This window comes from Drosophila nasuta, chromosome 3 (genome assembly GCF_023558535.2).
Source record: "Drosophila nasuta strain 15112-1781.00 chromosome 3, ASM2355853v1, whole genome shotgun sequence".
Classification (NCBI taxonomy): domain Eukaryota; kingdom Metazoa; phylum Arthropoda; class Insecta; order Diptera; family Drosophilidae; genus Drosophila; species Drosophila nasuta.
In genome coordinates, this window is record NC_083457.1 from 32,250,924 (window position 1) to 32,316,740 (window position 65,817).

A 65,817-nucleotide genomic window follows, 5' to 3' on the forward strand; every position below is an offset into this window, starting at 1 on the left:
CATACGACAGGAAAAACTGGAAAAACGCGCGCGGCATTGTTGCGCAGCTTTTCCTACCCTTAAGCAAACTTTCCTTCCATTTACACATGCGTGTGAGTCTGTGTATGTGTGTCAGCTGGGAATTTCCCTAAGTTTGTCTGTTTGTGTCTGTGGTGAAATGCTTTTGGGAAATTTGCAATGCTTTTTATTTGGGGTTGATTTACATATTTGAATTAAGCGCGCCAAACTTCGATTAGATGACTAACGAAATTAAGGTTATGAAAACTGGATAATACAATGGGAAACTTAAAATTAACAAAGCATATAACCATTTAAATTGAATTAATAAAACATTGTGAAATCGTTATTCACACAATCATCTTTTTCCACAAAAATCTACAATGTTTAACGCAATAAAATTCGAAAACTATTCTATATTTTGAATATAGTACTATACTAACATACCATATATAGTCCTTGGCATATTTTTAGTATTTTTCTAGCATGTTTATTTGGTCACTTTTAAGAATAATACCGAACTATTTTGCTTTCATTAAAAAATAATAGTAATTCGAGCACACTCGACTATAGCTTTCTTACTTGTTTTATTTGTTGCAATCTTAATCTTAGAATATTTCCTATAGAGAACAAAATTTTCTTTACTGACAGATTTTCTATTATTAGAAGTTACTAGCTACGTTGAAAATGTATTGACTATGAAATCTTGATTCATATTGAGAAAATATTGGCCAATTCTTTGGTGAACATGTTGGGGCCGACACTATCTAACATGATAATATGATAAAGTGAAAAAACATATTCAAAACAAAACATCAAACTGTATCGTTGAGTACCAGAAATGTAAAGAAATGAAAACTTTTTACGTTTTTGGCACTGTAAACTAGTAAAAGTTTTTCCAAATCTTCAAATATTTGTTAATCCTCCTTAATAGACATTAGATTATGAAATTAAAATCGACTTAATTACAAAATTTTTAACAAATTTTTGAAAAACATTTTTGCAAATTTTCTTTTTTTTTTCATTTTGTAAATGAATATTTTTTGAATTAACTTATATTTCTATTTTAAAATTACTTTGGCTTGTCATAATATTAAACATGTTTTCCAAATGTTCAATGGAAAAGTAGCACCGCTCCTTAACTAAGTGATGCAAAAGATCATCAAAATTTGTTCTTTCTTTGTTTACTTGTTTGCCTCTTTAGGTAAATTTGAAAATCAACCGTTTTTTTTTTTGTTTTTATATAAAATATCGATAATCTTTAAACAGTGCTGCAAAATTCAAATACTTAAAAGAAGCGAAAAAACGCGTATTCCATTTAAGTTAAGTTGTCAGCTCAAATGAATCGAACGAAACGGGTACTCGAAATGTGAAGTCAACATGACGAATCAAAACTATATATCCATTCAGTTGAAATTAGGAATCAATGATAACGACATCAGTCGCGAGCCGACCTCAAATTAATTCAAAGTTATCAAAACTCATCGCTGCCGGTAAGCAAAGAAACAGGTATTTAAAAACTATAGAAAATTTATACAAATTTTATATTAAATTTAATAGATTGAAGAATAAAAGATAAAAATTTTTGCATTTACAAATTCTATTAAAAATGTAATTCAAATATAAACATGCTGTAAAAAGAATGCAAAATAAGGTCAAAAAGAAGAGAAAGACAACTTAAAAAGTTGCCAGCACTTTGACAAATGCCTGCGTTTATACAAATTTTATATTAAATTTAATTGACAACAAATATATCAAAGAATAAAAGAAAAATATATTTTGCATTTGCGAATTACATTAGAAATGTAATTTTCATCATAAAAGTGCTATAAAAAGTATGAAAACAAAGCAAGATAAGTTCACAAAGATAATTTCTGCAAGTGAGAAAAACAGCTTAAATAGTTGACTGCATTTTGAAAGATACCTGCTTTTATACAAATTATATATTAAATTTAATTGATAACAATTATATATAAGAAAGAACGAAAAATATATTTTGCATTTGCGAATTACATTAGAAATGTAATTTTCAATATAAAAGTGCTATAAAAAGTATGAAAACAAAGCAAGATAAGTTCACAAAGATAATTTCTGCAAGTGAGAAAAACAGCTTAAATAGTTGACAACATTTTGTGAGATTTGATTTAACCCAAATTCTTAAGTCAAGTGCCGTAAATAGATCAATGAAAGCGCTAAACTAACAGAAGAAACCGCAAAAGCAAAGGCAATAAACTTGGCCAACAAAAAAAAAATAAAGCCAAGCGAATCAATTAAATTGATGGCCAGCTTCTGGTGGCCAAAACAGTTAGCCAAAAGAACAGCTGATGGCCCGTTAGAGAATTGGCCATTACACAATATTATCGCGAGGGCCATAACTGGGCCCTTTTGATCATCAGCAATTTTTTTGACGCATCATTAGCCATAATATTATTATCGGCCAAGCGGCGTCTTCTTCTCATATTTTTCATGTTTTCCGTTGGCTTAAATCATGTTAGATTTATTTGTGCTGGTTTCGGAATCAAGTGGGAAAAGGGGGAACCCAGAGGGAAGGGGAGGAGGTCGAAGAGCTTGCGCAAGCGGCCAACAGCCAACAGCCAACAGCCATCAGCAGCTAACTGGTTCTAAGCTGTAAGCCTACAATTTGGCTCAGACGCTGCTGCTGCTGCTGTGGCTGCAACGTTGTGGAAGCGCCGTTGGTTCTAACGTGAAAATGTGTGCCTCACCGTTGTAACGATCATGGCCCGATCTCCCCGCTCCCCCCTCTTCAACAACTTCTTTTTTTTTGCTGTTGTTTGTTGGCCACGTTACAGACAATTGCAGCAGCGGCAGTTGTTGGCTTAGAGACGCGATTCTAACCTGTTTCTTGGCTCAGACCAAAGACAGCGAAACATAGAGAGAGAGAAAGAGAGATAGGCAAAGTGAAAGAGAGGCAGGTCCAGGGTAAGAAAGTCCCGTAAGAAAGTCCCAGTTATTCAAGAGGAAAAACCTGTTACACGCAAAGTGGAACTGGCTCTGATTGTGGCCAAGAACAAATCAAAGAGAGGGGGGAGGGGGCAACAACAACAACAGCACGTCGTCAGGCAAAGCAAAGCTAAAAACAGCTAGCTACCACAACTGAAACACGTTAGTACCGTTGTGTCGGATTCTTTGTTGCGCAACTGTGTTGCAAGATTAGCTGACGACTGGTTTATTGCAACGTCGCGACGTCGCTGTCGATGAGGCAACTTGCTTCAAGTTTGCTGCTGGGCGCAGGCGCAACTTGTATAAAGCTGGCTTTTGTTTCGCGGCTGCTGCTGCTGCTGCGATGTTGCAACATCTGCAGCTAGAATCGGAAATGCGGCACAAGAAAAGAAAAAAACAACTTGAATAAATGGAAAACCTTGCCAAAGCAATTGCGTGCGTTGAAGCTTGACTGCGTTTTTGCATTTTTCAGTCAATTTTCCAGCGACTTTTCCACACAACTCAAATTCTAACTGCATTTGAGTTGCCCCTTTTGGTTTTTGTTTACGATCCATTAATTAATTTAATGCATTATTATTGTTTTGTTTTTTTTTTGGTGTTTGCCACCAAGGCCAAGTTAACAAAAAATATCACCAGCATTATTTTCTGTTTTTAAAGCTGCCAAATTAACTTAAAACAATTATAATTAAATGCAAATATTGCTCAACAAATAAATATTAGAATTAAGGCCTTGAAAGTGCTAGCAAAAAAATATAAATACATTTGATTTCTCTAAAGGGAATGTGTAATTGTTGTTAATTTTAAACAATTTGAAGTTGAACAAGTTTTTTTTATAGAATTTAAATATATTTGCATGGAAATTTATTGGAGTGTTAAGACTGTAATTAAATTATAAATGGTTGGATAAAAGAATATTTAATGATCTAGCTAAAATCACGTAATCTGTATTTATTTATTGAAGTAAATATAGCTCAACTGATTTAAACAATTTATTAGAATCTAAGATTTCTTTGATATAATATATATGCAAAGACAATTAAAACCCTAATAAATTTGCAGCTTTTGGTTTATTGGAACTAAAAATTTAAAGATTAAATTTTCTATCCATTTAAAGCTACAGATTCTTCTCTTCTTCTAAAACATCATTGCGATTAAAAAATAAAATTTTAAATTATAAAACTCAAAATTATATTCAATTTAAACTTAAGTTTAAATGAATTGATTAAAAATATTTTTTTTTAATTGAAATTTCGAATGTTTACATTAACATAGGATAATAAAATAGAAATGAAGTTAGAACTTAAATAAACTATTCAATTTCACAAGATGTGTAATGGAAAACTCAAATCCGAGCTTTGTAACTAAACTTTTTAATTTTAAACTGTTTATTATTGACTTAAAATAATATAATTCTAATTTATTTACAGTTCTAAACTATTTCTTTTAAAGCAAACTTTCAAAACATAATTTTCAGACATCATATAAGAACGTAAACTAATTAAAACATAGTTTATCAAAAACGAAAACATAAATTCAGTCAAAATTAACATTGCAACTAAAAAGTGATTAATTTTGAATTTCCTCCTTCGATCTCGAATTATTTAACCGCTTAACCCTAATCGCAAATATGCAAAAATCAAAAGGGACTGTGATAATTGGTAAAAGAAAAGGTGAAGGTAAACTTAAAAAAAAAAAATTAAACATTAAACTATGACGAATTGCGTTTTCATTACAAGATTTGTCATGCTATGCAACTCAAATGATTTTTGATTAAAAATCATCAACTAAAACAGATTAAGAGATTCAGCAGCATGATTAACTTAATTATGAAATTGGCCAAAGTGTTGATTATCTAATAGCAATTAGGTAATAAGGAATAACGATGATGTAAACTCACCTCTGATAGTGCTTGGCATGTTACATGCGTTCTTTGATCTCATCTAACACCGTTATTCGAGAGCTTTCTGCAAAAGCTTTTGCAATACTTTTGTAAAATGCACACAACTGAACTGCGGTGGTTCACATGTCAAAAACACACAAGTTTATCGATAGCAATATCGATAGTACACTTAATTAGTTCGAGGCGCAAAAAACGAGTATTTTGTAACAGGCGAAGTGCAAACAGTTTTCAAACGGTAAATTAGCCGAAGTGGGCTAAACGACACGAGTGCAGCCCAAGAACGAGTGCGAATCCCGCGTGATGGACGAGATCACGAAAGAGAGAGAGCGAGAGAGAGAGAGAGACAATACGAGTAAGAACAAAACGGGCAACGACAACGACAACGGCGACTTGACTGGACGTGTGGACAAACGTTTGAACACTAAACGGCAAGGCGATGAATCGGTATCCGAGTCTGAATCCGAATCCGATTCGATCCCCCGACTCTGACTCTGACTCTGACTCGGAGTCATCTGCCAGCAAGTAAAAACAACAACTACAACACAGTCAAAACCTGTGCGGAAGGTGGTAACCAAAACAAGCATCGGACGTCGCGACCAGCGGCCAATTGCATTTCGAAGAAAGGAGAAAGGAGTTTACCAAGTGCTGTAAGAGAGACGCTATCAGAAACAAATCCCGCTGCATCCCTCACCTGCCTCACACACACACTTACGCTCACACACACACAGTTGAGAGTTGCGCGCAAAAGAATTCCTGCTAATTAAATGCGTGAACATCGCTCAAAAATACACCCCGACAACACGAAAGTAACAAGAGTCATGCGCACAATTTCATCACAAGCACACAAAACTCGAGATGGTTGCGTGACACGAGTGAAAAGCTTCTGTATTTAATGATATTACGAAATGAAAAGCTCTAGAAATTACATTTTGTAAGCATGCAAGAACTATCTTAAGCAAAGTTCAAGAAACGACATTTGAATCAATATGAAATTGAACTATGAGTAAAAGTTCCTCTTAATACAATTTTAGAAACACAAATGTATAAAAGAAAATCTTTTGAAGTATATAGATATTAATTATGTATCAACTTATTGAAGTGGACTTTCTCCACTATTATAAGGAAGTTCATTAACAACACAGTTAGTAACTTAGCAAAATAAATATTTGTTTAAGTTAGCTAAGGAACAACTATTGAAAAGAAAAGGTTTTTCACTATTAAAAAGAAGAGGTTTTTCACTTCTTGGAATTAACTATTGCTTACCGAATATTTGGCATGAAAATAAATTTATGAAATTGTTGGATTGGATTGATCTAATAAGCTGAAATACATAACTTCCACCATTTCTTAAATTATTTATTATATAAACTCGAGAACCTATCTTACATAAGAATGAACGGAATTTTGTAGAAACCTAAGCTCATAATTTTACTTAATTATTTGATAAGCGTGTGTAAAATATGAAATTTACTAAAACTAAAACTTTTTAAATAAAGCTCTGCACTAGAAGACAAATTAATAGCAAAATTACCCCAAAAAACACCCTTCCTCTACATTGCTTATAATGTAAGTGTTATAGACAAAAGCTCAATTAAGTAAAAGCTCCGTTTTTTTGTGATCTGCATTTAACTAAGCTAAGCTTTTTCTTAAAACTGTGTTGCATAACGATAGATCGCTTCGTGTGCATCGCTAAACTGCAGCAGAGTCAGTTTGAAATTCAGATTCAGAGTCAAAGTCTTGGCTGGAGTCCGTGACGTTTGCTTGGGGGCCGCGTCATCGAAGCTCCAACAGGCTACAGCTACAGTTGCACTCACAAACACACACACATACGTATATATATATATATATAGAGAGAGGCACCCATACAATCACTCACAGCGCACCTTTAACTTTAATCGTTAAATAAACAGGAAGACTTCTACAGCAAACACTCACACACATACACAGACTCACATTCGTGCATGCAAGAGAAAACTTATCGCAAGTCAGCAGCGGAGGAGAAAGACAGAAAGAAAAAAAAATGAAATAAAACAGGTTGAGAAGTACCGCTAAGCGGGAAGAAGAAGCACTCGCAGCATTGGCAACAGCAGTAGCAGTAGCAGCAGCAGCAACAAGAGCCAGGCCAGCACACCACACATTCGTACAAGCCCCACAAGCAAAAAGGTCAACGAACGTTCTTAGCGAAGAAGAATGGAATCAAAACACAAAAACACGAAAAACTGAGCGAGCGAGCAAACGCAAGAGAGAGGTGAGCACACAACACACACAAAGAGAGCGTCATCGTCAGAGTGAGAGCGAGTGTGCGCATAAAGAAAGTGCGCAGAGAGAAAGCAAGGCAAAACAAAGCGATCAACACAAAGAGAGAGAGAGAGAGCGCGCAACAGATCGTTTAAAGAGCACACCCTAAGAGAAGAGTGAGCGTACTTACGCTTAAATGAAATGTCAAAATTTATGCGATATGCATTTTGTAAAGTATTTTTATGAAAATAACCTGAACGAAATGTATTTTTAGCAGGAATTTCTGTAACGCATGCCCAACACACAAAAGTGCATTTCAAAAGCTGCGGCGAAAGCAAGATGGCGATAGGATAGGAGAAAGAACGTATGAGAGAGTGGGAAAGAGAGAGCGAGCGTTATCATATTATTTGTAACTGTCTCTCGAGCAAGTCAAAAGAAACTGAAAATTCTTGTTATATTGCTCAATATTTGGTAATACGCACGCACACAATTAAAACTCAACACACACACACGCACACTCACACACACAAAGCCATTGAATTGACGAAATTTCTGAGTCGAACAACAACAAGCAAAGCAAAGCTCATTGACCTCCAGCAGCCGTCGTCGCTAGCACAGTTGTAACTGTGTAATAAGCTTTTAGATGAGTGAGAGGGGAGAAGCAAGAAGTCATCCGACGTTTTGTTTTATGCTTTTTCTTTTGCATTTGATTTCTTCCGTTCGTTCCTAAGTCGCGCTTAAAGCAATTTAAGCACAGAGTTTTATGTCTTCCTGTGCCCAAAAAACTTGCACTCCAACTACAACAACAACAACTAGCTTATGCAAGCCCAGCCCAGCCTACGCTGTGGGCTGTGTGTGTGGACTGCATGTGGACTGCGTGTGTCTTTTGCAATCTTTAAAATAGTGATAAGCCGCTGGCAAATATTGTTATTGGCCAAGTAAAAGCCGGCCAACACTTGAGTAATGCATGAGACTGCACCTAAGCACAAATTGCCTGCAACATTGATCCTGTATCACTGTGCAGCACATTGCTTCACTGCTTTACTGTGCGTGTGCTTTTCTCTCTTTCTTCAACTCTTGCTCTCCTTCGCTCTCCTTCATTCGGCTGAGCTGCGCGCTGATTGGTCGAACTCATGCGTCAGGCTTCGCTCGCCTGCCATTGGCCGAAGCATCCTGCCCACGCAGTGTCCTCTTTCATTTGCCTGTTGCACGCGCTGTTACTCTTCACAAAGAGAGAGTCGTTGGCTTATGCGAGAGCATTTGACTGTGCATTCAAATATTTATATTCTTTCTTTAAACTTCTTAAATAAATTTGAAATGTTATATATTAAAATAATACCATTTTTTTAATAAACACTTGAATAAATACTTTAAAAATAGTCATACATTTTTCATAAACTTAAATCCTATCATTCTATGGCAACAGTTTAATTTTGGTATACTTTATAATAGCAACACATTTCGTCAAAAAATTCAAATTTTATGTTCTTCAAGAAGGGGAAATGAAAATTTAAAATTTGTTGGATATAGATAAAACATACAAACGTAGATTGGATTTTAAAAAAGATTAAGTTATTCATTTATTTCTTTAAATATGATGAAGAAGAAAATCTATTTTTAAGTATGTTTTATCAATTTTGTAATAATGTAGATTTTTTGAATTATTAATAAATTCGAATGCCAGAATTCATTGTAATAAAACATTTTAAAAAAAGGTTATACAAAAGTTTTCTAAAGTTTATTACTAATTTGAATTTATTTTAATAAAACCAATATATCAAATTTTTGATCATTTAATGAAAGAGTATACAGAAGTGTACTTGCTTGTCATAAGAATTTCTATAACTGACTTCAACTTCATTCAGTGGTAGTTACCAGTGCTTTTATTCATATTATAGAGAAGGACAATTTGTTCAAGGGATTCTATGGCCAGGCTCACATAATTTTGGGTATAAATAGGGCTAATGTAAAGCGAAAGTTCCTAGTTGAACGCAGATAGCGAAACTAAAAACAAGTGCGAATAATAAACGTGTGTGTTAACTGGGTAAATTGTGAATAAAAGTGCAACATCTCTGATGCCTCTGTGCCAAGAATAGATCAATTTTTTGAGAAATATATTATTTTTGTTTGATTAACTACCTGGCAGTTAAAAATTCAAAAATATAAAAGATAATTTATATAAATATTTGTTTTTATTATTATTTTTGTTGCATTTTATGCCATAACAAGGAACATTAGTTATAGAAATTGTATTTTGCCAGGAGCTTTATGATTTATTCATATTCGTTCTTTGAGTAATTTTTATATGTCTTAAATTCTTTGCTTCTTAATTCATTTAATTACTTTCTGCGCCGCAATCATAAATCAATTAAAATGCTTGTAATAAATGTTGTAATTTGTTGCCAAGCAGAGTTCAAAGTTTAATTTATTTATACATATTTTTATTTGCGGTAATTAAATGTGAATGCATGACAAAATGCAGTTCAATCAGCTGCTCGCATTTGGGATTTGCACAGATACACGACAGTTTATATGGACATAGTACTATATGCATTGTGTTTAAAGTAAATAAATGGGAGATTGTTATGCGATTTGGCAATTTAAATTGTCAACAATATAATGGAATACCAGCATAAACAATAAAAGAGCGCTCAACATTTAAGCGGAATTTTGTTGGAAAATCTCCACACGCTGATCTTAACCATGTTCAATTGGCTCCAATTAGAATAAATATATTCGAAATATATAATATATATCATAATATTGCATGTTTGGCAGCTGCAATCGTAATCGTAATCGTAATTGACTGACAATCTGTAAACATATGATACAAATTGCGTTCATTAATTAAAAAAAATGGGGAATTAATGCATATATTAGTAGGGAGGACTAACTAAATTGGCAAATAGAACGTGCCAGGCACTCGATCCATAAACACCGCAGTGGACTATCAAAATATTTGTGCAGTCACATCATTAAACCCTTTTGCTAAACAACGACCTGTGGCTCAATAATATATTATACGGTTAATAGTACAAAAGTGCAACCCTAGAGCTCAGCAATATTTTCACAGCTGTCCACGTTTCCCAGGCGAGAGAACACACAACACAACACAACACAACGACGATTTTCATTCCATGGCTTTGCTTTTCATTTCCAATTAGTCTGAAGCCCCACAACGTCGGAAAATTCTGTCCAAGTTTTATACATTTTTAGTCAACGGTCGACGTTCCAATTTGCTACTCTATAACAAAAACGAAAAATCAAAGTTGCTTCGCTAACACCGCAAAAAAAAACTCTTCTCACAGATAATGGCGCAAATCTAAAATCAAAAGCATCCAGAGCAACAGTTATTCCAGTCGCAAAAGCCAGCCAAGGATTAAGTTCCACACTTATTGCCCCACGCTCTGAAGAAAATAATACAGTTAACACACACTCTTTTGCTGCTGACGTCATTGCCATGGACTATAAGGAGTATCGGCAACGGGGTAAGTGATAATAAAACGCACAGCAGCAGCTCCAAAGATACAGCTATAGCTACAGATACATTTGTATCTTTTGTGGGCTTAATTTGATTTGCAGTTTTGTTGCAGTCCTAAAAGGATTACGAATGTGTCCCAACACATTTGCCTAGTTCAATTCACAACTGTTTCGCATCGTATATCTTGATTTAATCCAATCCGTTGTGCCCACGCTTTATTAGTTTCTTTTCCATTTCCATTGGAAAAGTGTTGAGAAATATTGCAAACATCTAATAATGATGCAATTTATGTGCAATTCAAGTCTTTTCAATTTCATTTAATATAATCACTACTTAAAAATTCAGAATAAGAATGAGAATTAAAGACAAAAATTTTCAGACATTGCCTATTATTATTATTATTTTGTTTATTGCTCAATTTTCAGTTCGCTCATATTATTTGCATTGCTGGTTGAGCTACCATTCAACATCATTCTGAAAATAAAATTATAAAAGACATTTATAATTCTTCCAAAAAATAGTGTATTAAATTAATACTATTAATAATAATTTGAGCCATTTGTATTTGTCGAAATATTTTATATGATATTGAAGAATATGAAAAATTTGTGACAATTAAAGGGAAATACCTACTTGGAGAATTATTTAAAATATTATTTTTTTTGATATTAAGACATGTCAATATTTTCAGTATATGTTTTAAACAGAACATTCAGCTTTAGATATAGATTTAATTTGAAAAATAACACAATAATAAGTCGAATAAGTATAAAATTTTGATTACTTTTAAAATGTTAATGTGAAAGATATGCCTAAAAGAAAACTGTTTTAAATAAAAGAAGTACGATTTAGATAAGTTTTCTTCGAAAATTTTTAGGGCTTGGCTGAAATTTGCAGAAAACATTAAATTTTAGATAATAATTTATATTCGAAATTCAGTTACAGAAGAATCATTAAGAAGTTTTGAAAAATATTTTCTATTTAAATTTTCCTTAAAAACAAATCTTATGTATTGTTGCAGAGTTGTATTAAATATATTGAATAAATATTGAGTTGGAGAAAATATTTAGTTAAATTTTAACAAATATTTTACATTTTAATTCTCAATTAATGATTAATTGTGTTGCAGGCAACGAGATGGTTGAAAAGTATTTAGAAAATATGTTTTATTTAAAGTTCTACCCTAAAGTATTCTTGAATGTTAAACAGCTTGTTGTCAGAAAATGTTATACTATATAATTGCCTTATCAAAGCTTAGTCCTAATTATTTTACAGACAAGGTTAACGAAATACTTTTAAGTGTTGAACAACTTAGTGTTAGAAAATATTGAACTATTTAATTTCCCTATCGAACCTAATTCCTAATTATTTTACAGGCAAGGAGATGGTTGACTACATAGCCGACTATTTGGAGAACATACGCGAGCGTCGCGTCTTTCCGGACGTGAGTCCTGGCTACATGCGACAACTGTTGCCAGAGTCAGCGCCTGTGGAGGGCGAATCCTGGCCCAAGATCTTTGGGGATGTGGAGCGCATTGTGATGCCTGGAGTAACGCATTGGCAGTCGCCACATATGCACGGATACTTTCCGGCATTGAACTCGATGCCATCGCTGCTTGGGGATATGTTGGCGGATGCGATCAACTGCTTGGGCTTCACCTGGGCGAGTTCACCGGCGTGCACAGAGCTGGAGATTGTGGTGATGAATTGGCTGGGCAAGATGATTGGCCTGCCGGATGAGTTTCTGCATCTGAGCAACAACAGCAAGGGAGGCGGAGTGCTACAGACGACGGCGAGTGAGGCGACGCTTGTGTGTTTGCTCGCTGGCAGGACACGCGCCATTCAGCGATTCCATGAGCATAATCCTGGGTATCAGGATGCCGAGATAAATGCACGTCTTGTGGCCTATTGTTCGGATCAGGCGCATTCAAGCGTTGAGAAGGCGGCGCTCATTGGTGAGTTCGCTGCTCAACTGACGCACATCTAAGCGGCTTATGCAACCCAACACCAACACCTACACCTTCTTCTCTCCCTTCCCCTCTCTCTCTCACTCTTCCTTTGCAGGACTCGTGCGTATGCGCTATATTGAGGCAGACGAGCAGCTGGCCATGCGAGGCAAACTGTTGCGCGAGGCCATCGACGACGACATTAAGCAGGGCCTTGTTCCATTCTGGGTGAGTCTCGACTTTGCTTTCGTCTTCGCTTTCGCCTTCGCCTGGCACTTGTCAAAATTAATTGGACGCCGCCGTCGTGCAATTAGGCGCTGAGTGGATTTGTGGACAGCAGCAGCTGCTCTCACTCTAGCACTCCGCCGTGCTATTTTTGTCTCTCTCTTACTCTCTGCTTCTCTGATTCCCAGCGGAGCCAATTAATAAACGTCAGCAAGCGAGTTGCGCTCTGCTTATCGCTCTCATTTTAAGCGGCTTCTTTAGCCGATTACTTAACTCTCTCCAGAGGCTACTCTTTCGTTATCCTTTGCCTACCTTCATTCGCAAACGTTTAGCAGGCAGCTTACAAATTGCTTTTGCTCTCAGGAGAGCAATTGTCATTCAATACTTTTGTAGAAGGCTTTCTAAACCTAGAAGTAACTTAAAAACATTAAAACATAGCTTACTTTTTTCTTTTAGAAATATTACCTACTTTTTTATTCGCGTCTGATATTAATAATTTAATAAGGTTTTGCCTGAATCAAAAATATAATGTTGAATATAATAATATACAAGTTTCATTTTAGTTTTTTTCCGGTATGTTATGCTATGAATTTACATTTTCATTATTTTTAAAAAGGGATCGCATATTAGATAGGACATTAATTTGTACTATTTAAGAAGTTTATTTTAAACTTTATCGATTTATTCCCGTTAAAAATGAAAATATAATTTTCTGTGTTCGATTAAAACACATAACAGCACTTTGCTTTAAAATGTAATTGAATTCAAATATAATTTTCATTCTTCGTTCCCTTTTAAAAGTAACAAAGAAAACAAATAACAGGAATTTGCCTTCACTTTACCCAGAAGACGATACTTGTTTAATCCTTTTTTCACGTTTTTTCCGAAAGCTAAGATTATATTAGGAATTTACTTGCATTTATAAATTAGCACAGAAGTTTCAGAGCTTTAAAGTTAGAGTATTGAACTCGTGTTACAATTTAGCTCGTCAGTGTATATCTTTAAATAATAATAATGAGCAATGAATTACTAATTAAGTTTACTGTAGATTCATTTAAAAACTAGCTTCAAAAACGCAGTAATACAATAATATCATAATATTTTTCCACACTTTCCTTAAATGTTCTATAAATAGCAGTTACATTTCCGTATCCCGAACTATAATTTCTCCTTAAAATAGCTATGATATAATAAGGCTCTTCATTCGTAACAAATTTAATTCTAGTTTCAAGTGAAAATTCACACTAACAAAATATCCGTATTACATTTATTTAGTCGGGAATAACTTTAGTTACCGAAAAGTTCTTAAATTACGCTTTGCAATCTTATATTCAATCTTTAATTAAGATTTTAATCTACAAATAAAATATTTTTAATCTTAAAATGCAAATTTTGATTGAAGATTGTTGCAACCTAAAAATCTTATTTCAAGATTGTTCTTTTTTAAGATAAAAAAAATCCTTAAATCAAGATTTTTTCAATCTAGATTTTGTTTTCTCTGTGTTTAATTTGTCTTTAAAATAAAAAATAGCAAACGTAAGCAAAGTTTTCATTAACAACTCGTTCTAAAAAATCAGCTGTAAATGTCTTCGCACATTTTACTTAGTTTTAACTTTGAATATTTATTTATTTTATTTGATAAAATTATATGTAAGTCAAATTAAAACTCACACTATTACTAAAACAGTGGCTGCAACTATAAAGTAACATTTCCATATCACTTTTAAGTAGTATTTAATAATTTAATAACAATTTCTTCGCAGGTTTGCGCCACGCTTGGCAGCACAGGCAGCTGCAGCTTTGACAATCTGGATGAAGTGAGTGCACAGTACAATTATCAAACTTATTTGCATTTAAATAATAAACTGCTGTTCTAACTAATTCCATTCTCTCCTTTCAGGTGGGCGTCGTGTGTCGCGAGTACAATTTGTGGCTGCACGTGGATGCCGCGTATGCGGGCAGCGCCTTCATCTGTCCCGAGTTTCGCACCTGGCTGCGAGGCATCGAACGTGCAGATTCGATTGCCTTCAATCCGTCCAAGTGGCTGATGGTGCACTTCGATGCGACTGCGATGTGGGTGCGAGACAGCACCGCAGTGCATCGCACCTTCAACGTGGAGCCGTTGTATCTGCAGCATGAGAACTCTGGTGTGGCTGTCGATTTTATGCACTGGCAAATTCCGTTGAGTCGTCGATTTCGTTCGCTCAAAGTGTGGTTTGTGCTCCGATCCTTTGGCATCAAAGGACTGCAGCGACACATACGCGAAGGCGTTCGTTTAGCCCAGAAATTCGAAGCTCTAGTGCTCGCCGATCATCGCTTCGAGTTGCCCGCAAAGCGCCATCTAGGTCTCGTTGTATTTCGCATTCGTGGCGATAACGAGATCACCGAGCGTCTGTTGAAGCGTCTGAATTATCGCGGCAATCAACACTGTGTGCCGTCATCGCTGAAAGGACAATACGTCATTCGCTTCACGATCACCTCGACGCACACCACACTCGATGACATTGTCAAGGATTGGATGGAGATCAAGCAGGTGGCATCGATGGTGCTCGACGAGATGAACATCACCATTTCGAATCGTGTCTATCTCAAGGGTAAACACTGGGCGTTACCCAATTATAATTGATTCGCCCGCATTTCGAATTTGTTCTTTTACGTTCTTTTAGTTTAGTTGACATTTTTTTGTAATTTACATATTTTACTTATTTTACGTTTATGTTTTGTCCATTGTATAAAACACTTTGATCCACCCAAAATGCATATGACTCTCATTCTCTTTCAGTTTATAGAACACTTTATCTAGCCATAGATACATCAGTTCAATTATCTTTAATTAGAAGCATTTTGTAGCTGCTGGTTAGCAACATTAGCTGCAAGATGCAAATGGCAAAAAAGTAGTTAACAGTTGCATATTGAAGTCAAACTTCTATACAAACTATATAAATACAACTTAGCTGACTTTACTTGTTAGAACATTGGCTAGAAGGCTTTTAAGAAAATTTGAAAATATATAGAAATAATCAGGTAGGTAGATAGATAGAATCAGTTTGAAATTAGATAGAAATAGATAGAGGTATATTATTCATTTATTTATATATAATATAAGAATAGAAGACTAGAGCAAAAGGATAATTCTGTAGTAAAAAATAAACATATGTATATATATAATCTAGAATTCGTGAAAGAATTGTATTATGTATCTAGTAATCAGCAGTGTCCATAATTATTTGCATATTAAATATTATATAATATTCTAAATAAAATGAAGTACAAAAGGTAATTTAGTAAAGTATACTAGTGAATACAGTGAATGCAGTGAAATAATTATAAACTAAATAGAAATTGTAGACGATGCATTTAAACAAAGCAAGAACATTTTAGAAACACAATTACTTGTAAAAATTAAAATGCTGAGGTTAACTTCATTAACTTCTTATGTATTCTCAACATAAAAAAATTTAGTTTATTTTTATATGACATTCATTTTAAACAGAACATTTATTTGTATAGGGTATTAAATACTTAAAAATAAAGAAAACAAGCAAAGTTTGGTCAAAACAGTTTCACCTAATTCAAACGATTATTTCATATTAAAGAATTTAGATACAATACAAAGTTCTTGCTGGCTACTTTTTATATTTTTATCACAAGGGAATATATGTTTTTTGTAATTAATAGAACAAGCGAAGTTTGTTGAGATCAATTTTAACACTTCAAGCACTTATTTCATGTTAAAATCTTTATTTGACATGCCTTTAGATACTTTGCAGACTTGTGATATAATGTAGAAATGTTCCTAGTTATTTGTAGAATAAATACAATTTAATATAATTGAAAATGAAATACAGATACCAAGGAGAAAAGCGAAGCATTTGGCTCCAGTTTGCTGCTGTCGAACTCGCCGCTGTCGCCAAAGGTGGTGAACGGTTCCTTTGCGGCGATCTTCGATGCAGATGAGTTTCTGGCCAAGACCTATGCGGGCATACGCATAGCAGTAAGTGAAGAAGAAGTTAAAGTAATGAATTAAATTAATATTATTATGACTACACAGCATCAAGAGTCGCCTTCAACGCGACGTCGAGTGCGAGGAATTCTGATGTCCGGCAAACAATTCTCTCTGGACTCGCACATGGATGTGGCGGTGGTACGGACCACACTCGATGACAGTGGCAGCCATAGTCACAGCCACAGCCCTGCTGTGAATTCCTATGGCCGAACCACAGGTCGCGAGGCGGGGCAAGCGGTGGCGGTGGGTGGGGGACAGGCGAGCATCCGCGAGGATGTGGACAACGAGGAGTCCGCGGCGGAAGGTATGAAGCACAGGTAGTGTAGAGCACCCCCAATTAGTTCTATTGCTAGTTAACCTAAGCTCGGATAAAGCTTTGCAAGAATTCATTTACGATATTTGTACTTTGCGATTAATTTTGAAATTTTCCTCAGAAACTGAGCTGCTTCTGCTGCAGCTGAGTCGCAGACGTCGCAGCAGCCACAACAACTCCAGTTCCCAGTCCAGCAAACACAACTACAACTACAACAACAGCAACAGCAATAGCATCTCTAATCTGAATGCCACGCCCGCCAATCACTTTCGCCCGATTGCACTTTACACCGCACATTCGCAGTCTCAATCACTGTCCCAATCACAATCGCCTTGCAGTGCCACCGTCTCGGTGGACAGTCTGTTGACGCCAGTCACCCACTGTGATGTGTATCATGGCAAGCGATTTCTGGAGCCAGTGAGCAGCCTGATCGACAACAGCTCCTTCACCAGCAGCATTCATCACATGCCCACGCCCATTACAACGCCAACGGAGGACTTTGATTGGCCCGCACGAACCTTTAATCAATTGCTCCTCGAACGTTATGCTCAGTCCTCATCGCATTCGGTGGCCGATGGTGAATGCTCCTCATCCACGGACAGCAGCAGTCTCAGTCTGGCCAGAGTCATCACAGCCACGCCGAGCATCCTCAGTAGTCTCAATGAGTTGGCTTCGCCGCTGCTCGGTTCCTTTGCCTCTCCCTCGCAACCGCTGCAATCCGCTTTGGGTGACTCCGATTCGGATGCCACCATTTGCTCGGCGGCCTCTTCGCTGGAGTCCCTTTAACTAATCATAACCATAATATTTTACTATATGATATTCGTGTACTTAGAAATTGTAACTATCCTTCACTGCTGTGCAATCAATAATGTTATCTATCGTAGTATCAAATCGGGGTTATAACATATTATATAACATAAATACAAATTTATCTCTAACATTGAACCTTACTCTAATCCCATGTAATATATATATTTAAACCCATACTTAACTAAGTCTAACAATCAGTTCTATATACTATACTTAGCTTAATCAAACACATAAATGAATCTGCTTTGCAATTGTCCTTCTCCTCTCCCCCTTGCCCATCTACAACATGCTGTAGGACGATCCAATATAATTATAAATATTATGTAAATTCCAAGTTTTACTCCTCATTGTGATTAAAGTTTCAGCGTTAAAAGTATAAAGTCTTTTAATCGGTTTTTGTATTTTAGAAACCTTTATTGGGAAAATATGAAACGTGTTTTTATTTGTATAGAACTCAAAACAATATAACGAAATAATAGTACAGGCGAATTTAAAGAAAAACATTTGTAAACAACATAATTTGAAAATTTTTAGTGGAGCAAGTATTTAACATAATTTGGCAATATACCAAATATGACCTTTGGTGTATTTTTACTATTTTTGGGGTATACTCATTTTGTATATTTTAAAATTAATACTGCACTTAGAAATTATAACTCTCCTTCACTGCTGTGCAATCAATAATGTTATCTATCGTAGTATCAATCGGGGTTATAACATATAACACAAATACAAATTTATCTCTAACATTGAACCTTACTATAATCCCATGTAATATATATATTTAAACCCATACTTAACTAAGTCTAACAAGCAGTTCTATATACTATACTTAGCTTAATCAAACACATAAATGAATCTGCTTTCCAATCGTCCTTCTCCTCTCCCTCTTTGCCCATCTACAACTTGCTGTAGAATGATTCAATATTAATATAAATATTATGATAATTCCAAGTTTTACTTCTCATTGTAATTAAAGTTTCAAAGTTAAAATAAAAAGTCTTTTTATGGGAGTTCTTCTATTCTATTTTAGAATATCTTAAGCGTATTTTATGTAAGCATTTTACAATTAAGCAAGATATAATATTACAAAAAAAAAAAACACTACAGGCTAATTTAAAGAAATCATTGCAATAAATAAACAAAAACCTATAGTGGAGAAAGGTTTTTGTTAAAAATTACATACATAGTCTAAAAATTACATCATCTGAAAATTGTATATTGGTTCCCATTGATTTTCCAATAATCTAAACTGTAGTGAAGGCTATAATTTTTAAGAACTCTTTTTCATCTGTTTTTAAACACTTTCACTTATAAAATTTCTGATTTATTATTACTTAAATTTATTTTATTTTATTAGTCACACAAGTATTTAAGTATTTTTATTAAAATAACTTGGAGTCTATAAGATAATTGATTTTAGGCTCTAATCTTTTTTGTATAAAACTTTTGCTGTTTTCGAAGAACTTAATATTGATGATTAGGAAAAGAAATGGGGAAAGTGTTAGGATAGAATAGAATTTAAAGTCAAAGAATTAAAGATAAACGATTTTTCTTAATATGTTATTTATTTTTATTTAAAAAGGTTAGTTATAATTAAAATCAATACTAACACTATTGGTAAACCTATGGCTGAAAAGGTCTTCAGCTTTTGCAAATATACAACTTTACCCCATCATCTGCATTAAAATCAATTTATATAACATTGTTTAGGTTCTTTTTAAAAAGTGTTTGGTATTAACTTCCAAAATTAAACCTAATGCTCGATCGCAGACATTACCACAAAGTGCAGCTACCCTTCGCTTGGAGTTATTACAATTATATCTATTAAAATATTAGCTAATTAAGCTGGTAATTTTACAATATTTATCCCTACAAAGCATCTTGCGATACTAGTTACAAGTAAAAATATTGTGAATGGTTCATGGACACGGAATCATTATCAAGATAGAACCGACAAGCGAACAACTCTTGGAACATGCAACCAGCTGTATCAAATGGGAAATTCAATGCAAATAAAATAAATACAGATTATAGAAGTGTCTATTTTGGTTAAAAGGAAACCTCAGCTTCCGGTGGCATTTAAATTATTTCCGCATGTGCTTTTGCAGCCCGCGCTTCTGCAGTTGTTGTTGCGATGGTTGTTTCATCGCTGCCATCTTCAGTTGTGGTATTTCCTGGGTCCAAGGCATCCGAGGCAATCCTGTACTTGGTCTGCACATAGAAAGTTAGCAGAAAGATGATTATGAAATCATAGAAAAGTATGATCGTGGCCAGCAGATAATCATTGACTCGCATCTCCGCAAAGCGACCTCCGGTTATTGTTTGAGCGTGGTACATGACAAACTAGGGAAAGAAATGTGATCAATCTTTTTATACAAACTATTCAATCTATAACATACCGAGAGTATTATAATGCTAACAATCAGCTGATAGAGAATAAAACTATATGGCGCCAAGGTTACCACATACAACATCAGCATGAAGATGGACGTGATGAGGAACACAAAGGATATGACAAATATGATGACGACATCCAGCGTGAGATCGTGCTGAAATTTAAGAGAACAAAATAAGTAAGTATAAACTTATATTCTAAGACATATTGAAAATTGCATAGCAAAAGCCGCTATATATCATAGTATTCAATAGTATATATTATTAAAATATCGATTAATGATATACATATATATATATGTATATCAACGTCAAAGTTAAAAGAGAGTCTGTTCCATGCGCATCCCTCTAAAGATATTAAGGTTCGTGATCTGACAATGAGTGGCAACAATAAAGAAAACCTATAAAACTAAAGTTACTTAAATGGAGTAAAGTTATCTATTTCAATACCTATAGTTGATACAGTCAATAACTTGTGTTAGTAATTTATACCAACAATAAATTCATTAAACACTTCGCAATAGTCATGAAATTTTCGGGACAAGCTAATAATATTTTTATATGACGTGTGTTAAAATATTCTTGTCATATTTAGAAAGATATTTTTTAATAATAATCATAATAAATAACATACTTATTAGCATGCATGAAATGTTGGGAACAAAGCCTGTAGAATATATTAATATTGTCTGCCAAAATGTACAATAGAATTGTAAAATATATAAAGAATGTCTGCTGAAAAGCATAATAATATTTTAAGATATTTTAAATATTTATATAAGCTTAATAACTACGATGTTTATTATGAATTCGTCCTTAAATTTATAGAGCAGAGCTGATAATATCTTTTTAAGCTATTATATGCTAAATTGTCTCTAATCTTTATAAAGACTTTTTTTGTTTATTTTTATTTGATATTATTTATACCAATTTTACCAATTTACCAATTTGATACCAATTTTAATTTAGCATCTTAAGCTTGCTAAGTGGATGCAAAAATCTGCACATTATTTTTAAATAATTTGCTCTTAGAAACTCTCAAATCAAAACTATAGAATAGAAGTGCATGTATACTATATCTAATAAATATTATATTAAAAAACGTATATTTTCGATTAAAATACTCACAGGTATAACGGCACCCACTAGTATGAAGAGAAAGAGCAGAAGGAGACAGACGAAATACCACATCAACATGTCCGCCCACTTGGAACGTGCCACCAAAGCAAACACTCCAATGGTGGAAAATTCCACCTATGAAACAAACACATATTCAACCTCAATATAAGTAGCTACCCAATGTAAAGTAAATACTCACAATTACAAAAGTCAACACCCAGTTGAGGACGGGCACAAAACGCGACTGCTCGAAGAATATGAAGATCAAAGTGAGAGCGATGCCTAGCATAAAGCATATGAGGCTTATCCATTCATACTCGGCGAATATATCTTTCACATCCGTGCTGCAATTAAGGAGTTCACAAGAGTTCATTAAAATATCAAGTATACGCACATCAGGCTCACGACCAGCCATTGAGCCAAAGCGATGAGCAGCCAAAGAACGGTAACCAAATAAACAATCATTGCGAATTTCCGTCGAGCACGTTGATAAGTTCCGACTCGTTCGTCCATTGTGTATTTTTTACTTATAATTTAAAACAAAACTAATATAAATAGTGTGTTTAAAACCTAATTAAAATTCACTTTTATGAGCTTAGAAAATACCTGATATTTAGTGCAATGTCTTTGTTAGCTACAGCATAAGATTCAAAGCAAGTTTGATCTAAAAAAGTGAAATTTTCTCTAAAAGATATATTTCATAAATCTACTAACTTAATATATTGTTGTAATAAATCAAAAGACTTTACCACCTTTTAATTTTAATAAAGCTTGTTGCTATTTTTTAGCAATTTACAAGCAGTAAATATTATTAATAAATTATTGTATTCTAAAATTCAATTTCTATTCGATTACGTACCACACAGTTGGCTTTGTCTTAATAATAATAATAATAATTCATATTCAAGTTGCGTTTAAATTTCTGTTAAAAACAAGAATTTTCACAAATGGATGCAATTCATAATCTCGAAGATGAAAAAGAAAAAGCCAAAGTTTTGTTAAGAAAAACTTATAAAGTTACTATAATAATGCTAATTTTTGGCCAGATTCAGGTCATGATCGTTATGGAAATGTAAGAAAATTAATTTTATACATATTTTCATTCATTTTATTTATTTGTCTATTTGCAGTGAACCGATTAAGGAGTTCTTGGGACGCCATTATTACGTCAGTTTGATACAGTTTTTTATGAGCTTTATATCGATACAACTTTATGTGTTTTTCTATCACATTATTGTGCGCACTTCGACTTGGAAGCGCATACTAGCTGGAATTTGGACGGTAAGTTCACGTTTCATTAAAAAAATATATTATTTTTGATTATACTATTATCTATATATATTTCATTCCTTTTATTCTATTCATTTTTGAATATAAGAATATATCTTTATTTTTCCATAAATTTCTTTTTATTATTATATTGTTTACATAAAATTTCATCATTTGTTATTTTTTTATTATTTCCGCAGTTCGAAGTCAACACAATTTCCATTATGAAACCCGCTAGACGTGCTCCTTATACAAGTCTCCTTGTGTCCTGGGGTCTAACCTTCTTCATCATGGCAGTTAGTGTGATATATGGCAATATCGCAGTGAAACATCGCCGTGGACTTTTTGTAAGTGTAATCTCAAATTTTTTCTATGCATTTCTTTAATTATGCTGAATTTTCTAGGTCACTCGTCACAATGTCATACGCTGGAGCGAACGTCTCTTTGTGCTTACCAGCTTTGGTATTATTGTCTGTTCGGAAATGAGACGTGTGACTATTGAATTTCCCACACTTTTCGTGTACAGCATGCTCTCTAATATAGTAAGGATTGTTTTTAAACTCATTGATAATGAAATTCGGAAAACACATGAAAGCCAAGCTATCAGCTAATTCTGAATGACCTAAAACTAGAAACTTAGGGATAAAACTTTCAGAAATTCGCATACCTAGTTCGAAAAGCTGTAATGTGTTTTTAAAAGCGCATTGTTTCAATCACTTTCAAAAGCCATTGTTAAGGCTGTCTGAACACTTTTTCTCTTTACAAAATAGTAAGCTCTCATTGAAAGTAATTTTTGTCTGCTTTTTCGAAGGGCTTAGAAATTTAATTATTTTTAGCTATATTAAACGCAAAGCTCTATATTCAGTCCAAACACAGCTTTTGGATGCTTTCTGCATGCCTGTGCACTTTTGCTCTTTATAAAATAGTAAGCGAGCTTTTAGGCCTCCCTTTTGAAGTCCATTTTTATCACTTTTACAGACCATATAACATATTTAAAGAGTTAAGGTTTTCAAAATCATATCTAACTTCTTAGAAAGTACGATATTTTTTTAGATATATTGAACACACATCTCTATTTGCTAACTAAAGCGCATTAATCCAATCGTAATAAAACATTCGGAATTTGAAAGCTCCAAATGCTTTCTAAGTTTCTTATGCTAAGCTCTATTTTTTAGATATATTGAACGCAAAGCATTATTTTTTTTGCTAGCTGACAAACCACATCAATCCAATTGAAAAGAAACATTCGGAATGTGAAAACTGCAAAAGCCCTCCAAGTCCTTTAAACTCGTCACCTTACGCTAAGCTCAATTAATTAATCAATTTCGATTGCAGTGTGAGATTATTTTTTAGATATATTGAACGAAAAGTTCTCTTTCTTTGCTAGCTGACAAAGCACATTAATTCAATTGAATCTGAAAGATAAAACTGCTTTCCAAGTCTCTTTTAAACTCGTCATCTCACGGTAACCTAAATTAGTATTTCAATTTCCATTGCAGTTTGTGATTATTTTTGCTGCCTCGATACGCAAGCCGAACTTTTATCATCTGGATGCCATCGGAGATCACATACTCATCGGTCAGCTGTATTATCTGAATTTCTATGCGCTTTACATGGGCTACGTGTGGACAACTGCTGCTGGCCTCGAGTTGGCAGGCATTAACCCCAAGATTTGAATTTTTGTTTTGTGGCAGGGTTGCGTTGCAAGTTGCACACCTAGGCGCATGTCCACAAAACAGCTGTTTGGCAAATACAGACACACAAACACAGAGAGAAGCGAAGCACATTCAACTCCTTAACTCAGCCACTTGATTCTCTACTCAGGCAAACGGACAAATGTTTACGCTTCTCAGTTGCAAGTTGCTCAAAACTTACGTCACATTCGTGCGGCGTGTGTAAACAAGTTTGGGTCTCGTGTTTCGGAACATTGAATCCTTCGATCGATAAAAGTTTTCCGCAGTAAAATACATACAATACAATACACCAGTGTGCGAAAATAAGAAATGTGTAAATAATAATAATAACAGTTGAGAGGTTTTGTTTTGGTTTTCAATAGTTTTTCTACAAAAAAGATGTTCGCGTTTCTTTGTGGCAAACGTACGTTGCAATACATTTAGTTTCAACACCGAAAAGTTTGGTTTGTTTTTTTTTTTATAACAAATTACATGCCATTAAGTTTATATGTATTATATATAGATATATGTATATGTATAAAGTATAAATTGTTCCACACAAGTATAAATAATTTATAGAACAATCGCGTTGTGTTGTGTGTTTGTCTGGTGTTTACAATTATGTGTATATATAAATGTAGTTTTCTTTCTTTCTTTTTTTTTTTGTTGTGCTGCAAAAGGAAAATCCTCTCACGTTCACATACACACACACACACACGCACATTGACATTTCAAATGCCTCATTATTATTATTGTTTTTTTTTAACGATTTTCTTAACGATGCCAGCAAAGGGTTGGCATCAAAATTGTTGCGTTTACAATAGTTAATTGTGCATATAATGTTTTGTTGGTAACATTGACGAAGGATTATTAATAACAATTACAATCGGTTTTGAAGTTTTGTTAATATTAATTGTTTTTTAGACAAGTTTTCTTTAGACATAAGGCCAATACAGAAGGCAACAGAGTTTCGTTCTATCGCATTTTCCTCGTTGTTAGTTTCTTTCTGGTTTTGTTGCTGAATGTTGCTTTTGGGGGGGCGTGGCAAGAGGCGTCTTACGTGGCGTGCTCCGTTGCCTTAACGCTGTTGCTGCTGCTGCTGTCGCTCGATGGCAAGGCGCAAACTGTAAAAGTTGAAATTGTAAATGTTTGATTATTAATGTTTTCTCTAGTTTTTGGGGAAATAACTGCTTCTTTTGCACGTTGCCCACACTCACATCTATATGTACAAGTTATAAAACAAAAATTATCTCGTTGCTAACTTGGCTTATAAACGGGGCAAATAAACAAATTAGCACATAGAACACGAAACGACGAATGTTTTTTTTTTACCTTTCGACTATAAACGTTTTCATTTATATTATACTGTTTTTTTTAGTTCACAAATACATAAATTTTGATTTGTATCTGCGTGTGTGTGCGTGTATGTATGTGGTAGTAGCTGCCTTAGAGTAATGCGTAATGTTGCAAGTTCAACAAGTTGCCTTGCTGCACGTTTTTTTTAGACTTTTGTTTTTATCTATTTCTCGTGTTTATCAATTGTATATTGAGACTGCAAATAGAAAAAAAAAGAGAGAACAAAAAAATAGGTTGACAGTTTTGTTGTGGTCACAAGTTAACGTTGGCTGTGTTGTTGTTGTTAGTCAATTGGCCAGGCCAAAACCAACTGACGTTAACCGACACCCAAAAACCGCAAGGACGGACAAAAGAATGTAAAAATTAAAAAAAAACAATAACCAACAAGACAACAAACAAGTTGAGGCGACGCGTCATGCGCGTCTTATCAACAAGTTGCTTTATACTAAACAAATGTGTGTGCCACAGTGTGTGTGTTACGTGTGTGTGTGTTGTTTGTGCTTGTGTCTGTGTGTGTGCCAATATCTGTGAGTGTGTGTGTGTGTTTGCTTAACCACTTAAAACAATCGGTAGTTTTTACACGATTCTTGTGCAAAGAAATCCAAATTGCATTTAGTATAAAATTAAATTAGAATTCGATTTTTGCCTTAGATATTTCTTTTAAATATTAAATATTCTTCTAGTTAGATTCAAATCACTTCATTACATATTAATGTGAGAGTAGTTGAAATTAAATGTGTATAAAACTAATTTCCAATGATAAATATGCAGCGGTTAGTTTTTTAAGAAGTGTGGTATAATAACTACTCCAAAATCGTTAACCAACTTAGTATAACTGATTTTAAATCATTAATCAATATTAATATAATATTAATATTAATATTAATCAATATTGGTGTCGTGGTTAATTCGTAAAACAAAAACTTAGTACAATAACTTTTAAAAATACTGCGTGATTAATTCATAAAAAATGTAGTCGAACTACCAATTTAAAATTGTAAATATTGTGTGGTTAAATTTTCAAGTATGTGATATTAAACTAATTTCAATTCATTAAATATTTACATGGTTAATTTAGCAGAAATACGTGAGTTATAAACTATAGTATGGCTTGCAAAATTTTCGTTTTTGTGATATCAAATTAAACATTATATCGTGGTAAACTTTGCATAATAATTTGAGTAACTTGTGAAGCCTTTCAAGAACTTTTGTGGTGATGTAAAAACCTGTTGCATTACAAGACTACTGCTAAAGTATTAGCTGAGATACGAGTTATTAAAATAAATTGTATGCAAGGTTAATTGATAGTAACAAAGTACAATTAAATGTTCGAGAACTGAGACAATATGAAAAATATTGCTTGAAAACACAATTTCAATTGCAAAAGAGTCAAATGCAAACTTCCATTATGAAAGTTAAAGAAGTTGGGTAAAGACTGTAGTATTCAATGCAATAATCTTTAAGCAAACAAAAAAAAACAAACATTTAAGTGACTGTTCGTGACTTTCCAAAAGAACAGAAGTGAAAACCAGTCTTGATAATTAGTATGCCAAAAATGTAACAGTGGCTTGGTGAATGTGTTCTTAAAATAAAATGAAACCGCAACCACAAAGAGTGCAAAAACACAAACTGTCATTACAAATCACTAAATTACTCAGTATTAAATTGATTCCAAAGGAATTTAAAGTAATTACTACAGTAATGACAATTTGATTAATGCGGGAAAAGCATGCCAATAGTCGGCTGACGTAGAAAATATGGTTGCAATCGTACCTATGATGATGATGAGCAAGACCACAGCGATGACGCCCAGAATGATCATCATCTTCATGTTGGCCCACCATTGCTTGCGCTTCAGTTTGCCCGCCTGCTGCTCAAACTGTGAGGCACCCTGTTCCAATTGATCGGCACGCTCTCCCAGCTCCGATAGTTTCTGATCACGTTCCAGCACTTTCTCGACATTCACGCGCATAATGCCAACGACTTCGTCCACTTTGGCCTGTGTCTGCTGCAGGCGCTTCTGGGCGGCATTGTTGTTGCTGTTCGACGGATCGTTAAAGTTGTTGTAGTTGTTGTTGTTTGGCGGTGGCGGAAGTATGGGAAAACTGTATAATATTATATGGTGAAAGAAATGCGCGACTCACAGAGCACGACAAACGCACGAATGTAATCAAATTATGTGAATCATCACAAACAAAAAAAAACCCAGGATTCATTTGTGCGTTCGACGGTGTCAAGGAGAGCAGGACAGACAAACAACAACAACAAAAAAAGAAACAGACTTCGACACTTACTCATTGTTGTTGGAACCAGAAGGTGCGGGTGACTCGTTGTTCTCCATCTTTGTGCGTTGTTTTCTATGTTAAAGCTGCAAGTGGGAAAAGGCGTATAAATTTGTTACAATGAACTCGCTTTGTTTCAAGTAATGTATTTTGTATACAATTCGAGCTAGTTTTGTTGCGATTGGACGATTAATAATAGCAAGAAAAGCACTCTTATCTACGCAATATTGTTCAGTGAATCATCAATTGCCGAACTTGGACTAGCTCACAAAAACAGTGATGCGCGTCAATCTAATAAAACTGTGACTTTGCACGCCAAGCGCTGAGATTGTTGCTTGCTTTTGAGTCATTTGTATTGTATTTACATTTCACTTGTAGCCTTGTATCGTTTTTGAATAGTTGGCAATTTGTTATCTATTTTCACTTGTTATCCAGTCCTTTTGATGTAGTGACTCTTCACTGTGGCAGTGACAATAGTGTCAGCTCCAGCGGCACGAAAAGAGAAAAAAAAAATGACTTGTTGCTCGCCCAACAATTTACAGCCGCCTGCCTGCCAACGCACAATATTTACATTGTGTTTGCGACCTCGCCCTATTTATTTACGCCCTTACTCACCTGCTAAGCGTTAATTATACAATTAATTGACTTATTTCACGGCTGCTTTCTATTTTCTTGCCTTAAGTTTCTTGTTGCAATTTTCTTTTGATTTTGATCGAAAATGTCAGTAACGCAACGTTGTTAATTTGAGTAGTAGAAGTGCAGAAATATCGATAGCGAAATATCGCTTCAACAATTTTTAAAATATCGATTTTATGGCAGACATCGATATTTTTAAATAAAATAAAAATTTAATTATTTTTTAAAGGAATTTAGACATATTTTTCAAAAAATGTATTGCTTTCTTAAATCTGTTTTATTTGCCGGAATGTGACCATAAGCTACATTTATAAAATATACGATTTTACGCGAATGGAACACAAAGCAACAAAAAGAATAAAAAATAAGTTAAACTTTATTTAGTTGCCTAACATTTCAAAAAATATAAATATATATTCCCAAAGATGTGTTTGCTCTTAAAATTTTTATTATTTTTAAAAGAAACGATATATTCTATGCACAACAATAAATATATCGAAGTTTGCATACATCGATGTTTCTCAACCACTAAGAACAAGTTCTAATGAACGAGTGTTCAATTAACATAAAATAAGTCGTTAATAAAATGCTGAGCTAAGTCTTAATAAAATAAAACATTTATTCACGCTATGGTGGATAGTTTTAAAGTAAAGAATATTATTTTAATTTGAATTTTTATAATGCCTTTAACAATTGTAAATAACATTTCTGTTAATTAACATAAGTAAGTTACGTAGCTCGTAAGGCACTGTTAACTGTTATCGATTACTACGGTATAACTTCGTTGCTCCGCTGACATTTAGTAATGTGGCAACTTTGACAGCGACAGTCAACAGTCTGGCAGTGTTTGTTTCCGTCTTGGCGCCTAGTTTAAATTGTTTCTTTTTTGCAGCACATGAACAACAAACGTAGTATGGAAAATGCATAACTCGCTGGCCTCGAGGTTGCTAGTGCGACTCTTGTTGCTGTTCGCACTAGTGACTGTGATATCCATCGCCATACTCACAAAATGGGGCTTCGACGAGCTGACTGCCCAGACCGATAAGGATTCCCACGTTAATCCCAGCGAGGCAAATGGCTACAATTATGCATTGAATGCCAAAGATGCGCAAATTCAGCGCCTGAAGCAAGAAGTGCTCACGCTACGTACACAAATACTGCTGCTACAGAACAATCATAGCGGCAACAATGGATTGCCAGGCAGATTGCCGCCGCCTCCGATGCCATTGCAAGCAGCTGGACTCTCCGCTTCCTCCTCGATCTCCAGCAACAGCAGCGTGCCTGGCACTCTGTTGCACCCACAACAGACACCCGAGACGACAGCTGCGACGCTGACGCATCATTACGATTGCAGCAGTTACATTCGCAAACAAGTTGGCGCCGCTGAAATTCTTCATGGATTGCCATTGAACAACGAATACGAGATGATGCCCTTCAATCACTTCACCTTCACACGCGTCTATCCCATCGATCTGGGTCTGGGCAAGCGTGTTGTGGAGAAGCCCATCGGCTATCGTCGTCGTGATCTCCTCGAGGCTGTGAACAAGGCGCTCGACAGTCTCAATCGCAATCACACGGCTCGGGCCAAAGCCAAAGGTGGCCAGGCGCTTAACGAGGTGGCCAAGTACACGCTGGACGACTTTGTGGAGGGCATCTATCGCACCGAACCAACCACGGGCAGCCAGTATGAACTGTACTTCCAGAGCATCAAGCATCAGACGCATGTGGTGCGCAAAGCTTTGATCATGCGTCCTTTTGCTCCGCTGCAGACGGTTCAGCTGTCGGAGGTGGCTCCCAGTGCCGTCATCCATGTGATAGTTCCACTCGCTGGTCGCCTGCGCAGCTTTCGCAGCTTTATGCAGATGTTTGGCCAGCTGAAGGATCGTCGTCTGCAGCTCCTAATCGTTTACTTCGGCGAGAGTGGTTTGAAGGAGGCGCAATCCATTGCCACGAACTTGGAGCGTGTTCAGCTATTGGCACTCAACGAAACCTTCAGCAGAGGTGGGTAAAGGTTGCTAGAGAAGATCCTACTTACTTAATACTGTATTCATCTTTGCAGCCAAGGCTTTGCGTGTGGGCGCCGAACACATTGAGACGTGCAAAGCGTCGCAGGATGCGCTGCTCTTCATGTGTGACGTGGACATTGTGTTTACGGCAAAGTTTCTGGAGCGATGTCGCTGGAATGCAGCCGCTGGCAAAAAGGTAAGTTGCCCAGGGGGAGAAAGAACGTACTAACATCAAGAATGAAATCTTGTTTCCCAAATCATTTCCAAATTTAACACACACACAAAAGAAAAGATTAAGTTCAAAAAGATGATAAATTCATAAAATCAAAAATATTTGTAGATTGTAGAATATTATATTGATCGTTCATATAAAATATTGTTTTTACCTTACTTAGGGTTACAATTCAATAAAATGGCTAAGTTTTAAAATGAAATAACAGAGACCCAACATTTCTAAATAAATAACAAAACGTTATCTTTAGATTGTTTCTAAGATAAGAGATAGAAAGACAACTTTCTTAATTTTTAATTTTAGTTTTTTAATAACGCTATTCGTTAATACTACTTACTGTCATTGTTTTAATTTTTGATTTAAATGTAGTATTATTAATGTGCTTGCTAAAATAATGATTAACTAAAAATGACCTCAAATTTAACCATATCAAATTGCAGAGTTGAAGATTGTTGTTAGATTATTTTTATAAAGATAATAAATTTAAAATTGTATTTTTTTTTAAGTTTTACGTGCTCTTTTAAAACTACAAAAATCAGGAAAAAATTATGATTGATATGTCGCCACAAGAATTTTTATAATATTGAAATCTGGCTTTAAAAAGTTCTGTATTCATAATTTTCTTATATTCAAGAATTTTATTCGTGTTTTAAAATATAATTTTTCTCTCAGTGCGATATTTTGTAAAAATCGATCTTATCTTCGAATACTCTCAGGTATATTATCCGGTTGTGTTTAGTCTCTACAATCCACACGTGGTGTACACACTGCAGGGCAAACCGTTGCCCAGCGAGGAGGAGCAGCTGATCATCTCGAGGGACACGGGATTCTGGCGAGACTTTGGCTACGGGATGACGTGTCAGTATCGATCTGACTTTCTGCAGATACGCGGCTTCGATGAGGAAATTGTGGGCTGGGGCGGCGAGGATGTGATGCTCTATCGCAAATATGTGCGATCGAAAATCAAAATAATACGTGCCACGGATCCGGGCATCTTTCATCGCTGGCACACAAAGGTAAGGAAATAAATAAGTGAGAAAGCTACAGTCGAGTGAACCCGCTACCCACTTTGAAAAAGCCATAACCTTCTTAAAATTTACTAAATTAATATATCGAAAACATACTGAAATATACCAAAATCTTTCTTGAGATATTTTCTATCTATTTTGAGTAAAAGCAAAACAGTGCGGTATTCATTTAAAAAAATACCAAGTTAAGATACCGAAAAAATACTGAAATATACCAATGTCTACCACTAGCTATTTTTAATAAAAGCGGTAAATTTTAACAGAACGGTATTATTTTTAAAATATACCAAATTAATATACCGAAAATATACAGAAATATACTAATGGCTATTTTTAGTAGATCAATGTCGTACTGCATTCTAAATATACTGTAGATTACAAAAATTATTTAAAAATACTGCAATACCAAAGGCTATTTTTGGTATGTCGTTATAGTACTACTACAAAATATTCTTTAGCTTACAAAATATATAAAAATACTGCAAGGTATATTGATATAGTACTACATTCTAAATATACTATATAGTACAAAATATATATAAATACTACCAAAGACTATAATTGGTATATTACTATAGTAATGCACTCTTAATATACTATAGAGTATAAAATATACTGCAATATACAATAGAAAAGATAAGTATATCGATATAGTACTGCACTCTAAATATACTATAGAGTACAAAATATATAAAAATACTCTAATAGTACTGCACTCTAAATATACTATGGAGTACAAAATACATATAAAAATACTGCAGCATTCCAAATAGGTATATTAATATAGTAATAAACTCTAAATATACTATATCATAGAGTACAATATAAACCAGATTGTCAACCAAAGCAAATAAGATCCCAATTCAGTTGGAGTTTTGTGCCGCTAACCAATGGGTAGCGGGTATAAAAAGTACATTAATGCGATTATATATAGATTTATTTATTTTAATTCCAGATCTGCACCAGCTCCTTAAGTGCGGATCAGTATCGTGCCTGCATCAGATCGCGTGCTCTTAACGAAGCCTCTCACGCCCAGTTGGGTTTCCTGGCATTTCAGGACGAGATTGCCGCAGCAAGTGCGATGTCTGTGACCCACTCGTGATACTGCTGGATTGTAGTCGTATCTGTAATTGGCCTTCTGCTTTCCGATAACACTCAGCCACAATGTGACAATAAGTAACTTGTATTTAGCCAATCGTTGTTGACTCTCTGTTTTTTTGTGCCGCGCCTAGATACTCGTACTTAAACACTCCTAACTTATGACAAATTGTTCTTCCATGAAGCAAACTAGATGCAATCTTCAAACACACAATACAAAATACAAAATACAGAATACAATAAATGAAAACACGAATACAAAACCAAAAAAAAAAACAAATTGTAGCAATGTATATCATATACCATACTATATAGTGAAATTACATTAAAATTACGACTTACTACTTTGTGTTTTTGCTCCGCATTAGATAAACAAAATTAAATCGTTTAATTAAACTTGTCGCCATTTGGTTTGGTTGTGGTTTTGGATGTGTAGTCTTGGATGCCAACGACCTCCAATTGCGAGAGAGTTCACCGAGCATGCAGACCAACGAAGATGCCACAGGAGTCGTCTCGCTCCCCCCCGCCCCGCTGTTCAACTCTACCGTAAAGTTCACATGTTCACATGTGGCATTCGTGCCCTTCGTCTTGGGGCATTTGGACTACAACATGTTGTTTGTGGGGCACTTAGATAGCTCAATTTTATTAGCATATGTTGCATAGATAAGACAAGCAGACTATCATTTAACTATAATTAATATAATATATCTGTATTCTTAACTGAAACGAAATTATGTTTAATAAAAATATACAAACATTATAATATTTAATTACCTATCGAGTACGTTTCTAATTGGGTCACTTTACTTTAATTACTTAATTCACTAATTTACAACACATTTTAAATCTACAATAAATTTTTTATAGAATAAAATACAAGTACAAAATTTGAGAATTTTGAAACCAATTAATTTTACTTAATTTTTTTTAACATTTTTAAATTTATGCAATTTGGCCTACATTTCAACTTTAATTAAACGCTATCTGTATTTTTCTTTTAATTACAATCTAAATTACAATTATATTCAGTTAAATATTTGTAATACAGAAAATTTGTATATATGTACTTAATCGTAAAATTAGTGATGAGTTTCTAAATCCAATTCTCAATTTTGTTTTCAGTCTTTATATAAGTAAAATATTTCCTGAAATTAGTTGTTTTTTTAATTTAATTTAATTTAATTTAATTAAGTTATAAATTTAATTATTTTTATATTTTTTTATACTGCCGACATTTAAAAACTTAATCCTAAAATTATTGGTAATGTTCTTAATTCAATTCTGAATGAGGTGTTTAGCTTTTAAATTAATAATATTATTAATATTTTATGTAATTACTTGACTTTCTGCTAATTCAATTAACAATTTTTTTTTTAATATTTTGTATATTTAAATACTTAATCTAAATTTAAATTCGATATTTAGTTTTTCAATCAATAAAATATTTCGTGACTTTTTCTCCTAATTAAATCTTACATTTTTTTGTTGTCTTCATGAGTATTTTAAATCTTATTTTTTATATCTCAACATAGACAACATATGGAGTGTTTATTAAAAGTAATTATATATACACATTTATTTAAAATTTTTTTTTTTAATTTCAGTCCACTTCTTAAATTTAATTCCAAATTCGGTTTCTATTGTTGCTTTATAGTTAACCATAAGCAATTAATTTAATTTCTGAATTTAGTTTCTTGCTTCTTTAGTCGTTGTAAAGTTGACATTAAATGATGTAGATGTAATTCTCTGCTATTAACATATAATATATTCCTTGTCTATTTTTATCAGTATCATATTTTAAGGGAATTCAAAGATCATTAATAATCTTCATATTTTCTTCGCTTGAAATCTTGGAAATTTTCGTCTGGCAAATTGCAAAAACAAAAAGATAAACCCTTTTCATGGTCACGGTCTTGGATTATGTAAGCGCCCCCCAAAAAAACTGAGCCAAAGCTGAACTTGTTCGTCAGCGATTAGCAATGCTAATTTCACGCCTTTAAGTCGAGATCTACTTAAGCACTATTTATATAAGTATATCCCGCTGTTCTGAGTCATGGTTTGAAGTTCGGAGAGCCACACCATAAAATGCCAAAGTTCGAAGGAATTTCGCTTGACCATTACGCCATCGGAGTGGATGTATAATTAGCCGAGGTGTGTAGCAGATTAAAGACAGCACAATAAATAGAAAAATGGAAAAAAAAACAAGAATAATGACAGGTCTCTCAGCGCTAAAAACATCCTCCTGTCATTCCGCGAATGCCAAACTGACCATGAAAACCCCCAAAAATGGAGCGTCAGCACTATTTTGTATTTTTTCAGCATTTTTTTTTTCTGACTTGGGGTTGGGGACCAACACCCAAAGGTGTTGCAGGTGAAGTGACAAAACGCCGCCCGCACTTCAGTGCCACAAGCAAAACCCAAACGCAGACCTGTTTCAGTTCCCCTCCTCTCCTCTCGTCTCTCTCTTTGGTTGCTCCATATGATCTCGCGCTTCAGTGCGTCTCTCTGCGAGTTATTTTTGGTCTCGGATTCGGTTCTAACACAAAACGCGCTCCAACGAACTTGGCGGCAGTTTCAAATAAATACCTCGGTCTCCAGCCTGAACAGCACATTCGTGATTTCAATTCTGTTGCCAGCAACACGTCGAGCCAACATATTTCTAAAGGATTGTGAACCCCTAACTATCCATAGTGTTAAACACAGATCGAAAGGGCACAACACGTGCCTCACATCAAGTTTTGTGCTAGTGATTTTACAACTTACAAGTGAAACAATTTCAAAATGCATATTTTTATACAATTGGTGAGTTACATTTACAAATATTGAAGTGATCTGTTAAATTTGAAAACTTGAAAGCATCATAGAAATACAAATGGATAATTGAAAAATATTTTTGCATTTTTGAAACATATTGTGCAAATTGTTTAAAAAATTAAAATCCTTTTATAAACGGTTATGGAATTGAATAGCAAAATAATAAAACACTGCAATGAGTTGGAATATTTATTAAGCTGTGGTCTGATATTTTATGAAAGCCTCAAAGAATGTTAGATTTATTTTACAAAAAAAATTCAAATAGATAATATAGATCATAAAGTATCAAATTATATTTTCAAAAAGTTGTACAAAAAAAGAAAAAATAATTTTTAATTGAAAATACACTTTAGGAATCTATATTCTTTGGAATCTACTTAATATGATTTTGTGTAGGTTTTGTTATTTAACAAAAAAGAATTGAAAATGTCAAAGAAAACTATCTTTAGTGTCGGTTCCTGAAATTTCAGAATAAATTAAAGAAGCATTTTAAAGTAAAGAAACATTTTATTATGATGTATACTTAATATATCAGGGAACACACTTATGACTTATGTATGTAATTGCAAATGGGTAAAAAACCAATTAGGTAATAGAAATCTTTCACCTTTTGAAAAACTATGAATATGATTACAAATAAATTCCATTGAATATATGTAGATCATTAGGAGAAATATTTTAATTACATATTTCTTAATTTGTAATACTATAAATAATAAAATGATACTCATACATATTTGGCGTAGTAAAAAGCCCATAAAAACGAATTATGTGTTTTGTAATTAGCTTAGTCAGCATTATTCAGAAGTATAACTAATATACAAATCAGACATAATAAAATCGTTAAGTACGTTTTATAAGATGATAGCAAAAAGTTATAGACAGAGGAAAGATTTATATTAAAATTCAACATTAAACTAGATTTATGCCAGATGTAGAGCATATAATGAGTGAGAGTAATTTTTAAATGAAATATGAAGATAGTCAGATTATAATCCCAATAATGAGTGAGAGTAATTTTTAGATGATATTTACAGATGGTCAGTTTGTGATTCCATCGCTGACCTACCCCTAGGGTAATAGCTATTAGTGAAATCCATGTGCGTAACTGTTTGCCTTATGATGCAATAATTATGGAAATGAGTATTAATGATTATAATATTACGTAAATGCCAAAAAATACAAAAAAAATAACAAATAGTTGTCTGAATAATTCTAACTGAAATTGTCGATGGCAACGACCTATGGCCGCAAGCCATGGAATATGTAGAAATTTCAAATAATTTGCTGTTCATTCGTCTCGTTTGTGGTTATTTTCGAATAAAAAAAACATATAATAATTATTCTAATAAAGCGACAAGTCACAAGTTGCGAGATCCACATACAGAGATTGGCCAGTTGGGCAGTTTTTTACTTTTTTTTTGAGTTTTGGGCCAGTCTCGACCCCAGAGCGGAAGTTGTTCCTGATGCTTGACTAACAAAGCGTGGCGGAGAGCTCACCACACACATTCATGATTAACTCTCTGGTTATATTTGGTTTTTATTTACCACTTTCTGTCGTAGTCAGCGGGGGAAGGGGGCAATGTGTGTGCGTGTGGTTTCATAGCGAGCTTTATGAGTTCAATTCTGCAGGCCATGAATGAAAACAAAATGATGTCAATGCTACTTTATGCATACGAATATGAGTTTTATTTGAAACAACTTTTTTTTTCATTGCTCGTACTTCTATTGTTTGTTTTCCAAATTAAATGCGAGCATTTGGAGGTGTTGTTGGTCACCATTTGAGCCCTAATCTATGCTATATTATTGCATAATCAACGGGGGGAAAGGTAAAAGAGAGGGAGAAGCGAACGGAGTTCAGCATTGATCATATTTCACGCTCGCTGGCGCCCGAGTGTCCATTTTTAATGATGATAATGACGCTGCTGATGATTTCTACACATGTGGCTTTTGTATTTCGACCAGCACTTTAATACGCGGCTCAATTATGATTGGAGTCTCAGCTTGTGAGGGCTTTGGCCCAGTTGATCGACGAACTGTGAAATCTATCCATAAACAATCAGCTAATGATCATGCAACTCATCTGCTACTCTTTCAGCTACTCTGCCTGGCCGTCGTCTCTGTCCAAGGCTCTGGCCTGGGCCCTGAGGCGCGAAGTGCTTCGCCCAAGGATGTCAAGTCACTGAGTGCCCCAGTTGGTGTCCTCGACTCTGTGCTGCGTGGCAAGAGTCGTCAGTCGCGTTGCGTGCGCTGCTACGAGGATCGTTATTATAGTTCTGGCAGCGATCGATATGGCGGTTACTCGAGTCGCTCTGGCGACGATCCCCGCAGTGCTTCGTGGTATTATTCCTATGATCGTTACGATGATCGCGGCGCTGGTCGCGATCGTGACTATGATCGTTACTATGGTCGCGATGATCGCTATGCGCCGCGCACTTATGATCGCTACGAGGGACGTGGCTACGATGATTATTACCGACGAGGATCCTACGATCGCGGATCTGGTTATGGTGGTGGTTATGGTGGCTACGCTGCCTACGACAGCAGGGATCGCTACTATGGTGATCGCTACAGTGACAATTCAAGAGGTAAGTAAGGGTGATGGAAACAATTTACGGCTTGACTGATTATATTTTGTATTTAATATAGTAGTAGAAGGCAGTTTTTAAATGTTATATATGTTAGGTATTCATGATAATTGTAACCACATTAATTATATAATTTAACAATATATTTGATTACAAATATCTTTTTTTAAATGCTCATTATATTGACCTAAAACATAATTTTAAAATGTTATTAATAATAGAGACATAATTAAAACATACTTGGTTGTCAAGAGCTTCTTTGTGAATATTCGTTAAACTGATTTACATTTTAATTTTACATTCTATAGTATATCATAGTTTACAACAGATCAATTGTGTTGTTAATGATAGAGCCAAAGTTATAGAATATTTGTAAAAAATATTTGTTTGGCAAGTAACTTTTTCTGAATATTTGTTCTATATTTATTGAGAGATTTTTTTTAATATTTGTATTTGCAAATAACCTCTTTCTAGGTATTCTTCTTTTTATTTTATTTATTATTGCTTCAGCACATTAACTGAACTGGTTTGTACTCTAAACACTTTGCTTAGCTAATCTTCTAAATTTTATAAAATTGTTTTTGACAGTGTTCTTCTATTTAAGACAGATATCGCAAATAAATGATGTGAACTGCTTAACAATAGTAAAATTAATTATACAAAGTTTATACAAGCAATATTTATATTCAAAATTATTGGAATATGAAAACATTTTTTTTCATTTTTGCATTGCCTTCGTAAGCTACTTTGTGCACCGGTTCCTATTGCAAAGCTAAATTTATTGATCTCAAATTTAAAATTCAATGAAATCACTTTCTAAGATTATACAATATTATCCTCATTTATCTAAATTAATTATTTTGCAAACTCGTTCACACAAGCTTAATCATAATATAAAAAAAACCTTTAATATGTTGGTATTATTTTTTTTTATATTATTTTTTGGTACAATATGAAATATAAGGCTTTGATTACTTAAATTATATGATATTAATCGTCATTTATCGGGATTAAGTTATTTATAAGGTATTTTAAATATTATTCTATTTATGTGAACACTGCTATTTCAATTTTGTTATTATCCATTTTCTCTAAAATATTGAATTATCCAGAATTAAACAAATGTTGAATTATTAAAAATTATGCCTAAATTTTCATTCATTGTTGTGCTTAAAATAGTACTTTTCAGTTTTAAGATCGTAAGCACTGCTATTTCAATGTTCACCGTTGTACATATGAATATTTGCATTATTATGTTAAGCTAACTAGTTTCGGGATTTCGCGAATTGTGTAAATCAATGTTGATTGAAATATTATTATTACTAAACTTGTTAAGTACGTAAAGATTTTCTTTTTAAAACATTAGACTTGGCTCAATATTATTTCGAACTTCTTTCCAGATCGTTATTATGATCGCTCGCGGACCGCGTACAACAGCTATGACAAATATGATCCGTACGATCGCTACTATTCAAGGTATGATTTTCGCAACTATCGTCCTTGGGATGAGACCTACAGGTATCGCTATCCTACTTTCTATTCATACTATACTTAAAGATGCTCTTTTAATGCTTAATGCTTACTCACCATTGTAAACTTTGTTGTCATTTTTAACGCTCTTGCGCTTTTTACTTACATACAACAACAACAACAACAACTACAACATAACAACAACTACAACAACAACAACAATGTCAATGTCTACTAATCGCACACATTAAACATGAACTCTGGATACTCTACGCTCTTCAACTCGAACTCGAACTCGAACTTGAACTCAAAACTTGGAACTAAAATCTTGCACCACTTCACCCACTGTTACTGTACTGTCCTTTCAAAACCCTAACAACAACAACTGCAACAACTACAAAACAACAACAACTGCACAAAACAACGCACCTTTTGAAACGCCAAAGCAGAGGACAGTCGGGCTTCGATAATTCGGGGCGTGGCTATTACTTTGCCGGCGATGACGATGACAGTCGCTCCGGCTCGCATCCGTTCTACGATCGCGAACGCGCCCAGTCGCACTCCTCGCCCGCCTCCCCCGCCTCGCCCTGCGGCCCACTGATCAGCAATTGTCCCTACGGCGATCGCGGCACCAAAGTCTCCTCCTCAGCCATTGGCAGCGATGGCTATCGCGGTGGCCACACCAGCGTCATGGGCGGTGACAAACCCTTGAGTCAGGGTGGTTGGACCTACCTCGGTGATCAGGATAAGCAGAGTTCCCGCGGTGGCAGCAACGGCAACGGGGGCAGTGGAAGTGGCAGCAACGGTGCTGCAGGTGTGGCAGGCAGCAGCGTGGCGAGTGGAGTTGGCGGCGGGCGGGATAGAGAGCGTGATGCGCAGAGGTAAGTTGCAGTGGGTGCTGCCACACACACACACACTCACATACACACACTCAGCTCACCCAGTTTCGCAGTCTCTCGTCTTTGTTGTAGCGCGTTGAAGCTGCCGCGAATTGTTAAAATCATTAAGATAGGCTTGCTCTCTTATCGCCCCTTGTAGCTCTTCCTATGGTGGCCGACCTCGCCCATTAGGCGGCAGCTATCTGTTCGATCGGGACAGCAACGCCGTCCCGGAGAGTCAAAGCGATGCCGCTAACCCAAATGGTGATGGTCCGGGTGGTGATGGTGGTGGCCACAAAATGCCAGCGGCTGCGGCACAAACAGCGCCTGCCCCCAACGAGTCTCAGCTCAACGACAACGTCAAGGACAAGGCAACAAAGTGATGATCGAAAAAGAAAAGGAGGCAAAACAGAATGTCACCCTCCCACCGCAATCGCAGCAGCCTCATTGGCGTGGCTTTAACTTAATTTCATCTATTTATGTCCTAATTCCTAAGCTAACCTAACATTATAAAACTAAATGAAATATTTATGTGCGGCACGCCGAAGCGATTTTGCTCAATAAACAATTCAAAAGGATTCTCAATAACTATTTCAATGCTGATTCATTAATTCTCCCAAAAAGAAAAACAATTTATATTTAGCATTGGAAGTACAGTTTATTGTTAAAATTATTCATTAGTTATTTTATTATTGTTTGTTGTCAGCGCTGAACAGACAAAGCTTATCGAATATTTTTATAAAATTAGCCCAGTTTAACTTGGAAAACAAATTTCCTTATAATTATTATAATTACTAATATGGGCATGAACAAAGTGAATAATCAAAATGAAATGACAAAAACTGAACAAAATAATAACAAAAATCATATTATAAAAACCAAAATTATAAAACAAGCCCAGTTAAAGTTGGAAAACACATTTCATTATACTCTATATTTTATTTAAAAGATTGGGCAAGGGAAAAGAAATAAAAATGTATATAATATATAAATGAAATAATTATCGAAAAAACTTTAAAAAGTAAATAAATATTAAAAAACAAAATTAGTTGGAAAAACATAAATTTTTCTTCTTTATTTTTATGGCATGGGCAACCATTTCATATTATAATCAAGAAAACAAAATATAAAACAATATAATTGTAAACAAAAATAATTTTAAAAATTAAATAAATAATTAAATAAATTAATAAACGTGAAATCATATATTATAATAAAAAAGAAAACAAAAATAATTAAAAAATATTTAATGATTGAAATAAAAGAAATCAAAGTACCAGACTTCAAATAAACCGAAGGATATAAAATTAAATAGATATAATGCAAAAAAACTAAAAAAAATATATAAAAAAATGTAAGTATACAAATTAGGAACATGAAAATAAAAACGAATAAACAACCGAAATTATAAAAACAATCTATATGAAACAAAATAATAAAATAACTGAGACCAATAAATAAAATACTGAAATATAATATCACGAAAAATTATGTATTTTAAAAATATAAATAATATTAAACTAAAAAAATAATATAAATAATATTTTAAATGTAAAAGAGAAAACAATAAACAAATAGTTAAAAAAATATTAATAAAAAAAAATTATATAATAAGAACAATATTTTAAAACAAACACATAATAATGAATGTAACACAAAATAATAAAATTAAGTTTCACAAATTATTAAAGAAAATAAATTTATTTAAAAGAAAAATAAGGTTGAAAATCATAAAAATAACAAAAATCAAGAACAACTTTTGAAACATAAAGTAATAAATTCTGTTTTAAAATGAATACTTCATAAATTAACATTCTTAAAAAATAAAATTAAAATTTATTTTAAAAATTTTATAAAATTGAAAATTATAATAATAACGAATATCAAAGTAAACTTTTGAAACATAAAGTATAAAAATTAATAATTAATAAATCAATATTCTTTAAAAAAACAACAAATGTAAAACTTGAAAAAAAGTTAAGGGTGTTCAAATAGAAATAATTAAAAGGCAGTAAATAAATCATAAAGAAAATAAATTAATGATAAAATAAATAACTGAAGAACTTAAAAAAAATTAAAATAATATACGAAAATAATATGTAAACTTTTTAATATTATAAAAAAATATTTAAAGATTTGTAAAAAATGTGAAATAAAGTTTAAAAATAATACATGAAATAATAATATGTTTTGAATAAAAAATATAATAACATAGTAAAATAAAAGAATTAAAAATATTAAAACATAATAATAAAAACGAGGAACGAAATAAATAAGACATTTAAAAAAAAACTTACCCATAAATAAAATTGTAAAGAAACCAATGTTGAAAACATAACGAAACACAAATGATAAAAATGAAATTGAAAACTTACCAAATGAAAATTGTAAAAAAGAATTGGAAATTAAAATTCTTTGACTTTTTAAACTTAAATTATTAACAAATATTTTGTTTGTTTTTTTTTTTCAATTGTAACAAAAACACGCCTACTATTGGCAATATACATCGTTAAAAATTTCGCGATTTTACATTGGGATTTTTTAAGTAATTAATAATTATTTCTGAATTTGTTTTTTTCTTTTTTTTGGTGGAAATTTTCAACAATGATATTGTTAGACCAACAAATTTATAGCTTTATAACGAAAGTTAACAAAAAACAGCAATCGAAACCGAAAATTCAAACTAAAAAAGGCACAAAAAATTAATGGAAATCGTTCGTGTCGCGTTCTTATGACATTTCTCTGGAAACTACACAAATATTGTCGCAATGTCTCTGATAAGAAATGCTCGCTTGTTGCTTAGCTCCAGAATTGTGGCCATACGAAGATAGATGATCCGAAATGACGAACTGACAAAGGTGACTCAGTATTTGGCTAGTTGTGTGAGTCAAGCACGTTGTTGATAGTACATACTTATTAGTTGTAAATAAATGTTAAGTTTTCATGTTTGGGGTTAGCTTGTTGAGACATTTTCGTTGAGTTCTCATAAGTGTAATTTTTATAGCTATCGAACATTTTGTTGAGGTCTTCTACGACGGATTTGTTGAGCTTTCATAAGAATATTTTCCTGAGCTGTTGAGTGTTTTCTTAAATTTTCAAACAAATCTTTTGTTGAGTTTTCATAAGAGTGACGTGTTGAGCTCTCTTAAAAGTGTTTTCTTAACTTCTCCAAAGATTTTTTTGTTGAGTTTTCTTGAGAATGTTTTTTGTTGCTCTATCAAAGAGGAGTTGTCTTAAGCTCTCCTAAGAATGATTTGTTAAGCCCTTATAAGAATATTTTGTCCAGAAAAAGAATGTTTTTTGTTACTCTCTTAAATAAGAGTTGTCTTGAGCTCTCATAAAAACATTTTCTTGAGCTTTCGAGTGTTTTCTTTAATTCTCAAACAAATGCTTTGTTAAGTTCATAAAAGAGTGATTTGTTAAACTCTCATGAAGTATTTCTTCAAAGCAGTGCATGAGTTGAGCGTTCTCTTTTCATTCAGAAGATTTTTTTAAATGCGGCCAGCTGCATAAAAATTATTTGTTTAATTGAAGAATTTTAGTTGTGGCAACTTTTAAGCATACTTACAGCTATTCAACGTTGCTTAAGATTTTCACAAATTAAGTTTAAAAATTCCTTTTATATTCAAACTGTACTTTTTTTATGTATTATATTTCCAAGCTGGCCGCCACCTTGAACTCGGCGACGGCTCAGCCGCCTGTTGAATTGTTTGCTCTCTCTTTTTAAATGCTGTTGCTTTACTTTGTTGCTGTGGCACTTAAAACTTCTTTTTGATTGTTTGTGGCTCTGCACTTGGTTAAACTCCAAACTGAACTGTGCTCGACTGCCAGATCGTTTGGCTATTTATAGTAAAAGACCGACATTCGAAACCCACCACCAAATAAAGCAAAAATTCTGACACAATAGGGGCAACTCAACAATTGAAAAATACTTTCGCATGAAATGAAAATGTTGTGCGTCCAGAACGCAGGCGTGCCCTTTGCTTTGGGTTCCCTGGTTCAGCTGAGCTAGGGGTTCCGAAGATATACGAGCTCATGGTCTCTATTGAAATGGAAATGTGTTTATGCTGGTATGCCATGCACACGATCCCAAGAGTTGTTGTTGCTAAGTGCCTTTGGTGGTGGTGCCTTTGGTGCTGTTGCTGCTGCTGGTGGTGGTGGTAAACAAGTAAGAAGGCTACAGTCGAGTGTGCTCGACTGTGAGATACCCGCTACCCATTTTCAATAAAAGCAAAATATGGCGGTGTTATTATCATAATAAACCAAAATAATATACCATAAAAATACTAAAACAAGTAAGAAAGCTACAGTCGAGTGTGCTCGACTGTGAGATACCCGCTACCCATTTTCAATAATAGCAAAATACTGCGGTGTTATTATCATAATAAATCAAAATAATATACCATAATAATATTAAAAAATATGTCAAATGTTATATTTAGTATTTTTATATAATACTGCATTCAAGATATTCTATAGAGTAAAAAATGTATCAGATTGTCAGCCAAAGCAACTTAACCATATTACCCCTTACAAAAGTATTTCTTTAATAATTCGACTCTAGCTTTAAAATGAAGCTTGTTACTCGATTTTTGTCAATTTGTAGAGACGGAAGTGGGCGTGGCAAAAATTTGAAACAAACTTGATCTGTGTGAAAACATAACAAATGACGTCGAAAAAAATTATAACTCTATCTCTTATAGTCTCTGAGATCTACATAGGTCTTTATATGGACAGACAGACAGACAGACAGACGAACATGGCTAGATTGTCTAGTCTGTTGACACTGATGAAGAATAAGTAAACTTTGTACATCCTGTTACACACAAAGTTATAATACCCTTATACCCTATGGGTAGCGGGTATAAAAATAAAGTAAATGCCACCACCGCCAACACGGCAAGATCGCGAACTCTCCAACATAAAGTGTATGGGAATGGTTAATTATTAATGGTGTAGTTTGTTGTGGTGTATGGGAAAATAACAACCAGTTGATACGCTCTTTTTTTAGTGGAGTGCATATTAAAGCAGTCAAGATTTTCTCCTTAAACTTCCCTTCGGCACTGATCTGCCAAAACACACTTTCTCACGCTGTGCTAAGGGAGATTTGCCAGCTTTTCACACAGTTCCTTTTTCTTTTTTCTTTTGGGGTGAGATTAATGCGACTGCGTCAGACATTTGGCTACTGGTGGGCAGCTTGACAATTATGCTGGTTGCTGACTATCGAATTTTATGGCATTCGAATAGCTACTGCTGAAATGCGGGCTATCCTTTTTTTTATTGTGTGAAAGTAAAAGTGTAAAGGAGAAGAGGAGCGACAGCTGCATTAAAGCCGAATCGATCAAGCACTCAGGTAAAGGCAATATTAACTATTAACTTTATCTTACGCAGTCCATTGAGAGCGCACGCCTCACTGATAAGAGCTCTTATCAGTTGACTGCATGATAAGGTCGCACAATGAATTCGACTCGATATTGATTCCAGTTCTCACCTGGCTCGCGAGTTGTTAAAGTCATGTTTGCTGTAACGGGCGAGCGTTGAAAATGTTTCGTCTATCATATCGTCCAAAATTGAACCATTTTCTGTGTTTAGTTGTATTTATTTACTTCTTCATACTCTACGAACACTCATTTCTGCGTGTAAGTTATAAGTATTTTAAATTCATTTTCCGACAGAGAGAAAGAACGTGAGAGAGAGAGGAAGACAGAGAGAGAGAGTGAGATTGGAGTTTCCCTCTGGCAACATATTGTCATATTCAAGTGAAAATCTTTTGCGTGCTTAATGAAATGAAAAATTAATTCAAATGAATCGAAGCAGTCTGTTTATACCCGCTACCCATAGGGTAGAAGGGTATTATAACTTTGTGCCGGCAGGAAATGTATGTAACAGGTAGAAGGAGGCATCTCCGACCCTATAAAGTATATATATTCTTGATCAGCGTCAACAGCCGAGACGATCTAGCCATGTCCGTCTGTCCGTCTGTGTGTCTGTCCGTCCGTCCGTATGAACACCTAGATCTCAGAGACTATAAGAGATAGAGCTATAATTTTTTTTCGACAGCATTTGTTATATTTGCACGCAGATCAAGTTTGTTTCAAATTTTTGCCACGCCCACTTCCGCCCCCGTAAATCAAATAAATCGAATAACAAGCGTAATTGTAAAGCTAGAATTGCGAATTTTGGTATATACAATAATAACTATAGTATTTATGATTCCTGAAAATTTGGTTGCGATCAGATAATAATTGTCGAAGTTATTAAAGAAATACTTTTGTATGGGCAAAAACGCCTACTTACTAGGGGTCTTAGTTGCTTTGGCTGACAATCTGGTATATTGTGCCGTCTATGGTATATTTTGAATGCGGTACTATATCAATATACTAAATATACCATTTGGTATATTCTTAGTATTTTTTAGTATATTTGTAGTATATTCGGTATATTTTGAGAATAATACCGCAAAATATATTGCTTTTAATCAAATTGGGTAGCGGGTATCTCACAGTCGAGTACACTCGACTGTAACTTTCTTACTTGTTTTCTTTCTTATTTGAAATGAAAACGTTTCGTGTTTTCTCATTGGAAAGTGCCCCAAAAACCGCCTACTGCACAGTGGTCCGAATATTAATAAATTAATCAGGAAACGTAATATGTGACAGTCATAGTGACACTTTCCTATATCGTTTTAGCGTTTTTATTCAAATACAACATTATTTTAAACGGAAAGTCAATATTGCCCTGTTTAAAAATTTAACAAATTATTGAATTCTAATTGGGAAAGTAATATGTTTCAGTCATATTGAAACTTTCATTGCTAATTATATTGTTTCTATTTAAATGTTAATGTCGAAAAACTGAAAGTAAACACATTATTAAGTGTTATTATTATTAATGAATTTTTATTATTACGATTTTATATGGATATTAAACTCAACATTATCTAGGCAATTCTGAGTATTATTAAAACTAAATTAAAATTAAATACTATTGATTTTTTTAAGCAGCCACACAACATTATTTTCATTTATAATATAAACAAATCGTTAAGTGGATAATAAAAACAACATTTTCAAATATGCATGGATTATTATTGATTTTTTTAAAAGCCAGTAAATTCAGTATTTAAGAAACTAGGATATTATTATTTATTTTAATTCCAAGTACACACAACAATATTTTACAATTTGTATCATATTTACATTTTTTAAGTATTATTAAATATCTATTTAAATTTTCAAAATTTCAAACATTATCAAATAAGTAAAATTGATCAAATTTTGTTTACAAAAAATACAAAATTATTACAGTAAATACAAAATTATTTACATATTGAATCATCTAAATTATTAATATGACATATTTTTTTTTTTAATTCAGAATTTTTTGAGTTTTGTTAACATTAAAAAATAAGTTGTGCTTGCAGCCCAGGGTGCAGCTTGGCAATGATAAACAACAGCAAATTAATTTGCTGAACAAACACAGATACAACATAAATATCGTGTATATATAATCTATATACATTTACATCTGTAGCCACAGAGCAAATAATAATTTTTCTATTGGACAGCTAAGACAAATGTATTAAGAGTTTTGGAACAAGTATATAAATATATATTTTTATTTTTTCTTCTATATATTCTGTTCAAAAATAGCTTAAATTTATAATGCCTCACACACACACACTTATTGAGGGACACACGCACACACACCCCCGCACAGTGTTAGTGGAGCACTCCAATTGAGAAACAAAACCTACAATTTATAAAGTCGACTCATGTTGAATTGAAGTGCGTTTACATGGCACTCACACACACACACAGAGACATATAAATCGACGCTGCCCCCAACAACAGCAAAGCTACGTCGACGCTGACTGCGCAGTTGACGCTGCTGCTGGCGACAGCGGATGACGCGAGGACAGAGAGTCGCCAATGGCGCCAGTTTCATGCGAAACGTACGTTGATTAACTTGTTGCATACGCGTCGCTATAGTCCTGCCCCAGACACTTGTTGTGCCCCACTCTCTCTCAGTGTCTGTGTCTGTGTCTGTGTAAGGGAGTGGAGTGCTTCTGTATGTATGTGTGTGTGTGTGTGAGTGCGTGGGTGTCATCATCATTTGCGTATTGCGACTGCGGCAGGTCAGCGTGTGTGTTTGCGAACAAACCACAAAACAAACACTTGCAAAAATAATGCCCAACCATAGAGAAAATCGCATTAAAATCCAATAAAAACTAATGACATTAGCTGAATGTGCAAATATGGATTAAGTTTTGCAATTGCAAAAGGCACTGCAAAATTTTTGTGACTGAGAAGTGTTAAAAGAGATTCAATTTGACAGTGAAGGTTATTTTTATGGATAAAAAGTCAAGACAAAACATTCCAAAATTCATTAAAATACCAATAAATAAATTTATATAAAATTGGTGAATAATAATTTACTTTTTCCATGTTCGAAATTTCTTTTTTTTTTTTTTTTTTTATTTTCCTTTCTTTTTGGTAAAATTTAAATCTTTAATCCGTAAATGTAACTTCATTTTATACAACGTTTAATTCGTGATCCTTTTCTGCAGTTATTGTATAGGTCAGATCTCTATCGTTATACGTAACTTCTTAACTTCTTAAAACAAGCTTAAAAATTCGAATGTTGATTTTTAGCTCAAAGATTTTTGTGATGATTAAGAATTTGGTAAATGAATATTAAAATAAAAATTCGTATTACTGAATTCTTAAATTCTATTTACGTATTCATAAAAACTTGTATTTCTTAAAGAAATCTCAAATCAAAGTTTAATAAGTGTAATCATTACATTTAATTCATTTTTCTGCAATTCAAATCTTTAATCAGTTCAGTGAATCTCATTTTTTACAAAAATTAAGTCATTATTCTTTCATGTATTTATTTTATAAGTCAGCTCTCTATATTATTTACATATATTTCTATTTAAAATTATTTTTTGACGGACAACCAAACAGATTTACTTGACAGTTCTGCCATGTTTATGACAATTCAGATTTATTGCCTATTGCAATTGATGCCAAGAAAAATGTGTCTGAATAAGTTATAATTTCAACAATGCTGTTGATGTGCAAGTTTTTCTATTATAAATATTTTGAATTATATAAATATAAATCTTATAAATCAAAATATTTGGATAATCGTTGGATTGTTTCCCTCTGAATATTCAAAAGTTATTTACTTATTATTATTATTTTTGCAGCATTTTCCAAAAATATATTTTTTATTGCATATAAATATGAAAATGGACTTATCTATTATTATTAATTTAGCATATTTCTGGTAAATCAATTTATATTTAATATTATTGTTTCCTTCAGAATATTCAAATTTATTTCTTTAATAAATTCTTTTTTTTATTTGCTTTCGCTTTCAGCTAATGTCATTAAAAAAAATGGAAATCTTTTGAAAGTTTTTTGTGTCTGAATAATGTCCCAATTAGAACTTGTTTTTTATTGTCGTATTCCACATAATTCAAGCAATTATTTTGATGAGTGTAGCTGAATAGTTGGCTTTAGTTTGAACAAAGAATGCCGAGGTTAGGGACAGCCCTCGATGATGACACTGAAAGACGCGCGAGTTTTGTTGTTATGCGCTCGTTGTAAATGCCTCCCCTCCCCTTCCCGTTCCCTGACCATTTCCCCCCTCTCGTTCTCACCCGCTGGTGGCACTTTGAACCAGAACTTGCCCCTGCTGCTAAGCATGTTATCGTTAATCGATGGCCGCCCATCAACAAAACAAGCAACAGGAGTTGCTTTGGGGGGGTTTGGCGACGCCGTAGTCGTTGACGTCGGCGTCGACGTCGTTGTTGGCGTCGCAGTTGGCGACGTTTGAAAATAAACAAACAGCGACGCCAGCTGAGACGATGGCGATTGCGATGCCGATGCCGTTGGCGATGGCGATGGCGACTCCTGAGCAGCATGACACTTGTGGTAGTCACGAGTAGGCAGCTTGGCGCACAAGTCGCATAACTGTAATTCACACCTGGACATCGACAGTTATTGACCAAGAGGATAGATATATAGAACAGTGCTTTGAGTGGTTACTACGGCTGCGTGCGCTACTCAAGGTCACGTTCGCTTAGAAACAAATTAAATTAATTTAAATTCAAAAGTCGAGACAAAAAAAGAAAAAGAGAACACACATTTATACGGTGGTGCATATACATTAAGAATCATATATGTATATATGAAATCGGGATATATGTTGTGAAAATGCTGGCGGCGCAAGAGAATCGTTTTCAATATGTTTACTTTACGCTCTCGGGTCTCGTGGCATGCACCATGCTAATACTATTCTATATCTCCATGCGCACAACAATTGTGAGTCTCTATCAAAAGTGTGTGTTCTGAGAGTGTGTGTGAGAATGTGTGTGTGATTATGCTTTGACTCTGGGATAATCTCTTGTCACATTTGCAGAACGAACGCCTGCGCGATGATCTCAAGCTGCTGCAGCGACAACTCATCTATGAGAAACCGAATCCACATTGGAACTACAACAACAGCTGGCGACGCATTGGCAACACAACTTTGAGGCATGAGATATTCTCAGCCTACTTCGATGTGCGCACTGATATTATACGTGAGTGTTTAATAACAAATTGAAAAATAATAGGAGGGAAAAGGAATGAAGTTCATGAAATCTTTTAGTTAAAATAATAACTATAAATAAATGTGGGAAATTTATTAAAAGAAAATATAATATTCACATCAGATTCAAGGCGTAGATTATGCATCAATTGAGCATGGAAATGAGATGATTTATTATGTAAAACATTTTCTTTGAAATTAATCTTTCTATTTCAATAAATAAAAAATATAGCAAAAGGTCAAACCGAAAAGATCTGAATAGTTCATTTTTAAACCTTGTTAAATATATAAACATTTCGCTAGTGTTAAATATAATTACTAAAATGTATAATGCAAAAGAAAAGGCACCGTACAATTTGAGCATTTCTAATTCAACAGATTAGAAAAATTACATAGAACTATTGTAAGCAACATATTGAAATTTAATATTAAGGGAGTCAGGCATTTACAAATAAATTTTCCCATTATACGTGTTAAATAATATAATAATTAATATAGATTATATATATATCTCTCTATATTCTCATATACGAGAACCATCAATTATTCGAACAAAAAGTAATGCAGTCGTAGTTATGATAAACCTAAAGCCACTGAAGCCAGCCTTAAATGCACACGAATTAAATTCAGAAATAAATAAAATTCAAAATACAGTAGATTCCGGTTATAGCGGCTTTCAAGGGACCGACGATTTTTCGTCGTTATACCCGGAAGACGCACTAACCGAAAAGAGAAAAACAAATTTTTGTTTTTTTTTCTTTATGGTTGCCATGTTCGTAATAGGGTTTTAAGATAAAGCAAATGATTTTTTAAGCAAAACAAAAAAAATTATAAATTTCATTTAATATCATCGTTTTTCCATTATAAATAAGCTAAGGCGTCAGCTAAAACTAACAGAGAGTAGTGAGAATATAAGAACCTTCCTGTCTGTCATACGTTCACAAGCAAGAGTGCCGATCACTGTTAAATACATACATTTCGAACAGCGTCGTTTGATGTTTAAATTTTTTGGCATTTTTTCGCTGATTTTTTTTTTTCGTCGCAATATCCGGTTGAATTCTGAAAAATTTCGTCGGTATAAGCGGTTAGTCGCTAAAAGCGGAGACGTTCTAAGCGGAGGCCCTTTCATATAAGTTTGTATGGGGACCAACCAAGCCATCGAGTTTTCGTCGTAATAACCGGTCGGACACTATAAGCGGAGTCGTTATAACCGGATTCTACTGTATGTCATAATTTCCGAGTTATGTTTCCTTAAATAAAAGAAACGCATAAAAGTTAGAAAGCTACAGTCGAATGTGCTCAAATTTGAGATATCCGCTATCCATTGATAAAATTTACCATTAATTTAAAAACATACCGCAAAAATACTAACATTATACCGAAGGCTATATAGGATATATATATATATATATAGTACAACATTCGAAATATACCATAAAGTGCCAAATATACCGGATTGTCAGTCAAAGAAACTAACACTCTTATTAAGTAGGCGTTCTACTTCTACCTTTTACACTATACTAAAATAATAGTGAATAAAAAGGAAACATTATACCTGCGTATAAGATTGTAGTTATCTATTCCAGCAATAACAAACTCGTCTGTTAATGTTTCTCGAACATGTGTCGTTTTCTTTTGGGATACACACTTTCTTTGTTATGCTACAATCCTTTTATTCCCAACCCCATATTAAATTGTAGTTTCACAAGAAAGTGCGCAAGATTTATTTGGTAACCTAAAGGAAGCCATAAGTATAAAACCTGAACTGCTTTGTCAATTATATTTCAACCCTGATTCTTTTCCCCTTTCAGGCAATGTGCAGCTGGATGAGCAACTGTTGACTGTGGGATCCCTGCGCATCTTTGCCATCCTGCCAGAGCGATTGCGCGACTCGAGAGTGAGTTGCATAGTTCGCTATGCGGACTTTTCGAGCCACGAGATTGTAGCCGAGGAAGCAGGCGCAATGCACGATGTGCACAACAATAGCTTTGCGGCCTGGAGCATCATGTGTCCGCTGCACGTGAAGAAAAATTCGGTGCTGCGGCTGCCACAAGTTGTGGCACTCAGCTATGCCTCCAATCGACTGAGTCATCTAAGTCCGAGTTTTATACAGATTAGGTGAGTTAAGTTACACGGGCGAGCTGAAAAGTAATGTGTTAGTAGTGACATCCATTGAGATTCTGTAGCTTAAATTGAATCATTTCTTTTTTAACAAGTGAGAAAGTTAAATTCGAAAGTGAGTTAGCCACCACCACAATTTTTATAAAATAATAACAATGTAATAGCATTATATATACCAAGTGCTGTATTTGGTTTCATGAGAAAATGCTGTTCTACAAAAATTTGTTCAATATTTAATCATAAATCATAAACAATATATTATATATTCCGGATATTTAAGTATTTTTTCGGTACATAGTATATACGTTGTATATTTTGACAATAATACCGCATTCACATAAATTCTTGCACTCGGCATTATTGTTAAAATATACAAAGTATATGTATACCGAAAAAATATTTAAATATTCAGAATATATGATATACCAAAATAAACTATATATATTTCCAAACACATATCTAAATATAACGAATGATATGTTTTGTATATTGATATACCAAAATATGCGAAAAATACCGTTTTTTGGCATTTACAATTTTTTAGCTAATCGCAATAAATCATAAAGACTGTATTCACCCAAATGCAGCAAAATATATCTAGTACTTATCAGCTCGCCCTCTTATAATTTATATGTATTCTGATTATTAATCTCTTATTCATTTTCCAGTTATCCACGCAACATGACGGAGATGTTTGGCAAATCTCGCGCCACGATTTCCGTGTGCGTCGGTCCGCTGCAGGAGAACTACTCGAATGTGCTGCGACTCGTGGAGTTTGTTGAAATGTATCGCCTGCAAGGCGCCACACACTTTTACTTCTACTACGTGGAGGCCAGCGACGAAGTGCGTCGCGTGCTCGATCACTATCAACGTCTGGGATTGGCGGATGTCTTCGAATGGAATGTCCAAGCGCATCTGCACGATGTGCACTACGCTGGGATTGTGGCGCAGTTCAACGATTGCGTCTATCGCGCCAACGTTGTAGACAATCATCGCTATGCGGCTGTTGTGGATTTGGATGAAGTGCTCATGCCGCTGAAGCACAACTCACTAGCTGACTATCTGAGGCAATGCGACGAGGGACGCACCTCGGGCTTTGTGTTTCGCAATGTGTTCTTCTATCGTCGCGATAGTAACGATACTTTCAATGCTCCCGGACACACGTTGAATCGTTTGCTTTACACGCAATCGAAAGTGCGCCGGACACTCGAAGTGATGCCCGCTTACATGCGCAGCAAAGTGGTTGTCAATGCTCGAGCGATTGTGGAGATGGGCAATCATCAGGTGTATCGCTCGGCGCCGGGATTCGTGGATCACATTGTGCACCAGACGGTGGGACTGTTGTTTCACTATCGTGACAAGTGCATCAATTGCAAAATGGTGCTGATTGTGGACTATACGGCGCGACGTTTTGGCTCGCTGCTGTTCGATCGTGTGGATGCCACATGTCTGGAGGTCTTCATGGAGCGGCGTGGCATCTGCGCGCTGGCGTAGCCGCCGCTCATCTGGCGATGATTGGCTTTGTCGCTCTTATCGCCGCGCAAAAGAAACGCCCATCAAATTGCTGTTCGAACATGAAGTCGAGATTGTTTGGCCGTCGAATCAGTCTTGTGGTGTCGCTTGTTGCCTTCACACACATATATTTTGTACCATATTCAATGCTAAAGTTCTGTTCGCTGCGTCGTGGGGCAAAGCCCAAGCCGGAGGCGCCACCGTTGCCCGCCAAACGTGTGTCCAAAAGTGTATGACTCACTTTTTTCATAGTGTGTGTGTGTGTGTGTAGTACCTAAGCAACTTGTTTCGCTATTACTCAATAAATGCGCAACTGTGCTTTAAGTTAAATTTAATTTCGTTTTTCGTTTTGGTTTTTTTTTTTCGCTAATGCGCCTTTTGGCCTTTTGCAGTCGTCGCTGCGGCTGCAGGATGTCCATTTGAGCGATGCACAGCTATTAAATGTGCTCAAGGCTCAGCGTGCACGCGGTCCTTTAATATTGGCACTCAGCAGGTAAGTGAACAACAACAGCAACAACAGCAGCTGCAATACGTTAGAAAGCAGCTTGGCTAATTTGTGCGATTGCAGCCCAACTGCTATAACAACAGCCATACCGGAAGCGGAAGCTTGCCATCACTGCGGCACGCCATACTTAAAACGCAAGAGCCAAGCACTTCAAAATGGCGACATGCCAGCAACACCAACAACAGCAAGAAAATCAGCAGCAGCAGCAACAGCAGGTGAGCTTAGCTTTAGCTTCTTAACGCTGTTGTTGTTAACAGCTTGTTGTTTGTCACGTTCACTTTTGTGGGTAGCCGCTAAATTATTGCCACAATTTTGTTAGCCGTAAAGCCCAATAGTTAATCTTTTGATTTTAATCTCTTAAGGATTTTTCATCTTCGAATTTTATCTAATATTTTACTTATTATCTAACGTTGAAACTTATTTGATTTGTTTTTACTCCGTAACATTTGGCTAGTTCGACCTTGTAATCTATTTTTGTATCACCTTTAAGTCAATGACTGTTACTTGTTGTACTTTTATTTTATTTCATTTATTGGCTTTGAAATCATTTCTTATACATAAAGAAAAAACGTGCTTAAATCAAAAACCGAATTATTAAAATCATTTCTTACACATAAAGAAAAAACCTGATAAAATCAAGAATAAATTCTTGAATCATGATTATATGATGTCAAAATAAAACCAAGAAGGTTTATTCTCAAAACTCTACAGAAATTCTGGATTGGCCAATCATCAAATTTATGATTATAATCTTTTTTCAAGTATTTCTAATAAGTATTTTCAAAATACATATTTTATCTTTGCCTTTTCACCATTCTGTTATCATCTTTATATCATACTTTATCATCTTGAAATCAATTTGTCTTATTTTTCATTGCATTTCTATTGATATTTTCCAACTAACTATTTTACCAACCATTTGTATCTTTATGTTTTATATTTTGTGTACGTATTTTTACTTGTTTTATCATCCTTAAATAAATTTCATCTTTATGCTGTGATTTTTAACGTAATTTTTATTAAATTTACTATCCAAAAATACGGTTTTCCAAGAAAGTATTTCACTATTTATTTATTTTTCTATATTTTATATATTTTGTGTGTATCTAAATATCAACTAATATTTTATTATTGTTATTATCTTACCTCTGTTACATATTTCATTTTTTATATTATTTGTAATTTTCAATATCTTGTTGAGTTCGATTTTCTCGACAACTCTCTCAAGTTTGATGTTCATTTGTTAGCTTTCCATTTATTTTTGCTAAGCACCAAGTATTGCTTATTCTCTCGGTCCCTCACTCTGTAATCTGAATCTCTCGTCACTTTGCTTTATTTTCCAACTAAATTGACAGTGCTTTTTCCATAACAAGCCACTCGAAAGTCCTGCGTTGTCCTGGAGCTGTCAATCAGCGGACAGGCTCAGCAATGCAGCTTCCATGGCAACCTAGACCTGTCCAACTATTCACTACAAATGAGCTCACCATGTCTACAGCATTGCTTGGGAACCTCCCCCATCATAACATATACTCGTATTGTGCTCTGTATTGACAATATGTAATAATGTTGGAATGTTCTTGCTAGTCGCTTTTGTTTTTCTCCCCTCCCTCGTTGCTGTTAATCCACGATGTGTTGTTCATGGGACACATTTCAGTGCATAAACGAAAACAAACCATAAAAAATTATAACAAAAGCTGAAAAACAGAAAACAAAACAAAAAAAACTATACAGCACTCGCTGTGGCAATAATAACTATCGTCGCTTTAGCTTTAGACTGTAGAACAGAACACAAACTGACCCCGTAGCCCCTTTCATACGAGTGAATATGAGTGTATTCGTATTGTGGCTGTCTGAGTACTTATGCGCTGCCACATTGCCGCTGAGGGAATGCGCCCTTGCCGCTGTCTGTTGCTGCCTGTTGGGGCTTGACGATGACGATGTGCTGGAACTTTGTTGTATGACAAACGGAAGGGAGTTGACCGGGGGAGAGGGTAGAGTGGACAGCGCTTAAAGCCGGCAACAGGCAAATGCAAATACCCCTGAAATTAGCAGGAAATTAAGGGGATATTGTTTGGAGATAAAAGAGTAAATTAAACTAAACTTAGTCGTATAGTTGCAATTAGAAATGAATTGAAAAATCAAAGGCAAAAGTCATTTTTTAAATTAGTCATGGGGAAATTGTGTATATATATTTAAAAATCATCAATTATTATAATGTAATACATTCCTAATAAAGAGTTTACTTTGTTAAATATAAATTACAAAGTAAAATACTCGTAAAATAAATTAAAAATAGTTTAAGAATCGTTTCTTGTGCAATATTCACTTCGTACCCATTCTCTGAGGTGGAGTTTATATTGTCTATAGAACAATTTTACATTTATTATATAGATAGAATAGATTTACAGAAAATAAATGCATTTTCTTTTAAGTTTAGAATTAATATCTAAGCTAATATTATGAAAATATATTTAATCGTTTAATTATTCATTTATTATAAAGCATTATATCGCTCGATAGATAGAGCTTTCATATCCTATAAATAAGTGTGTATATGTAGCATATATTATAGAATAGATATTATAGATATATCAGCTTTACAATAATTAAATATTCTACAAGAAATAAAGTTTAATAGTAAATTTTTAATTTACTTAACATGCGAGTATTTTAATTGAATTTCGTATATGAGGAGAATATTTTTTTTTAAATAGTTAGCTAGTATTTCAAAGAATACTTTACCATATCAATATTCAATACAGATTTAAAAGCGAGGGTGCGCTGTGTGGTTCTGATAGAATTGGTATCCGATATCATATTGATATATGTATATGTATTTTTATCATAATAAGTATATTTTTTTTGTAAAAGCAGATATTTCTTCAAATATTTTTAATTTTATTATCACACTAATTTTTCAATTTATTTAAATGATCTGTGTCTTCAGCAAGTATCTCATAGTGAAGCATATCCATATCTACAGATTGTTATTGACTATAAAAAATAGTTTCACTTAAACAATAAAGTTCCTTTATTACCTTATCATTTGCATGCATGTATTACACCCAACATTTTTATAAGCTTCCTTATCGAAAGCATACAGAGTTTGATGTGCGATTGCCAAGTTATAAAACTCTATAAAAACCAAGATAGTATTCAAGGGAATTTCCATAGATTATATCCAAATTGTACGTCATATTGGTCTAGGAACTTGTTGAGTAACCCTCGACACTCTGGCAACGCCACCCGCAATGTGCCGTCGTTGTCATCATTATGACCTCCTTCCCCTTTTCCCCAAATACTCGCGCCTCACATGTGCAGTCGCCAGGCCTCGTGCCTGCCCTAAACCAGATGCGCACATGTGCAAGTGGGAGTGTGTGAGTGTGAGTGTCCATGTGAGTACTCAGACGAGTACTCGTTCTCGCACTCATTTGTTGTTTTGTTTGTTTGGGTTCTTTTGTTTTGTTTTTGGTTTTCAGTTTTTCAGTTTTCGCTTTGCCTTTTGCTTTGCTTGGACAAGCCTAACCCATTGATTCTGGGCAAGCGCATGATGTTGTTGTTGTTGTTGCTGTCTCCTGACTCACACACTCCAGTCCCACTCCCCCTCAACCAGTCCCCCTCAACCACTCCGCACCCCTTTTTACACGCTGCTTGTGTGCATTTGTGTGTGAATTTATGCATACAAATTGGAAAATATCGGATCTGTGGTTCGTGCCCAGCGCCGAAACGCAGCGCAAAGCGTCGAAGGCAAACATAGAGAGAGAACAACAACAGCAACAAATCGTCAACAAGTCACGCCAAAGCCGGCTGCAGAACACAGCTCACAGAGCAGAGCAGCGCAGAGCAAAGCAGATAGAGACCGTTGTGAGGCGAAGCTGACAGACACGGAGACTGAGTTGTGAGTCCCCCAATAGCACCCACCACTCGCATCGCAGTTGCCGTCGCAGTTAGCGCTGGCAGCAGAAACAAGTCAACGTCAAACTAATCAAAAAGCTGCGTACAGTGGTTCAGCGTTATGATAACATATGCATATTTAATTGGTTTAATTAGTCTAGCAATTTTTTCTCATTTTAAAATGGGTTAAAGGGCATACGTTTAAAAGTTGAGTTGGAAACATTGCTTGGATTTTACATTGTGTATGGTAAATGTAATTTAAGTGCTGTAAATCTGATGATGAAAATGAAAACTATGCACTTCGAAGATTGAATACCCTGCCACAGTAGAGTAACCTTATTAATAATATACATAATCATTATTTCTTCTTCGATTTAGTAGTTGACAGTCCTTTGTAGGGACAAATCTTCCATTGACTTAAAATAAACGAATAATTAAACTTAATCCTCATTTATTTAGTATTTCTCCAAATATAATTACAGTGTTTTCTAATTAATCAAAATTATAATTTTGTTACACTTTCTTAGCTTCTTGCTAAATGCAACATTTCAATACAATGCATTTATTTAGTATTTCTCCAAATATAATTACAGTGTTTTTTAATCACTCAAAATTATAATTTTGTTACATTTCTTACTTTGTTACCAAATGCAACATTTCAATGCAAGCGCACCATGTGTGAACCACTGTGCCGAATAGACGCTGCGCTGCCGCTGCTGCCAGCGTGCTTGCGCCGCTGTCGCCAAATACGCCGTTGTTTTGTGCTATACGATACCGTAGGCCCCTGCTATTTAGTTACTACAGAAGTTTTGCCAAGTCAAGTTGTCGGCATCGTCGTCGGCGTCGTCGTTGTTGTCGTTGTCATCGTCGTCGTCTTCGTCTTCGTCGTCGTCGTGAGTCGAAAAGTTCGCAGTGCGAATGTGTGTGTGATATTTTGCACCCAACAATAACAACAACAAGAAGAACAACAGTGAATGCTGCGACGCGTCGATCGCTAAGCTCTTAAGAAGCAGAAGAAGCAGCATAGCATAAATGAAGAGAAAGAACAAGTACCAACAACAACAACAACAGTTAAAAAGCGCGCGCGTGAATTGCGTTTAATCCTCTCTCCTCCCACTCTGTAAGCATTTAAGTGAATTTGTCTTGTTTAGTTTGTAGTTGTTGCTGCTGCGCTTCTTCGTCTTCTTCTTCTTGTCCTACGGCAATTCATTGCAAGTGTGTGCGCGTGCGTGAGTGTTCGCATTCGACTCTGTGAGTGTGTGTGTGTGAGTGTTGCAGCAGCTAAAGGCGTTTCCAGTCACAACAACAACGTTTACTTTTCTGGCACAACGTGAGTTATTAATTTTTATGGCCCAAGCTATTAATTAACCTTATCAAATTAGTTCGCAAATTGCGAACGCAAAGTTCAGAGTTGAGTTCAGTTGAGTTGCGTTGAGCTTTATTTTTATTTAATCCCCCCGAGGCAAGCTCGAAGTGTGCTACAAAAAAAAAACTAAAGTGTTATACACGACGACGACCTTCGATTCATTAAATATTTAAATCCAAGTGCGATAAGCACTTTATAGGAAATATTAAGTAATACTATACTATAAGGTTTTCGATTGTGGACGCGTGAAAGATATAACAAACACATTCGCCTTAATTATGCTCGCATATGATATGATAATACTTAATAATAATAATAATAATATATACAGTTTATGGTATACGCTCCATATATTGTGCATATATAATATTTTTGCCCCTATTTGTCCATGGATCTAGATAACTTGTTACTGACTGTGTGTGTGCACAGTTTATTTTCGTGTGTATGTGTGTGACGTGTGTGTGTGTGATTTTAATTCATTTTAAATTATACCATACGAGAGTTATACGAGGCGGCATTTGGTCATAGTTCAATTAATTGTTTAATGACCGGATGCTTGCAGGGAGACATCGCATGCAAATGAAGTTTGCCCTGCTTTAGGCTTTTTTAGAAATTCTCTATACAAAATATATTTTTGAAAGCCCAATTTCACCTGTCAAAATTTCCCCAAATATAAACTTTCAATAAATTTATTATTTATTACAGCGTTGTTTTCGCGCATATTAATCATACGCACTGTGCGCCAACAAGAAAAAGTCTATTGCTAATGTTTCTATGTATTGTGCTATTATTTATTATTCTGCCTTTGTTTACGCTGCCAACACAGCGACATGCCACAAATTTTGATAAGACAACCGGCAAAAAACAGTTTTAGTCTCTTGCAAATACTTTTGTGTGTGAGTATTTAAAAGTGCCAACTTTATACTGTAAACTCTCGTTTAGTAAACACTCGAGATTTTGCTGAGTTACTTTGTGTGTGTGTGTGTGGGTAAGCAACAAAGGCGCTATTTCTTCTTTTGAAACTTACAAAGATAATTGATAAGCATCGAGCGACTAGATTAAAGCAGCAATAAATTGAGACAGACAGCTGATGAAGATCTTGAATAATTCTCAAGTAAAGAAAAATCTAAATAATTAAGTTCTTAAATGGAAACTAAATGCTAAATACTGTTCTGAATTGAAAATTATGCGAATCTTTGATGCAGCAGATCCTAATTAATTGGATATTCTAATCAAGAAAAAAGATAATAGTCAAGGATGACCTACAAAGAAATTATAATTTGTTTGCAGCGCATTATAGATTTTTTTTATTATACATTTTCTTCTAAAATTTTACATTTTCTTAATATTAATTCATAATTTGTTTTAAATTTAAAAATTTTACATTATTAATTCTTAATTTATTTTAAATTTCAAAATTTCTCAATATCAATTCTCAAATTTCTCAAAATTTCATATGTTCCTATTATCAAATCTTTGATTTTTTAATTAAAAACGTTCTTAATAAATAAAAATAAAAATAAAAATATTTAAAATATTCTTAATCTTGTTTAAATTTAAAATATTGTTAATATTAGTTCTTTAAATTTGCTTATTATAAACTTATTAAAATTTAAAATGTAGAGCACAAATTTCAAATCTTTTAATAATAAAATCTCAGATTTTTTAATTTAAAAGGTTCTAAATGTTAATTTATCATTTTATTAAAATTTTAAATCTTCTCAATATCACTTCTTATTTTTTTTTTAATTTTCTTAATATTAAATTTTTAAAATTTATATTGTTTTCAATACTAATTACTAACTTTTTTTAAATTGCAAATGTTCTTTTGATCTCAGCTTTTTGAAAATTTTAATTTTTTTGTATTATAAATTCTTACAATTTTTTTAAATTACCAAAATCAACCTTTGATTGCTAGTTGATAACCACTAAATGTCAGCATAAATTAGCTAAATAAAAAACAAAAGTTGAAAGTCGTGAAAGAGCATTTACCATATGTGGAAACCTGTTCAATTTTGATAGTCAATTTGCTGCTGCTTTCCAATTTTCGACTCGTGAAAGGAAACTTCAATTTGCCTAATAGATAACTGCAAGCATTTCGAATCGATAATCGGTAATTGCTTATACTGATAAATTTCCACAGTTAAGTAAGCCAAGGTAAAGTATTTTAAACTTAGCATAACCCAGAAAACAGCTAAAGCGTCTGTTGAATTTCTCAGGCTTTCGGGTGACTCAATAGATTGTTTCTCACTTGGTATCTGTACACTTATAAATCAACGGTCAATGGCACGCGAAATAAGGAAATATCGAAAAACTTTCAGTCGGTGGCAGTTTAATTGTCTTTGTTGTGAGGTTTCTTGTTACCTGCGACTCAGAAGCAAGAAACGAACTTCAATCGAAAAGTGTCGATTTAATTGCCTTCGCGTCGCATTAATTGGGTGTGAAGCATGAATGACTGATTAAGTTGCATGCCCCTCGTCACAATATCCATTTCATATTGACCATTTGTAGCGCCCACACTTGACGTTGTGGCCTAAACTCGACAGCTATTATTTCATTATGATAATTTCCATTCGTTTATTGTGTCTATCTTTGAGTGGCAATTGTTGTTGTTGTTGTTGTCGATGTCGCCGCTCAGCTGACAGCTGACGTTTATTGTTGTTCATTTTTGGCATTTTTTTTTATTTTGTATTTTGTGTTACCAGTTTTAATTTTTCACCATTTTTTGTTGGTCTTTTTGGCTGCCAAAAACCGAAAAAGTCGCGAGAGATTTTTGGCATATGATTCAGCCGAAACCCGCTTATATTTTACGATTTTTTAGTTGAACTGAAATGCAATTAGCATTCATTTGTTATCTATTGACCAAGCGATTATTCAAATTTAAAATGCTGGGCGTTACCTAAAATACGCCCATGCTTTTTTTTCTAATTATTTTATGTACATTTTTTGAATTGCTTTTGCAAAGTATTTCTTTGAATACTCTGTAGAGCATAGAAGGGTATTTTAAATACAGCATATTGAACAGTCTGGCAGCCTTGATTCTAACACGCATTCATTTTTATTTCCTATGCCAAAAGGAAAACAAGCCAAATGCTTGATTAAATATTGATAAAAGTACAAAATTCAGCGAGCACACACATACACTGACACAAATGTATACACATATACCATATATAGATATTGTATAATCGCTTGTTGAACGCATGTTGTTGTTGCATGTCTGATAAGTTAACATTTTGATTTTAGACTTTTATCAAGTAGTTTTTTATTTATATTTGTTCTCTCTCCACTTTTTGCGATTATATATTTCTTGTATTTATGCGCATGATTTCATTGCTAAAATCTCGCCAACCAAAAAAAAGCATTTAAAATCAAAAGAAACCCGTCCAAGTTGCACTCGTAATTGCCGCTAAGCAAAAAAAGCAAAAAAAAGAGGCAAAATAAACGTTCTATACCTGATTAACGTGTGTTAATTGTGTTTATAAGCATTTGACTTGCCTCTCTATCGCTCTTTGCCTGTCTCGCTTTACGCTTCCAGCTGATGGCGTTGAAATTGAAAGCTGTTTCCAGCTGTCAATCGCTTGGCAAAATGCCAAAACCTTCTATTCGCTTGTACCAGGTGCTCAGCAAAACAGCTGGCATCATTCAACCAATAGAATGCAAATAGAACTTAACGATGTTCGCTGCATCACGAAGTCTGTATACTCTATCTCGGATTTATGGTAAAGTAACATATTAAATTGAAATGCTTCAATTTCTTTTTTTTAAGATGAAAAGATTAAAATAATATATTTTTTATGAACTTTAAATTTTGGAAGAAAAAAAATTGGTATTTTAGAAGAATATTCTTTTATTTTTCTTATTTCAATATTGCTTTACTTCTTATCTTAACTATGTTTTCGATATACATATGTATATGTACATAATAAACTAAGAATTTCTGTATAGAAATTTTCATTAATATGTAATAATATAGTGACAATTGTTTTATTAAAATGAAAATTTCCAATTTAAGATAGACAATCTTACTTAAATTCAATTTATTTATTTACTTACAAATGAAACCATTTATTATATTTTATAGATTATATTTTAATAATTTATTCTTGTCTTGAAAAAGCAAAAACAATTTTTAAAATTCTTTCCTAGTTGTAGCTTTTTTCAATCTCAACTTTAGCTAAACTTTAAAGAGAATTGTTTTTAAATTGATGAAAAATGTTAATACTAATAAATACTTAAAGTGAAGATGAAGTAATAACTATTTATTTTTAAAGTGAAGGCGGACCCAAAAAATACTCATGTTACTGTCTACAGATTTTTGCAGATGGAACAATAAGTGCAATATTTAATTTATTGCAATTCTATTGTTAGCTTTTCATGTTATTGCCATTTTTGTAGCTATATTGTTAGTTTTTCATGTTAATACCATTTTTGATAGAGCTGTGTTTAATAAAATAAATTTAATCCAATAAAGCTTTGAGATTTGTGTTTAAGCTATTCGAAAAAGTTAATATAAATGTTGTATTAATTTTGCATTTGAGAATTTTGTTGTGTTCATAAGAACCATATTTGGTAGTTCAGTGTTTAATATAATATAATTTTAATCTCTAAAACATGATCAGATTTATGGGATAAAATTTGCATATGCCTTGTGTGTTTAATTTATTTTAAAGTCTTTTAGTGCAATCTTGAAATCAAACTCTTAGCTGAAGCAACGGTTTTTTTTTTTAAAGTAGAGTATCTAAAAAGACAAGCTTTCCATTGGTGAACACGATTGATTAGAAATACCAGGAAATCGAACTTAGAGAGCGAGAGAGTAAACAGAACAGAGCGCCTGAGAGAGAGAGAGGCAGCGGAAGAGTGAGAGAGAAAGAGAGAGCAGCACAGCTAAAAGAGAGGGCGATAGGCAGAGCGAGCGACAATAATTAGCTTTTGTTGAGCACAACAACAAAAACAACAACAAAAAGAACAACAACAAGAACCGAAACAAGAACAATAGACAAGTTAACAACTTTGGCAAACTTATCGCCGCAGTTTCAGCTTTTGTTATTGTTATTGTTGTTGTTGTTGTCGTTGTGGCCGGCTCGCTGT

General features: G+C 34.1%; 7 protein-coding genes across 21 annotated transcripts; 5 read left to right on the forward strand and 2 right to left on the reverse strand.

Moving 5' to 3' along the window:
* Window positions 1-9,124: 9,124 nt before the first annotated feature.
* LOC132788500 (histidine decarboxylase) lies at window positions 9,125-18,353 on the forward strand. Of its 3 annotated transcripts, XM_060795951.1 has the most exons (9): window positions 9,125-9,140; window positions 10,405-10,584; window positions 11,954-12,532; window positions 12,642-12,751; window positions 14,512-14,565; window positions 14,649-15,342; window positions 16,597-16,742; window positions 16,800-17,058; window positions 17,189-18,353. In XM_060795951.1, exons 2-9 carry the CDS (start codon window positions 10,557-10,559, stop codon window positions 17,851-17,853), a joined length of 2,535 nt encoding a protein of 844 aa, XP_060651934.1. In that variant the 5' UTR covers window positions 9,125-9,140; window positions 10,405-10,556; the 3' UTR covers window positions 17,854-18,353. The 3 variants fall into 3 exon arrangements, with proteins under 3 accessions (XP_060651934.1, XP_060651933.1, XP_060651935.1); XM_060795950.1 differs by lacking the exon at window positions 9,125-9,140 and having other exon boundaries at window positions 10,265-10,584; XM_060795952.1 differs by lacking the exon at window positions 9,125-9,140 and having other exon boundaries at window positions 10,271-10,584; window positions 16,800-17,071; window positions 17,189-17,254.
* Window positions 18,354-19,902: 1,549 nt separating this feature from the next.
* LOC132789326 (uncharacterized) lies at window positions 19,903-21,991 on the reverse strand. Its single transcript, XM_060797260.1, has 5 exons — window positions 21,788-21,991; window positions 21,593-21,737; window positions 21,403-21,528; window positions 20,280-20,429; window positions 19,903-20,223 (listed from the first exon to the last, which is right to left on the reverse strand). The coding sequence occupies exons 1-5, from the start codon at window positions 21,904-21,906 to the stop codon at window positions 19,960-19,962; spliced, it is 804 nt and encodes a 267-aa protein (XP_060653243.1). The 5' UTR covers window positions 21,907-21,991; the 3' UTR covers window positions 19,903-19,959.
* Window positions 21,992-22,259: 268 nt separating this feature from the next.
* LOC132789327 (uncharacterized) lies at window positions 22,260-24,698 on the forward strand. The gene is made up of 5 exons (XM_060797261.1): window positions 22,260-22,465; window positions 22,524-22,674; window positions 22,863-23,009; window positions 23,067-23,204; window positions 24,162-24,698. The coding sequence occupies exons 1-5, from the start codon at window positions 22,341-22,343 to the stop codon at window positions 24,336-24,338; spliced, it is 738 nt and encodes a 245-aa protein (XP_060653244.1). The 5' UTR covers window positions 22,260-22,340; the 3' UTR covers window positions 24,339-24,698.
* On the forward strand, window positions 24,668-33,677 carry LOC132789325 (chondroitin sulfate N-acetylgalactosaminyltransferase 1). The gene is made up of 5 exons (XM_060797259.1): window positions 24,668-24,759; window positions 29,502-30,610; window positions 30,669-30,811; window positions 31,564-31,863; window positions 32,831-33,677. Exons 2-5 carry the CDS (start codon window positions 29,530-29,532, stop codon window positions 32,975-32,977), a joined length of 1,671 nt encoding a protein of 556 aa, XP_060653242.1. The 5' UTR covers window positions 24,668-24,759; window positions 29,502-29,529; the 3' UTR covers window positions 32,978-33,677.
* LOC132789328 (synaptobrevin) lies at window positions 24,744-28,746 on the reverse strand. Of its 6 annotated transcripts, none has more exons than XR_009632695.1 (5): window positions 28,589-28,746; window positions 27,986-28,059; window positions 27,465-27,796; window positions 25,668-25,887; window positions 24,744-25,459 (listed from the first exon to the last, which is right to left on the reverse strand). XR_009632695.1 is itself a non-coding variant. In XM_060797262.1 (4 exons), exons 2-4 carry the CDS (start codon window positions 28,030-28,032, stop codon window positions 25,392-25,394), a joined length of 447 nt encoding a protein of 148 aa, XP_060653245.1. In that variant the 5' UTR covers window positions 28,033-28,059; window positions 28,589-28,746; the 3' UTR covers window positions 24,744-25,391. The 6 variants fall into 6 exon arrangements, 4 of the variants coding, with proteins under 4 accessions (XP_060653245.1, XP_060653247.1, XP_060653246.1 ...); XR_009632696.1 differs by having other exon boundaries at window positions 25,553-25,887; XM_060797262.1 differs by lacking the exon at window positions 25,668-25,887.
* Window positions 33,678-35,597: 1,920 nt separating the features above from the next.
* Window positions 35,598-41,361, forward strand: LOC132790448 (keratin, type I cytoskeletal 9). Of its 6 annotated transcripts, none has more exons than XM_060798972.1 (5): window positions 35,598-35,775; window positions 37,886-38,375; window positions 39,776-39,893; window positions 40,295-40,726; window positions 40,884-41,361. In XM_060798972.1, the coding sequence occupies exons 1-5, from the start codon at window positions 35,755-35,757 to the stop codon at window positions 41,104-41,106; spliced, it is 1,284 nt and encodes a 427-aa protein (XP_060654955.1). In that variant the 5' UTR covers window positions 35,598-35,754; the 3' UTR covers window positions 41,107-41,361. The 6 variants fall into 6 exon arrangements, with proteins under 6 accessions (XP_060654955.1, XP_060654957.1, XP_060654958.1 ...); XM_060798974.1 differs by having other exon boundaries at window positions 39,776-39,851; window positions 40,884-41,358; XM_060798975.1 differs by having other exon boundaries at window positions 40,858-41,022.
* Window positions 41,362-46,226: 4,865 nt separating this feature from the next.
* On the forward strand, window positions 46,227-55,629 carry LOC132791290 (uncharacterized). 3 transcript variants are annotated; one of them, XR_009632893.1, is made up of 6 exons: window positions 50,646-51,060; window positions 51,158-51,320; window positions 53,140-53,446; window positions 54,118-55,191; window positions 55,354-55,454; window positions 55,530-55,629. XR_009632893.1 is itself a non-coding variant. In XM_060800155.1 (4 exons), the coding sequence occupies exons 1-4, from the start codon at window positions 46,267-46,269 to the stop codon at window positions 54,941-54,943; spliced, it is 1,392 nt and encodes a 463-aa protein (XP_060656138.1). In that variant the 5' UTR covers window positions 46,227-46,266; the 3' UTR covers window positions 54,944-55,274. The 3 variants fall into 3 exon arrangements, 2 of the variants coding, with proteins under 2 accessions (XP_060656138.1, XP_060656137.1); XM_060800155.1 differs by lacking the exons at window positions 50,646-51,060; window positions 55,354-55,454; window positions 55,530-55,629 and adding an exon at window positions 46,227-46,362 and having other exon boundaries at window positions 54,118-55,274; XM_060800154.1 differs by lacking the exons at window positions 55,354-55,454; window positions 55,530-55,629 and having other exon boundaries at window positions 54,118-55,274.
* Window positions 55,630-65,817: the final 10,188 nt, after the last annotated feature.

What these genes read in the sequence shown, in the direction of transcription:
- LOC132788500 (XM_060795951.1), top strand. Translation starts at nt 10,557, where the DNA reads ATGGACTATAAGGAGTATCGGCAACGGG. An exon ending in TAAGGAGTATCGGCAACGGG is followed by an intron (nt 10,585 to 11,953) that starts GTAAGTGATAAT and finishes ATTATTTTACAG; the next exon opens with GCAAGGAGATGGTTGACTAC. An exon ending in CGAGGAGTCCGCGGCGGAAG is followed by an intron (nt 17,059 to 17,188) that starts GTATGAAGCACA and finishes AATTTTCCTCAG; the next exon opens with AAACTGAGCTGCTTCTGCTG.
- LOC132789326 (XM_060797260.1), bottom strand. Translation starts at nt 21,906, where the DNA reads ATGGACGAACGAGTCGGAACTTATCAACGTGCTCGACGGAAATTCGCA. An exon ending in GGGTGTTGACTTTTGTAATT is followed by an intron (nt 21,529 to 21,592) that starts GTGAGTATTTAC and finishes TTTGTTTCATAG; the next exon opens with GTGGAATTTTCCACCATTGG. An exon ending in TTAGCATTATAATACTCTCG is followed by an intron (nt 20,224 to 20,279) that starts GTATGTTATAGA and finishes TTCTTTCCCTAG; the next exon opens with TTTGTCATGTACCACGCTCA.
- LOC132789327 (XM_060797261.1), top strand. Translation starts at nt 22,341, where the DNA reads ATGGATGCAATTCATAATCTCGAAGATGAAAAAGAAAAAGCCAAAGTT. An exon ending in GTCATGATCGTTATGGAAAT is followed by an intron (nt 22,466 to 22,523) that starts GTAAGAAAATTA and finishes GTCTATTTGCAG; the next exon opens with TGAACCGATTAAGGAGTTCT. An exon ending in AACATCGCCGTGGACTTTTT is followed by an intron (nt 23,010 to 23,066) that starts GTAAGTGTAATC and finishes TGAATTTTCTAG; the next exon opens with GTCACTCGTCACAATGTCAT.
- LOC132789328 (XM_060797262.1), bottom strand. Translation starts at nt 28,032, where the DNA reads ATGGAGAACAACGAGTCACCCGCACCTTCTGGTTCCAACAACAATGA. An exon ending in TCTGGTTCCAACAACAATGA is followed by an intron (nt 27,797 to 27,985) that starts GTAAGTGTCGAA and finishes AATATTATACAG; the next exon opens with TTTTCCCATACTTCCGCCAC. An exon ending in CTTGCTCATCATCATCATAG is followed by an intron (nt 25,460 to 27,464) that starts GTACGATTGCAA and finishes CAACTTTTACAG; the next exon opens with TTTGCGCCTTGCCATCGAGC.
- LOC132789325 (XM_060797259.1), top strand. Translation starts at nt 29,530, where the DNA reads ATGCATAACTCGCTGGCCTCGAGGTTGCTAGTGCGACTCTTGTTGCTG. An exon ending in CAACGAAACCTTCAGCAGAG is followed by an intron (nt 30,611 to 30,668) that starts GTGGGTAAAGGT and finishes TCATCTTTGCAG; the next exon opens with CCAAGGCTTTGCGTGTGGGC. An exon ending in TTCATCGCTGGCACACAAAG is followed by an intron (nt 31,864 to 32,830) that starts GTAAGGAAATAA and finishes TTTTAATTCCAG; the next exon opens with ATCTGCACCAGCTCCTTAAG.
- LOC132790448 (XM_060798972.1), top strand. Translation starts at nt 35,755, where the DNA reads ATGCATATTTTTATACAATTG. An exon ending in CTACAGTGACAATTCAAGAG is followed by an intron (nt 38,376 to 39,775) that starts GTAAGTAAGGGT and finishes ACTTCTTTCCAG; the next exon opens with ATCGTTATTATGATCGCTCG. An exon ending in CCTTGGGATGAGACCTACAG is followed by an intron (nt 39,894 to 40,294) that starts GTATCGCTATCC and finishes ACGCCAAAGCAG; the next exon opens with AGGACAGTCGGGCTTCGATA.
- LOC132791290 (XM_060800154.1), top strand. Translation starts at nt 50,953, where the DNA reads ATGCTGGCGGCGCAAGAGAATCGTTTTCAATATGTTTACTTTACGCTC. An exon ending in TGTGCGCACTGATATTATAC is followed by an intron (nt 51,321 to 53,139) that starts GTGAGTGTTTAA and finishes TTCCCCTTTCAG; the next exon opens with GCAATGTGCAGCTGGATGAG. An exon ending in CCGAGTTTTATACAGATTAG is followed by an intron (nt 53,447 to 54,117) that starts GTGAGTTAAGTT and finishes TTCATTTTCCAG; the next exon opens with TTATCCACGCAACATGACGG.